The following is a 72,089-nucleotide window of genomic DNA, read 5'->3' as shown; positions in this document are numbered from 1 at the left end:
AAGTCCGCATCGAACCGTACCCCCAGCAAGGCCATCTACTTAACGAGAGAAATTCACACGAAATGTCGTTTTCAATGAAGTCTTCCATAATGATATAAGCTTTTAATGAAAAAATACAATTTTCTAATTCAAGACATAATACAATTAAAATATGTTTCATTTTAAAACTTCAAAACGGAGCATCGGGTGCTTGCGTGAATGCGTCCTTCGTGTGCTATTTTTTTCGTGATTTTCCTGGCCGAAGGCCGTGAATTGTTGTTTGGGGGCACCTCGGGCGCCCCCGAACAACCCCTAGTTTAATATAATTTCTTGCAATACAAAACCAATTGATTGTTGTGATAATCTTGAATAATTTGCTTTTCAGTAATGCACACTGCACCTGCTGTGGTACCGACATGGACATTTGTAAGGACAATTCTGCTGCATACGTTTTATGATTACAAACATTAATTTTAATTAAAATGTGATTTCCCTGTGTGAAAACCATTTATGCCTATGACTACCTTGACTGTTCTTCCATGACATGTAAATTCAAAGGGCACTGCTTTTTGGAAGTAAATGTGACTGCTTCACGCTAAGGGCTGTATACATATGAGACGCATGGAGCAACGAAAACAGCCCGTGAACAGGATTTGGGTGGATTGTTACATTGTGGGAGTGAGAAAAGTGAGATGTCATTCAAATATGTTGTCCTCCGTAGATAGATGAAGATGAAACCTTTTGTGTTGCAGGTGCTCGGTGGATGATTATACCACAGGATGGTGAGAGACGGTGACCGATTGGGGAGGCCATTATCCAGCAGTGGATTAACCATGGCGAGTAATTATCACGCGACTTTATCCGCTTGACAATGCACTCGGCATTGTGCTTGCTTTCATTGGCCAAAATTATCACTAATAATATAAACCTTATTCGGCTTCATATTGTCGTGTTAGTTATTCAATTATGTATACACGTGTACAGGGTTCGGCAATCAAAATAACAAGAAGGGGCATTTTTTCGAATTCGATAAACAAAGCGCCGCCCCATGCATGTGAACACGAGATGGTGGTCCTTCATAACTCACGCCACGAAGCCATCCTGAACGAGCTGCAGGTTGCCGACTCCTGCACATGTACAACCCCTTTGTCAATCCACTGCTGGATGACAGCCTACGGATGATTGGCTTAATTTGACTCTACGTCACTCTGCCGGCCAATGCAGGTTGGCGAAGGCAGGGGGACTCTACATGAGAGCGTAGAAGTATAGTAATTTTTTTTTAATCATAAACAGGTAGCCCTGCAGAAGCCTGTAATATCTGTTGGAGAAATATGATGAGCTATGAAGCTCTTTTTCACAGGCGTCCAGTCGGGATGGGTCAGAAAGTTACAACAATAAACAATACAGAAAACAAACAATAGGAGTGCAACGTCTAGGAAAGGTAAGCAAATAACTAAATAAACTAAACAATTTTTTATTTGACCAGGTAAAGCCCACTAAGCTATTAGTTATTTTTCAGAAGCAACCTAGCCACAAATTATAGCTCAACAAAATAGCTTATCATGTGGGAAAAACTGGAGGACCCAGACAAAAAATCTACAGGACCACAGGGAGAACATGCAAACTCCAAATATACGGGAATCAGGATCGGGATCGAACCCACAACCTCCTGCATACCAGCTGAGGGAGATAACATCACACCACCGTGGTTCCCATTATAAATGCATAAAAAAATAAATTCACTACATCAGTTAAAATTGCATGAATATAGTAATCCTCAAGCTTGGGCAAGGCAGCCAAGCTACAGAAAAAAAGTTCTAGACCATACCAAGACAACACGCAGTCCCTCAATAAAATTGCACATCAATATGTAACTTTCTCCCGCTGGTTAAGGATGAAAGTTACACATCACATTGGCAAATGTGGTTGTATCCAGCGCAAACATTCGTCTATCAAAAAACACTTGTACGATGGGCGATTAATACATTTGTTGCGTACATTATAAAAAAAAGGTTAATATGGTAAATTGACAACAAAAATTAACAAAAAATATAAATCACTTCACCTTGACCAATGGTGAGATTGGACTGAATGTTTTATTCTGTTCAAAAACCAATGCCCTCCATACTATGTGTGGACTTGAGTTGACCAGTAACATCAAATGAAAATAAGAAAAATTACTATTGATCGTAATATTGTGAATAAATGTGGGCCCGTAGATTCATGGCTACAAAAATATGTCTGATATAAAAAAAAATTGCTATTCAAATTTCAAAGTTAACCAATTTGAATCCACATACTGTAGTGTATAAACCCAATGTAAACGCTAAAAATCACATTGGTGTGCTATAGCTTTTCAAAATATTGTTGACAAAAAAAAATCCAATTAAGAATGTTGACATTTATTCCCTTTTCTATGTTATAATATGTACTGCAATGTTAAATATGTTCTAATTAAAGTTTCATCAGTGTGTGTATATACATATATTTTAATCACAACAGGTATTGCCTAATGAATCTAATTTAATATTCTACGTTCTAAAATATTTAATTCACTTTCACACACAACACGCCTATCGGTTGAACTGATGTAATTAAATGTGTCATGTATAGGTGATAGTTTTTTTTTCACGGTTGATGAAATGTAATCGGCAGTCCAACACTTCGGCTACATACGCGTTTAGTTTGAACGTATATGGTACACGAATTCCATTCGCATTGCGCAGGTGACGTGGTTCGGCTCAGCCATGGAGGAACGGAGCCGATTGCCAGCAGGGCAGTTACATAAAACTGTCAGTGTCTGCGCCAGCTTGTCTCTTCAGTCCATGCCTGTGGTTCTGCCAGAGAGGCAGCGGCGCTCTGATTGGTCGTATTAATGGGCAATCAGAAGCAGCCTGTGGCTCTGTTGGCAGGCAGAGAAAGGCACACACACATGGGCAGATTTTTCTGTTAACCCGTGCTGTGACCGACCGACTACAAGGGTGCAGCCGCCAATAATGATGAACCGAGGGGTATAAACCAAGGATCAACCATCACCGATATGGCACTTTGCCTGACCAAATTGGGGGAACAGCTGATGGGGCATAAGGTCAACATGGCAGGGAAAGAGAGTTGGGGGTGGGGGCGCCGGGTAGGAGGGGGGTAGGCATGTGACCTCGTGGGACTTGCCATTCATACTTATTTTCAATAGGCAGAGCATTTGCCAGAACGATGGTGGGTGAGAAGTTAACTCCTCTGTGGTTATTAACATACACGCGCTGAGAGCGTACCGACGCAGGTAATGTTTGACGTGTGTTCGTTTCTTTTATGTATTAAACAAAATTAAATAGGAAACCCTTTTATACGCAACGTATATGCATATGCAATGTTTTAGAGCTTCCACCAAGTCTTAACCTTTAGACTGTGAAATTGAATGCTTTTAATGAACACGGTGGATTCAAATAATAGCTTGTGTTTTAATAGAACCCAAAGCGCATTTGTTTAACATGCATTAAGCCGAATTAAATTGCGATTTTTTTTTTACAATTGCAAATTTTAAATACCGTAGCATGAAAAAGGACAAAGTTTGCCGAATTACATTGCCCGTATACAGTTTGCTGCATTTGCACACTGGAATCGATTTGTGAGACATTAAAAAATACATTTTGAATAATGTGTGTTTTGTGGGGCTATTGTTAGCTTTTATCTCGGAAACATAGACTGTTGATTTGATTAATCAGATCCAGCATTACCAATATGGAACGAAAACTAGATTTAATTGACTGCTTCCCACAACACAGGAAGGCATGGAAATATATTTGTACTAATTGTAATTTTTTGTACGGGATACATTATTTTTGTACTTTACAGAAATGTCACGGAAATATCACTTCTTCTGGCAACAAAACTTAAACCTTTATACAAGAAATCATGTCTGCATTAACCACAATACTTTTGGTCAGAATGCAAAAAAAAACACACTGATCATACTGTATATGCATTGTCCTTGAAACTGATTGGTCCACACCAGAGACGGCTTTCTTTTGAGCCTCGTCTCAAACGGTGTCCTCTGGTCTAAGCTGTCTCTGGTGTGGACCAATCAGTTTCAAGGACAATGCATATATGATCAAAGTATGTTTTTGTTTGCATTCTGACCACAAGTATTGTGGTTAATGCAGACATCATGATTCCTTGTTAAAAGGTATCAGTTTTGTTGCCATAAAAAATGGGAAAAACCTATTCGTATTCTCACTTGTACTTTGCGCTCAAGCAGTGTCGTGTCTCCGTAAAGCTCATGCCAGAATCCCTGGGTTTATCTGGCATGACACACGTGACTCCCACCACAGCCAAGCAAAGGTCACCACTCCCTGTGCTTCCTATTTCGTGAAATACGATTACCTTGTTTTTGTAGAATAGAATTCTTCCACTTTACAGAAACATAAACATAATTGAGCATTTTGTCTGAAGCTAATGCCAAGGTAATCAGCATTCAAGAATCACGTGTTCACTGCCAACTTCAGTTGGATTGAAATTGCTATATTTTGTGGCCTCAGAATCAATCACTGCAACCCTAGATGTTGGCTATCAGTTTAATTGGGCCTAAAGATGGTCATGCCACTTTTCTGAATGTATGATGCAGCTCAAATTGAAATTGTACACAGACTCAAAATTTACTTGCAGATGTGGTATCTTGAGAGTTGGGCCAGCACACGTGTTTTGGTTCATAATTTTTTTGCTTCATGACAATCATTGTGACAAGGCCATACATTAAAATGCTGTATGATGTAAAATTGTCTGATCGCAATCACATGTGCTTCGGTAGTCATGTTTTATTGCGTTCATCAAAGGTCGCAATCTAAACGGAGAATCGTATTTCTCTTCAGTTACAACATACATACACATTTCTAGATGCATTTCTATTTCATTTTATACATTGTATTAACATTGTGATATACCATTTCTATAACATTCAATGAAATACTCTTTGTACTGTATGAAATAAGCAATAGATTGTAGTGGAGTGGTTTGCAAAATCATCCGAGTTCAATTCCTGGCCACGGCTATCTCACATCGATGCCTGGCGATATCTGAAGCAGTTTTTGGCTCCTTCCAACCGGCACCACACTGACTAGGATGGTGATACAGTAATCCCTCGCCACTTCGCGGTTCAAGTTTCGTGGCCTCAGTGCATCGCGGATTTTTCAAAAATACTCATCGAAAAATAAAAATTAAAAAATACCGCCATATCGGCAGCCGTGTTGCGGAAAATCCTACTTCGCGGATTTTCACCTATTGCGAGGGGTTCCGGTCCCCATTAACCGCGATAAACGAGGGATCACTGTATACGATCAAGGAACCTGCGTGGCTGAAATGGCACCGGGAAGGCCCTTCATCCAGCAGTGAATTGACATAAGACTGTTCATTTAGTACAGCCCCTGTTTACTCTGTCCGCACAGAGCAGTTGACTTGTTTATGGCACGCTTGTAATGTGCATAATTCGAGTCAACCATACAATGGAACACTGTTGTCCGTAATGACAGCCAATTCGGCGCTTTGTATAGAGGATACAGCTGCTGCACATCAGCTGACTATTGTCGTCAAGAGTCCTTTTTTATAATGCATCATGAATGCACGGAGATTGCCCCAATAAGCATTCACTATCCAATGCAGTAATTTCTTCCCCTAAAGGCCAGCATTGCATACACATGCGGTAATTATTGGTATAATCATGGATGATTGCTTTATGAGAAACATTTTAAATTTGCGGGCAGTACCTGACATTAAAATGTTTTGATGATATATGATTAGCATAATTCTTAACAGATGTAAAACTGCAAGGTGCACCTGCGAGCAAACTGTACTTGCCACGCACACACACACAAAATACATTTGGATACGTGCAGGAATATTCTGTGCGCGTGAACGAAACGCAGTGTGGGTCTCGCTTGACCGTTCGCCCCCTGAGCGTGGCGAGTTTGCTTCCACGCTGCCCACATCATGCGCCTGAACGTGGCACACAAGGGCTTGTGGTCGCCGTGATAATAGCATTACAATGTCGAAATCCCATCTCCATGACAATGTGCACGTATTTGACAACCGCGGCAGACGCGACTTCGAGAGGGGCATGTTTCGCGTGACGAGGGAAAGCGCGTGCAAAATGCACGACAACAACAAAAAAGGCGCGTGCATTATCTCTTAAATGAAATAACCGGTTCCCGTTCACACGTTAAGCCCTGTTATGCCCCATTAAGCATAGCAGCTATTTTAAATTGCATTCCATGCGCAAAAGAAATGACTACATAATGTATCATTTGAGAGAAATCCTAACAGCTACCCACAACACTACCGATTGTGTTTTCTTGTACACACCCAACATGAAAACCGTTACAAAGTAAGAGCACACGATCGTTCTATTTTGGGCTCATATTGAAGCGCTGTTTTTCAAAACACCGAATTAGCTTGCAATTACCTGTTTTCCTTAACCCATGCTGCAACGGTGTAATGGTCAGCACACGAGCCTTACGATCCAGAGGTTACACGTTCGATCTCGGGTCTTTTCACACCCACCTCCTCAAAGTCATATGGCCAGCGTGGAAGAGTAGGCCAAATACCCTCAAGAGTGGCTCGTTAGAGCTCCCTCTTGTGAAGCCCCTTCCACCAGTAGTGGCATGGCAAAGCAATTGCAGAGCTGCACCTTCATCTTTTTAACAACAACAGCAAATCCCTTTCCCCAGACTGTAGTACGCAAAACATATCCTCAACCAATCAATATATTATCTTGTTATCCACATGCCCATTTTTCCTATTATCCACGTTGTTGTGTAGATCGGAGGACAAACCTGGAAGTGGTGGCAAATCTGCATCCTCTTATCCATGCTTATCGATGGGGGTTTGAGCCGACTCGAATTGACCTCGTAGTGGTCTCCTGGCAGTGTAGTACATCAGTAATCCTATTATCCATTTGAAAACACGGATAATAGAAGGCAAAACATGTGGCAAATGAATCCTGTCATCCGCAATTATCGCGGCTAAAAGGAATCTCTTTTGACAATAAGGGGGTGGGGGGGGGGTGTAATGGAAAGTGTCTGCTCTGACACCACAGTGACTTAGCGGTGTTGGTGTATAGTACATAAAGAGTGACTTCCAGTACAGCGTTGTCGAGAAATGACGCATTCTGGAGATTACGAGTGTTGGCTTTAAAACATTTTGTTGTATGTCTTATTCAACAATTTGTCAATCGCCGCCGGACGAAGACGGAACACCACCGTAGAGTTAACTCACTGGAAATGAGTGCGTCATTTCTCTCAAAAGCGTTAATACCGTATTTGTGTTCACCTTTAATCGCATGTTACAAAAGAACCAGCACTATTTAATGAGTTTTACTGCACCGCAATTGGTCACAGACAAGTATGCCTTCTCGCAGTATGTCTAACACATGACCTAAGACTTCCAGACATATTAAAGTGTCCTCTTTTTCTGTTTCAAATAAAACTTGTACTTGCTGGTGCTAAGGGCTTCTATTTGTAGACCACTAAAGAAATACAATATTTAATTAGTGTGCCATTACAGGGATTGTTTCTTACGTCACGGCACACACTTTAGTATTACAATTTGGCACGTACGGTTCTTTAAAACGAGGATCACAGCTCCATAAAAAGTGTGAATTCTGAATTTGGTATGACAGTCGATTAAACATCCCCTCCCCAAAAATGTCTACTTTGCTGTTTTGATGCCAAAGTTCACACATGTACAAACAATATAATCTGACAGAGGATTGTGATTTTAATCGATTGTTGTGTTTTTATTTTCATAACTGTAGCTGTGGTGCTTTGCATATGATGTTGTTGGGGTGCTATTCAGAACCAGTGTTTATTATGAATGTTATTACTGGTAGGAACCACCTGGTTCCACCAGCCCACAGGGGATTATTGTGTCCGTCCGTCCGTCGTGCATCCAAAAATGGGAGGGGTGGGGCTGGGTGGAGAGGGGAGAGTGGGGAGGGGCTGGGTGGGGAGGGTGGGGAGGGGCTGGGTGGGGAGGGTGGGGCTGGGTGGGGGGTGGGAGGGGTGGACCTGGGTGGGGAGGGGCTGGTCACCCCGTGGTGCCCTTATAAAACTCAACGTTTAACCTACTCACGCCGGCTTGTGCCCGCCCTCACAGTCGGCCATATTTTTGCGGAATACACCACGCCGCCATTGACCCTGGCCATTGACCGAGCAACCCAACGTTCCTACCAGCTCCCTCCGCAGGAATGTGTTTTATTTGGGAAAGCAGCATCTCAGGTTTGGCGTCTTCTGAGGATGACACTAGTATGCTAAGTGATGTGCTTTCAGTGTCGTGTCGTGAGATGAAGAATCAATGACATCTCAGAGCAGTGCATCCCATGTAACGTACAGTGGCTTGAAATGTGATTTTCCACAGAATTTCTGAAAAGTGGCTTGTCATTTACACAGGGAGGTACACTTTTCCAGAACATGTGCTATGAGATTGTCTGTTGCTTGACAGTCAAACGTCATAGTTTGAATAAGGACAAATCTAGTGCAAAACCAAATTTAATGTGATGGATTTTTTTTGTGCAGTCATTGGTAAACTTAGCAGAGACCATCAACTCGTATACACTTGACATTTCAGTTTAATCAGGGGCAGCTGAATCTTGATTCAAATACATGAATCTCAGGGGTGCTAACTCAGTGCTCTGACCTCTGAGACAACCCAGCCACCTCCACACAATTCATATTTGAAGAGCATACAATTTACTTTTCATAGGCTGCACAAGTGATTGCTTCTCTGCATTAATTTGATAACCAAATGTAGAGGTGGATGTAATTAAGTGAGCATAAATGTGGGAGTGAAATGGCTTGTAAACACATGTTATCATGGGAACTAAGTAGTGTCGGCAATATGGAGTGGCTTGAAAATGTACATTTATAATAAAATTAATATCCATACAATAAATACAATTAGTCCATATGTTTATGCTCATGAGATATATGATGTACAAATCGATGGAAAGTGTTTGGTAAAATGTACATTTAATTAAATACAATCACGGACATGATTTTATATTATACCAAAATTGTTTCTGTGCTTGCATAAACAATTGCTTTTTGTTTCCTATTAAATGGTTCGTTTTATTTCTACATACCACATATTAAAATATAAAAGTGTAAGGTTATGTTAACTTTTCCCATTGCAGGTAAGACAGTAAGCCCTGCGGTCTATTGCAATAATGCATAGTTCTTGTCGCTTAAGCAACAACTGGTGATGAGGTCACAGGCACACCAGTCATACCCGCATGAAGTTCAAATCTGAATTTTAATCGAGGCTGTGAAAACCTCAAAACCAATTATTGCAAGAATTACAACACTCGGCTCAGACTTTACAGTTGTAAATAGATTCTACCCCTTAGCTTTCATAACATACGGCAGCGTATGTCTGCTGTTTCAAATTTAATATCAATATACTGCGCCAAGTCATAATCTGCAGGCTACCTTTTCGAAAATGTAAAACTAAACCACTCGTGTGTAAGGGTCATTGAATCAGCAGGCTGGGGGGTGGGGGGAAGCATGTAACGTGAGTTTTAGATGGATGTAGTTAATCCCACCGTCTTAAGCAACTGCAGAATGCCACAGCGTAGCAAAGGCTGATCTCTCTCCACTGGCTTACCAACCCAGACAAGCATAGTGAGAGAGAGATATATTCTTGCTGCCGCTGATCTCCACGGTGGGATTTGAGCGAACGGCAACCATTACGTCACCCTCATTAGGCGAGTCGAGCCCGCGGTACAATCGCCAATTCTTCTCGGCTGGGCACAGGCAGTCTCGGCGCGACGGCGTCGCAGCTCTGCTTGCGTGAGGTTGTGAGAAAATGCCACTGGATGATGTCCCACCGGAGGCCCTTTCAGATGACGTGACGGCAGAACCTTAGCGGGGGATAGATACAAAAAAAACTGGTTTTAAAAAAGGGCCATTTGTTCGCAGATAGTGGATGGGCCACTTGGTAATTGAAAACTTCCTTCACAATGCTTGAGTGACTCCAGGGGGTTAATGTGGCCGTGCGAGGGTGGTGTGCCGTCTATCTTTGTGATTTGGGGGGTTTCTTCATGCATACAGAGATGCGAGGTGAACAAGTGACAAAAAAAAATATCTCACATTATCTGCTTGATCCAGAAGGTTTTATTTTGTGTTAACCCAGCGAGTTAAATGATCTCAAATGCAGTCAGAAATAATTTTATAAAAAATCAATTAATTTATTCATGGTCACACTTTACTCATTCATATTGATCAAATAATGTTTCTGTGTGCGTATGAAAGGCGAGAGGAGAATAAAAAAATGATTTCCCCAAACCAGCAGAGGACGCTCTCTAGATGCGTTCAGTTTCATTTTATTTTCATTTATTAGGTATAGCCCTGTGAGCCATTGCGGCTCTTGACTCGGGTGCAACCGCAACAAAACAAAAACATGAACAAGAAACATCTTAAAGTGACTACACGCAACAGACAAAATCCTGGAAAAAAGAGCAAAGTCTTCCAGAAAAAACACCGCATTTCAACGCTCTGTGCAAAAATCCCAGTGGGATGCAAGTCAAACAATAACAACCAAACGGGTACCCCATTACTTAAAGGACGTAGATATGGCATATTGGACTGTGACTAAATGCGTGTGCTGCTTTTGCAAGCGGTGTTTTACAACTGAATGGCCATCTTCTTGGTTCTTTCGGTAAAAATATAAAACAATAAAAAACACTTTTTTCAAAATTTCTTGCTGTGGATTTTACACTTGATGACGATTGCTTGTGTTGCAGTCGACACGTCGTGAGAATTTTTATTGTTTTATATTTTTTATTATTATATTATTTCCCTTCTACGTGACTTTACCGAAAGAACCAAGAATATGAATCCCTGCAGTCACGAAAGCTTTAAATCAAAATTTAACTGAATGGCCGTCAGATACCGCCGTGGTGCAATGGTTAGCGACACTGATCCTTCCAAGCTAGAGGATCGCCGGTGCGATTTCCCGGCACGGCAGTCGAGACAATTGGCACGTTTCTTAAACTACCCCCCTCCACCCTGCCTCAGTCCACCTAGCAGTCTAAATGTGTACGCCACAGTCTATAGTCCATCCGGCAGGTCACGGGGTGGTGAGGTTAAGTGTGGGTACTCTCGCCGTCTTCCAGTATGTCTGCCCAGCGTGGAAGAGTAGGCCAAATACCCTCTAGAGGGGCTCTCTGGAGCAGTGGTTTTTTTAACCTTTACTGCGGTCTTGCACCCCTTCGGTTCTCAAGCGTTAAAAACACAAATGTGACACTTTAAGCTTTCGTGACTGCAGGAATTCATATTATTTGGGTCTTTCGGTAAAGTCACGAGATAGGCAGCTTCCCCCCGCTGTTTTCCTCCTGATGACGATCGCTCGTGTTGTGATCAAAACGTCGTAGTTTTTGTTTATTTTATTTTTTATTAATTTGAACCTATCCACGTGACTTTACCGAATGACCCAAAGAATACACAAATGTAACGTTAATAAATGCATAAAGGGCTTGATCGAACAAATTAGTTGTACTTACGTGCCCGTGCTGAATTTATATTGCGACAATTTTACCTTCTGAACAAATCTGGTATGTCTCGCACCCCCAGGGGGTGCACTCACCCCAGGTTAGGGGCCATCCATGGAGTAGGAACGCCAAAAATCTGTCAAAACTTGACCCCTCCCTGTATGCACGCGTACTTTTTACACCCCCCCCCCCCCAGAATCCTATTGAACGGCCGATATTTAATCCACGTAGAAACGATCAAGGATTAATAATATTGACGAGTTTAAGCAAACAGATAGTCCACCGCCGGACTACCTAACTCATTTGAAGGCCAATGTAGACAAATTATTATCGAATCTTCACCCCCCCCCCCCCCCACCGTTTCTTATGCGTACGTACATTGTCAGTAGACGCCCCATACGCAAGCGTACGGGTTTGGGTTAACCCCCCCTCCTCCCCCCTCCATGCGTACGCGCTAAATGGATTGCCCCTGAAGAAACACTGGTGTAGTCCCTCCCCCCGTAGCAGTGGCATGAACAATTAATTGCAGGCCTGCAGCATCAACCTGAAGGGTTAGTTTGATCCCGAGTCTAACATTTGTGTTATGGGGGTGTTGACTCTTAACTTAGAATGCTGACTGTTCATGGTTATGTCCGCTGTTTTAGGACCAACAATGCATTTTTCACGTAATCTTACAGAACAGCAGACCGTGCTGTATAAGATTGTCTGCTGTGTATTTTGCACACAGCACAAAAGCCACGCAGCATATATGTCCGTGATATCAAACAAATAACAATGTCTTGATTTTAAGCTTTCGTGACTCCAGGAATCCATACTCTTTGGTTCTTTCGGTAAAGTCACGTAGGTATAAAATAAAATAAATCACGACGTTTCGGGCGCAACACAAGCGTCCGTCATCAGATGGGAAAGCGATAATAATGTGTCTACGGTGCTGTACAGTAACGTATATAAGCTTGTGCAAGAAGTCTGTTGTTGTAAATCGTTATTCTGCATTGTCTGGACTCGTGTAAGACGCTTCATAAACTAAGTCGCACACCAAGCTTGCGCCGGGTGTCAATAAGGGTATACAAATGAGGTCTCAGCCACACCTACCAGATTACAAGACGCAGTCCCAACTTTTGCTTTAAAAGGGAATGGGGAAAAAAAGTGTCTTATAATTAATCTGCTGAATATGGTAATTAAAATATTGGTTTAAACTCTTTTGGCCAGTGCATCCAGAGATCAAATTTATCCATCGCAGTTAATTTTGTTAGACTAATTTAACCATTTAACTGGGACACAATTTCTTGTTCACACAAAAAGAACATTGGGGAATATTTAATAACCAGTAAAAAGCAGACAGAACGAGAGGATTAAGAAAGCCATATGTTCATTATTTTAACATAAAACTTCGTACTTAGTGGCCACAAGAACCTAATGTTTGCAGAGTGTTTTGTGATAATCATATGATGTGCAATAGTCAAATACTAAGGTGAATAGTAACCGGTAAATTAGGGATAGTAATTGGCAATTGGTAACCATTTAAGAATATATTACTGGTTCCGAAAATAATGCGGGAACCGGTGAACGATTACAGTGGAGTTGTATAAATGAATGCATTTATGCTCACCGTTAAACTACGGCAGCTCGTTTCATTTCTCAATAATATAAACAATGTTTATTGCAAGATAGTGGCAAACCAGTTATCGGTCTTTTTTTGTTTTAACAACCCTGTAGTCAACCCCCTTCGTGGAAACAGTAGCCCAGGCGGGCATTGAGCTCTTAAGTCACAAGTTGAAATGGAAGGGAATGGGAATTCGAGACCAGGTGGTCCCCTGTTCTACGGAGTGTAAAATGAGGGGGGCAGATGGGGAAATCGGGAGACGTGAGACGGGTAAAAAGAGGGGTGGACTCCATTGGCGGATATGTGGAAACGGAGCCAGGAGCGAAAGTTTGGTACATATGCCTATCCTTGGTCTTCCTTTAGCAGAGGCAGTCCTCGGTTTACGAACCTGATTCGTTCCCCAGAGTCGTTCATAAGTCGAACGGTTCGTAAGTAGGAACACAATAATGCACTGTATTAAAATGCCCATACGGTCAGTGTTATGAAATGTGTTACAATTCAACAAAAAGGAAGGCATTGTCAAATAACATAATTAGGAAGAAATATTGTACATTTAGATCGTGGGTGGGACTTGACCTTTGGCCGCCAGGTTGGTATCACAGCGCGATAACCGTTGCACTACCACCCCCCCCCATACACACGGGCGAGCACACAAAGACAAAGACTCCCCGTATAGCCTTCACAGACGGTAGGAGCAAGTGCCGTTAGCGAGTAGCACTTATGAAGGCCGGTACGGCACACGAGGGGATGGATGGCCAACACCACGCCCGGTCGCCTTTGTCTCCCCGGTTGTCATGTTTACACACCTTCACCAGGTACTTATTTGAGGCTGAGTCGACTTAGGGGAGGCCCAGGACGGGTTCAAATAATCGTCACTGGTGTTGACCGTGAGCAAGAAACGAACTCGTGTCGCCGCTTTCGTAGAGCAGCGCGCTCACCGCTACACTACTACACTACCGCTCCCCAACACTCTCACTTTCACACACATACACACAAACTCTTAGGTTTTTTTCGGTAAAGTCACGTAGGTAAAAATAAAAATAAATAATAAAATGATAGAAAGAATAATAAAATAAAAAATCACGACAGCATTTGTTTCTTGCTGTGGTTGTCCCACCTGATGACGGATGCTTGTGTTGCGCCCGAAACGTCGTGATTTATTATTTTATTTCTATTATTATTATTATTATTTCTATAATTATATTTATTTATATTTTTTACCTACGTGACTTTACCGAAAAAACCTAAGAGTATGAATCATTGCAGTCACGTAAGCTTCAAATCTAGAACATACGCACATGTCCACGCACACACACACACACGCAGACACTTAGTCCCAGCGCGAGGAAGACTCGTCGCATCTCGGGGAGGATCGCGCCTCTGAACAAAATACTTCAGCGGTTCAGTTTGCAATTGCGAGTTCGCATTTTAAATCAATAGTATATATTGTTTTATATTGCATTTAAGCTGGTTCATAAGTACGGGTGTTCGTAAGTCGGGCGTTCGTAAACCGAGGACTGCCTACATGTTGGTTATCTCTCCGTCCGCCTCTCTCCCACCCCACCTCCCTCTATATAAATCTTCACTTTAGCCTACACGTTGGGTTCCCTCTTGGTTGGGCCAGCGGGCCCAACATTCTCTCCCCGAAGTATGAGCCTGTCGCGCCGATTGGGAACTTTCGCGGATTTTCTGTCCCCTCTTCCTAATGGCTCCAGGCGCGTTGCAGCGGGCGTTGTTGCAATAAAAAGACAATGAAAAAAACACGACCCTTCGAGTCAATACTGTGTCGCCAATAGTGTCCAATGTGGAATTGTATATTGTCTCTCGCAATTACAGCATATTGGGCTCGTAGCGACGTCCAAACTTCAGAGAAGCGAGCGTGGGGCATTGACACTTGGCCAGAAGTGATGATGGCCGATGGTGAATAATAATGACGAGGGGTCGGCACCCTGCCGCTCCTTTCGCTTATTCCTCTGTGGCTCTTCGGCTGCCCCGTTGCGGGCAGCCGTTTTATTCTTTAAGAACATTAAAAAAAAAATGTTTAATGCAAAGACCATAAACAATTTATTAAATACTAGCAGGTAATGGAGTCACTATGGAATGTCTTGGTGACGACAAAATGTGCAGCAGTGAAACTGTATTGTTAAATAATAACTAGGGCGGGGGGGTGGGGAGATAAATAGATGGCGTTTATTTCATCACCTATATTATTTATTGAAGTCACCTGCTGTGTACCGGCTGCTGTGTTTGTTTGCAAGTAGTCCTGCGTGTGATGCGGCTCTAGAACTATTTTGTTCAAAGACAAAACAACAAAACAAATGGTTCTTCTTCTTCTTTGAAGGGTTGCCTACCCCTGATAATTACGCAGTGGTAGCCAAAATGTAACGCGTCTGAGATGACGTCCAACAGAGGACACGGAGGGAGGCAATCAGCTGCTATTGGAGTGCTAGGTGGATTGTTAACATCGCAGGTTCGTGAGAGATAGTGACGACTTGGGGAGGCCTTCATCCAGAAGTGGATAGACCATGATCATGATGACACCCACGGGTGAATATGCCCATGTATTGGGAATTGTACAACACAGTGCTATTGTTCATTTAAATACGGGACTGCATATGCAGCGCTGCAGGATTCAGTTGTAAAACCAAGAGACAAACGATACTCTTTCAAGGACCGTTCACAGCATACAGCATAGCACTCAAACAAACAGCCATGCAAACACGTAACATTGTCACTACAATAACACTGGATTCAGGGTGTTCCAGAATCGATCGTCTGTAATCAGCAAGAGGACTGTTATAGTTTGCGGCATTCAATCGGTCTGTTGTGAACCTAATGCGCCTAAAAATAAGCATGAAGCAGCATGGCAAAGGGTCTCGTCGTGTGAGATTCGTGGTGATAATGCGGTCAAGGTGCAGCCCTGTCATTCCTTTCTCGTGCCACTTCTGGCAGAAGGGCCTCCTCCACTTCAGGGGAGCTCGAGTGAGCCCACCTAAGAGGGCATTTGGCCTACTCTTCCACGCTGGCCAAAAGTCTTGGACGAGGTGGGGAGAGTACCCACACTTCGCTCCGCGACACTCGACCGACCACTAAACTGACTCGAGCACCCATTTATATTGGCCGGGTGGACAGGAAGGTCGGTTTAAGAAACTCGCTCCATTGTTTCAACGGTTGCACTGTGAGCTCAAAATCGAATGTGCTTTGCACAATGGCAGCGTGCCGTCGTCGGCTTAGTGAATTGGTGGCATTCATACTCCCTTTTCTTCTCCTGCCACATCTCGCCGAACGTTGAGGAGGCGAGCTGGAATACAAAATGCGGTGTCAGCAAAACTGCTGATAGTAATTATTTCAGTTTTTTTCATACATAATAAACATGTGTCCAATGACGAACATTGTTTAATGTTGTGTAACATAGCATCAGTTTATATTTTACATAAAAAAAATATGTCCACCAAACAACGTGTTTTGTAAGATATGATTCAGAGCGAATGTATGGCTCGATTTAGGAGATTGCCAATACGTTCCATATTTACATTTCGATCGTGAATGAGAATACACATTGTGTTTGTGTATCTATTTGGGGAGCCGTTATCACGATGCGCTATGAACCCGGCAACACAAGTTGGATTCCCGCTCACGGCCAACACCAGTGACAATTATCGAACTGGCCCTGGGCCTCCCGAAGGTTGACTCAGCCTCAAATGAGTACCAAATGTGGCTTGTATACATCGCCACAGAGGGAGACAAAGGCGGCCAGGTGTGGTGCTGGCCACTGCCTCGTTGTGCCATGCCAGCCTTCATAGGTGCTTGCAAACAGCCCTTGTCCTTACAGTTGTTAAGGCTATATGGGGGATCTTTGCCTTTGCGTATTTTGTGCATTGATGTAGATTATACATTGGCAACGTTTGAAGGGTGACGGGGAGAGAGAAGGGTTCACTGGAAGGTCACAGCCAGGAGAAGAAACATCAAATTCTAACAAAGTTGAATTACACAACTGCTTTGACACAATTCCTTTCTTAATGAGAGATTTTGTCTTGCAAATGACGAAATTAAATTATACATTTCTAAAACGATTCTACCATATAATCACTATAAAAAAACAGGTATATACACGAAAAAATACTTTTCCTATCCTCGTTTTGAATGTGGGTTTTTCTCCCATGCTGTGTTCTGGCAACGTGTTTTTTGCATATCTCATATTCCGACAACTCGTTGGATGCATTCAGTGACAGCAGTGACATCAATAACACGAACTGATGGAACGTTGATGTGTAGAAACTTTTATTGCAAACATTTCATTGTAACTTTAGGCATGGTGTAAGGAGTTATTTCCACATCCATCGAAGCAGCAATATTGCTGAATTTTCTGCAACTGGGATGGTGTATAATTCCATGAATTAAAGATTAAACTGCTTAAGACTCTGAGAGGCAACGCTGATCAAAAGAGACAAACTGATAATGCTGTAGTCTAATGTGCGAGTCTAAAACAGATGGGAAAGTAGAAAATATACAATCAGCAAGCACAACAAAAACTTGAATGTGGGCTTTACTATTGAAGTAAAACTGTGACATTGATTGATCGAGAATGGATTTCAATACAATTCTGTAAACAAGAATGCACTAACATTACTTTTAAAATGCCAAAAAAATGCTACGAATGTTTTTGGGGCTAACTCAACGTGAATTTGTGTTAAATTTCGACTTTTCAGATTTGTAATCTTTTTCTATGTAAACGTTACGTTTAAAAGTCTACATTATTTGGATTTTCAGCAAAATAATTGAAAACAATGAACATCACAATAAATTATCCAGATTTAAATTTCCCTCATACATTTCATTTCACAGAATTGCAGGGTTCAGTAATTACAATGTTTACATACGTAAAAATGTTTCAATCTATTTTATTATTTAAAACATTCTCATGCATTTTTTTCCCACACCCTACACTCCCCTCCTTTCAATGGGAAAAATGCTACGCAGTACAAAAAAATATATTTTCTTAAAACCTTGGGAAACATAATTGTAGTGGGTGTGTTTGTACTGTGAACCATTGTTTATTAAAGACCTGAATTCTGCCAGACTGGAAGCCAGCCCCATGGAGCCAGCGGCATAAGACAATAAGACAAAATGAAATAAGCTTTGTGAAATTTACCGTATTGTTTAGCTTGGAAAACTGATGACTTAAAGTTTTTTTTTTTATAGCTGAGCATATAATATACATTATTGATTTTACTACTGTGCAGTGAAATGACGTTTCATGTTTGCACATAAAGCATATTCACATCACACAGCTCTCCTCTCAAGCTTACATTGTAGATGCATTTTTAAAACAAAGTAGTTTTATTACATATAATTACACATAGGGGTATGCTCACAAACAGCAGGAAGACACAACTCCCATTCTCCATTGCATGCATATACCATACAATGCTCTCAGCCTTATCCAGACCACCAGCTCAAGAGCTGAACGTGTGAAAGAGACAACTGTACATCACGTACATCCACATTAAGTCCCATCAGTACAGTCACTGTTGCCTGGTCCGATGGTCACATTATTCAACTTTTTTTGAGTTACTGGCCGAAACAACAATGTGTACACACACTCAGCTGTTGAGTTGGTGGTCTGAACAAAGCCTAGAGCGTTTGTACGTGCAATGTGGTGGTCACATGAAATGCATGCAAGGCACCATGGGAGTTTTGCCTTTCTGCTGTTTGTGAGCACACGTCTGCGCGTTGTTACATCTGTTTGTTTCCAGTCTGGGTGCTTCTGTTGTGATGGGTATCTCATAATTGAGTGTTAGCTTTGATTATGGTGCGATTGATTATCCTGAAAAATAAATGTCAATGGTTATATTAGATGTAAGTTTTGTACGTGTATACACGTCTTACATCATCTTCATACTATTCTTATTGCAGAGCAGCAATTATAGAGCTTAGCTATAATTTAGTACTTCCCCCCCCAACCCCCGCTCCTTTTATAAAAGTGTGATAAGTGCAGAGGTTACAAATATTTTTATGTCTGTGTGGTTTTTGTAAAATGTTTTGGTGCAATGGGATAATTTCCCAGTACGCATGTAAAAAATATATATATTTTCTGCCAGATTTTTCTGCTAGATGGCATCATGATTTACTGGACATATGTGAAAAAGAGCTTCATAGCTCATCGGATTCCTACAGTCTAAATAAAGCTTCTGATTACATCACATCCTATTGGAAGAAAAGTGAGATGTCATATAATCATCCACCAAGCAGGTGTTTGGTGGATGATTATACCACAGGATGGTGAGAGACGGTGACCGATTGGGGAGGCATTCATCCAGCAGTGGATTTACCATGGCTGAAACAAATATAATGATGATGTATGAGTGTTGAACTTCTTTTTCACCGTACCTCGCCAACCGTGCTAATCGGAGGTGCGGGGGAAGGACACCAATGCAGGGGACGGTGTGAAGGAAAGTGAAATTCCTTGAAGAATGAATCATGGTAAGAGCATTCTACAGGACTAGCAGTGGAAAAAAAATGTAAAACAAAGTTAGTGTCCGAGTACCGGGTCATGTCCCATTTACTGTGCAATTCTTTTGCCAAAATCACACTGACATACTCGTATGGTGCAGAATTATTAATGTAAATTCCTTTCCATACTGGAACACTCTTGTACAGTTATTTTGTGTTTCTATAATAGTAGGGCAAATGTAGCGAAATGTGACACGTTAGGAACAGGCCAGCAAATGCAATATACCCATAATATAGGTTTTTGGGTCAGATCGCGTTATTTATAAATGTGTCGTAACCCCCCACCACCCGACATGGCCAAACAGTAAAAAATGTGTCACGTTTTTCAAAGGGCATTTTTTACTGTTTGGCCGTGTCGGGTGGTGGAGGGTTACGACACTTTTATAAATAACGCGATCTGACCCAAAAACCTATATTATGAATAAGCCTACGTGTTAAATGAAATGGCAATATACAACAGAAATGTTTGTTTCATTTCTTTGGGTCTTTCTATCGACGTGGCTTTACCGAAAGACCCAACGAATATGAATTCCTGCAGTCACGAGAGCTTTAAGTCAAGATTTAAGACTTTTTAAATATTGTACAAAAATCTATTTTACATTAACACAATATCTATCAAATACTATGCTATTTGTTTTGTACAATGTTGACCTCAGCCTGATATTTGAAGTCTCTGACTTATAATTGTGAAACGTAGGCATTACGCATCAATCGAAAAATAACTATTGCAACATGTCATTCCATTTAAATTAGGATTTACGTAGATGCCTCTGTTACAGTAATTATAGACTTTACAGCTAAGGCCAGGTCTATGGGGGCAAATGCTGTTCAAAGTTCATGGCAAACATCGGTTATGATTTTTCTTTACAGAAATTTAAGCCATGAGACTGTGAACACTGCAGGGTGCGGTTTGGTAATCCGCATTTTTGTGCACCGCACATGTGTCAACCCATAACATCTTTAATCAGCGTTCACGCAAGCAGCAACAAAAAATGCCAATGCAGACCTTCAGGTGAGCCGTTATCACTGCAAGATCTTGTGCCCAAGAAGATATTTCGCAACGCAGAATTGTTTCTTGTGAATACAAGAACACAACATCTCGGCGGTGGAGAGATGTTAACTACCTCGCCTGGTATGCAGGAGGTTGTCGTGGGTTATATCCCGTCCCTGACGCCTGCTGTATATTTGGGGTTTGCATGTTCTCCGAGTGGTCGCGTGGATTTTTTTCCGGGTCCTTCGGTTTTCCCCTACACATTCATAAACGTGCGTTTAGAGTATTTGGCTGCTATAAATGTCCACGTAATAAGCCACTTTGTTGAACTATCATTTGTGGGCAGGTCGCTTCTGAAAAAGAGCTATACAGCTCAGTGGGCCTTGCTTAACTAAATAGATAGTTTTTCGATTTAAAGCTTTCGTGACTGCAGGGATTCATCTTCTTGGTTCTTTCGGTAAAGTCACGTAGAAGGAAAATAATAAAATAATAATAAAACATAATAAAATACAAGTCTCACTAGAATTTAGTTTAGTAGTTTTAAAATATTTAGTTTGGTATATATTTATTCAAGTCCACAAACAGTGACTGTCTTTTCTTGTGCTTTGCGATCGTATTTGCCAGTCACGACTGTATTGAAAGACTAAACGGATGACTTTAGCATTTCATAGTTATAGATTAGTTGCAGTATCATAATGTTTTGTTAAAATACCAAATAGTAAACTTGCTACCCTTTTAGTGTGCAGTATTTTAAACCAGTCCAGTTATTAATGCGCTGCTTTACTGAGATAAATAAACAAAACATTGGTACATTTAATGAAAACATGTTTTTAACCACATGCTTGACAGCTTGCGTATGTGATTACGCACATGAACTTTATGCTCGTTGCAATTCACTCATCCATATGAAAGCCAGAACTTGCTCTAATTATGTTTGTAGCAGGCAAGATAGAGAATAAAGCGAAGGCAACGGATGCGTGTCGTACATGCAAGATGGGAGCCCTGATATGGGGCCGGCTGGCACCAAGAGAGACACACACAGAGGGATGGTGGCTCCAGATATCGCCCTGTTTGGGTTTGCTGGAATGCAGCCTGATGAGTTTGCTCCTGTAGGGAACAAATGGAACCTTGGCAATGCGATTAAGTAGCTTCGTGCAATAATTACTCTTCAAAGGCATCCAAAGTATTCCCCTTTGTGCTGTGTGGGTGTCTTGTGTGTGTGCGCGCGTGTGTAGGCATTTCTCCACTTAACATTGATAGAAACCTGTAATGGTTTTTAAATATACAGTACTGCCAAAGGTATGGGTGCAGACCTGCAACTGCTTGCTCTTGTCACTGCTGGAGGAAAGGCCTCCACTAGCGGGAGCGCCCTCATACGACCATTCTTGCCTGCTAACTCCCCGCTGGCGAGACGTCTTTGAAGAGGGACAAGTACCCACAATTTACCCCACCATTCGTGACCTTTCGATCAACTGCAGTCGATTGTGGTGTATCCAATCATACTTTCGGGTCTACAGAGCCGGGGCCAGGGCGGGTAAACTTCTTTAGCACCATACATAGCCAACTGTGCTAATCGGAGGTGCCGGGAAGGAGTCCAAATTAAACACAAAACGCAGTTCTAAATAAATGACTTTCCAGTCTCGATTTAAAAGTGCATAGCTTACGTTGCTTCCTAATATCGGAAAAAAATATTTTTCCAAAGAGTGAGATCATCACCGCACCTCCGATAAAGCACGGTTGGCTACGTGTGGTGCGAAAGAAGTTCAACATACATACTTGCACACATAAAGAAACTTGCCCTTTGTGTCAACTGCCATTCCGGGAGATAAAATCTAACCTTTGGATTGCAAGTCCAGTGTCCTAACGATCACACCGGTACTTCTTCGCAACCGGTGTGCCGTGGGCAAGGTCCCAGGTGTGGCTCGGTATTTTATGAATTATTTTAAAGAAACTCAGCGTGAGCAAGCGACGACAGACGAACTTTCCTTGCCGTTCAGTGCCCGATCCAGTTCTCACCCCCCCCACCTCAACTCTCTAGAGGAGGAACAGCAGCAGACAGCCATCAGCCCTCAACCACCGACCCTCTCAACTCCCTCGGCAACACATGCGCGGTTGGGCAAAGACGCCGCTACACCCACCCACCCTGGTCCACAGTGAGTTTTTGGCTTGGTTTTTTTTTGCATATTCTAGATTTGAAGCTTTCGTGCCTGCAAGGATTCATATTCTTAGGTTTTTTCGGTAAAGTCACGTAGGTAAAAAATGTTAAATTAAAATTAATAAAATAAAAATAAAATAAAAATCACGACGTTTCGGAGGCAACACAAGCTTCCGTCTTCAGGTGGAACCGTCACAGCACGATAGCTGTATCAAGTATCAAGCATCCAAGGTCGAGCAAGCCCGAAAGTGAATATGCAAGTGGATTGGATAACGTTGAGAAGCACTTCACGCCGAGGCTGCATCCCATTGTAAATGCCACGTGGAAATATCTGCCCGACGTAGAATCACATTTGGCTGTTATAGATGGTGTCATGGAAACATTGAACTCAGCGTAGGATATTGACGTACTATGTTTAATACCAGTACGGGGTTTTTTAATTACCGTACTTGGATCCACTGAAAGTGCAACACTTGAAGGTGTAATCTTGACTTAAAGCTTTCGTGACTGCAGGAATCCATATTCTTGGGTGTTTCGGTAAAGTCACGTAGATAGGTTCAAAGAAAATAGCAAAAAATAACAAAAAACTACGACGTTGCGATCGCAACACAAGTGGTCGTCATCAAAAGAAAAAATAGCGGGAAAGCTGCTGAGGCAGAATGTTTTAGAGGTTTGAAATGGGTGTAGCCTAAGGGTCATACGCGAATTGAGCGGGGCTAGTGATGTTAAAATGATAAATTTGCATGTCAATGTAAGATCGGAGAGCTACCTCCAGGACGACAAAGCTGCGGAGGTGGCCATTGTATTGTGAGAGATTAGCATGTCAATGTAAGATCGCAGAGCCACCGCCAGCCTCAGCAGCTTTCGTTATTTTTTTCTCCTGATGACGATTGCTTGTGTTGCGATCGAAACGTATTAGTTTTTTGTTATTTTTTTATTTTATTTTTTGAACGTATCTACGTGACTTTACCGAAAGACCCAAGAATACTTGAAGGTGTGACATCAACCTGATACATAATTGTGCATGTACACCACTGCCAACGCAGCAGCATCACCAAATAATGTATTTATGATCATGTTAGATCTACAAGCATGCAACGTGAACATTTTAAGATAAAATTCACATGATTGTTATATTTTTGTCCCATCCAAATTAAGTATTTTTTAGCTTCGCAATATAATATAAACACGTGGAGTGTTTTTTTACTATTCAAACTGGTGGGAATGTAGGCTTACCCAGCTCCTGGGTTAAAAATAAGAAATTGATGCTATCGTAAACAAAATACATGTTGCACTTGAATAAGAGGAAATGTTAGACCGAATTTGGGTTTATATGTTTCGTGGATTTAACACAACAATCCATGACACAAATGCTCTTTCGCGTAGGCTGCTTTAAACTCTTTCAGGTTTTGGAGAAACAGGAAGGGGGGTGGTCGACCAAAGGGAGCTGGGGGGTCACCAAACTCGGGGGTTATGTAAGCAAGTGTTGAAGCAACAGAGGGATTTGATTTCCTTAAATTGTCTCCCAAATGTTTGGGAATTCAAGCCTTCTGTACCGCTGGCCTTCATAACAAACAGGCACTTTAGTTGTACAAAGTGTCCGGGAAGATACTGAACTTCAGAGCGTTGTGGTATAAAAGTAGAAAAGCAGTGGAATCTTGAAACAAAGGGTGTGCATGCAATGTATGTATGTTGAATTGCGTATGTAGCCAACCGTGCTAATTTGATGTGCGTCGGAAGGACAACAGACTAAACACTAAACTCAGTTTTAAAGAAACGAGTTTTCAATTGATTTCAAAGTGCATAGTTCCAGTGACTTCCTAATATCGGAAGGAAGAACGTTCCAGACGACCGCAGAAGCGCACCTGAAAGCGCGCGGTGCAGTGACCGTCTTTGTTCAATGATCAGTATAAGCCGCGGCGAGGATGACCGGAGTTGTCGTCATGGTTTATGCTCCTTGCAACGTAGTATACAACACTGTATAGAGGATGCTGCTGCCATTGTTGAATGGCTTGCATGCTGGACTTGCAATCCAGAGGTCACTGGTTCGATCTCGTGGCGAGGAAGTTGAAACAATGGGGCAAGTTTATTCACTGCCCACCCAGGAGTGATAATGTGCAGACCACCACAGTGTGCCAGTCGGTCAGTCAGGTCACATCTGGCGAGCATGGAAGAGTAGGCCAAACATACACTCTAGGTGGGCTATCTACAGCTACCCTCACCCACATTTATTATTAATGATGATGCTTGGAGGAACAGCAACAGTTGACAGTATGACGTAAAGTTTTTATATCCAGTGAAAATCTTCGTTGAGATGCGTAGATGGATTGCAGCAACCTTCACACAGTCCTCTCTGTGGAGAGTGCTTGGTTCATCGCATCGGCGAGCACTTTGTGCGCGAACTACGGTCATTTCCACCGCTTCGAGGAGACCGAACGTCATTCGTAGACCTCAAGGTCAGAATAGCAGCCTTCTCAAGAATTCATCGTTAATACTCGGCCACATTTAAAAAAAAATTATTGACATGGTGGTGAAAGACAAAATGGGCACACGTGCAATTCTTTTTCACTGATGGTTTTTGCATCACGCACATGTGTGTGTGTTGTTAAATCTATGCTACTACGACTGCCATATAACGGCATAATGATGCTGCAGGAAATGGGCCTTCTGAGAAACAGAGAGACTGGGCAGAGAGTTTGACTGACTGACGTATACGAAGTTGAAAATTGCACTATTGGCTCAGAGAAGGAGCGAAGCATTTTCGGGATAGAGACGGGAAAAAGCAACATCACATTTGTCAGGAACATTGAAGGCTGTTGATGGGAGGTGGTCTTCAGTCCAACGTTCACAGTTGTCACTTACGCAATTGGCACGGATACTACGTGTGCTTATGCATTGATGTGTTATGTGTCTAATATATAACGTGAAAGGGAGTCCACACGAGTCGTCCCGGTATTGTTCGGTTCAACACGAACCCTTGTCGGGCAGGTCAGGCACTTGCAGGGCACGGACACTGGCGTTAACTTCAGCCTTCTCTTGCCAGATGCCTCGAGTCCCTTCGTCCCACGCCTCTTTATAACCCATCTTTCCTCGTTCTCTCTCCCGCCAATCTGTATCTCTTGTTTTTTTTCTTCCATGTTTTATCCAATCCCCTACCCCCTCGTTCTGAGCGCATTTATTTAACAATTTCTCTGGCGTGGTCCCTCGTCCCATCCGTGACCCCTACAGCTAACGGTAACGTGACGTCCGCACAACCTCAACGTATGCATTTCGGTTGTAAGGCAGCCTCAACGTTAACATTAACAATTTTTTTGTTTTAAATTCGTAGTCCCTTAATCGTTGATGTTTATCCGTTTTTTTCTCTCCTATTATAGGTCCAGTGACATTTAAAATTTATTCAGTGAATGTTTACAAGATGAAAGTTGTAAAATGTAATACTGGTACACTGGCAATCACGTGGTCAATATATTGAATTATTTCTGTACCTTTGAGTATATTTTATTTTCTTGCAAAAATGTAACATCTAAAATCATGAAAACATTCTCATTTTTGTTTTACAATTATAATAGGTTGAACTGCCATGTTGATTAGAGATTTCACCCAATTACAGATGTCTGGGAGCTCCATTTTTCTTCATAGGAATGGAGTGGCGATGTTCATGAAGATTGGCAATTATTTTTTGTCATACTCATGTTAATTCTTAAAATAAGCTTTGTCAGCTTGACATTCTTAGGGTGAAAGGACATGCCATCAATTATTAAAATACAGTTATTAATTAGTCAAACATTGTACTGGCACTGCATTACTAAATACTATTTCTGTAATCACTTTCAAATTGATCAGATGATGAAATGTAAAGTACTGTACAAGTATATTGAGTACTGCAGTAGTCAGTGATGATCGATGCATCTTCATCTTCGCCATGCTCAATCCACCACTGGATTCAGGCCTTCCCATCACCTGCACACGAACTGATTCCATTGCTCCATCTCCTCATTGGATGATCCTTTCAAACGCGTTACATTACCTGCTGCCACTCCAGGGCACTGCCGTGACAAGATGCTAACTACCTCGCCTGGTATACAGGAGTACATGGATTCAATCCTGACCCTGACGCCTGTGTATTTTGGAGTTTGCATGTTCTCTTTGGTAGCATACATTTTTCTCCGGGTCCACCCGTGTTTCCCTCCACAATTAGAAACATGAGTTGAGTATTTTGCTGCTTTCAAATTCCACATGATAAGCCACTTTGTTGGGCTATTATTTGTGGCCAGGTCACTTTTGAAAAAAAGCGATACAGCTCAGTGGGCCTTACCTCGTAAAATCAAAAATAGTTTAGTTATTATGTTTGACCATCATCCGACATCCCTGCAAGTGGCACGTCCTGCCCAGCCCACTTTTAAAAGTTTGAATTGTCACGAACTTGCATCTGATCTCGCAGTGTAATTCCAAGCACTTTTAGGCTGAATTCATAAAAAAATACATTTGATTGACTTCGATCACATTTTTTAAAATGTTTTATGATTAGAGTGAAGCTCAGGGAGACACATCCAACATGTCTAGCCACAGGACAGCCCTTTTTATGCATATTTAGTTTCCATTCATGATTGTTACATTTGTAGTGGGTTCTACGGAGGCGCGCACTTTGATCTGCGAGGCAACACGTGTATTACACGGCCCCAACAGGGCTACTACTTAACGTAACAAACACGTACGAGACCCCAACAGGGTAACTACATAACCGAGCCAGACAGTAACGTACTGCCTGGCCCACGATGCCGAACGAGACGACCGAAGACCGCAGACGCAAGAGAAGTATCCCGACGGGATGACTCCAGGAGACAGCCCCGCTCGGCTCTCAGGACCCCCTTTTAAACCCCTGGGCGTGGCCTCGCTCCGCCCTCGGCCACGCCCCCTTCGGGACCCGCCCAGAAGGTTCTGGGGCCTTCCACCACCTGTCCTCCTCGTCACCTGTCGGCCCCCCTCGTTATCCTCTCCTCGTCACGTGCGCCCTCTCGGGTTTCCCTCGCCCGTCACATCCTCGGGTACCAGAGAGAGGCTGTGATACGCACAGTTCGCTAACAGCGTAGTGACTCAATGAACGGCACTACACATTCATTGAAATAACAAAAACTTCTGAAACTGCTGCAATAACTTTCTTCCAATAACTTTCTTCCTGAAATGTATAAGCAAAGGATAAATGCAACGTGATATCGTCCCCAATATTTGGAGGGTGTTTTGGCATTTCATGATTCTTTATGTTTTGAAGTTGCTGTATTGCCTGAACGATGTCGTGTCCTCTAACATTAAGCCAATGCAATATTCATGGGGCATTTTCATTCTGTGCATGGAATTCAATCAGCGTTATGAGACGGCATCATCTTTTTCATTACGTCAGACATTTTCAACTCGGAATACACATTTACAACTATTCCTTTGTAAAAAATAACGAAATAATATAGCACTACATTTTACAGACATGGGCATGTACTTCACCGTGCTTATAATTTCAGTCAATCGCATGATTGGTAATTAAAAGCCAAGTAGTCCGCGGCTCGAAATGTAAGTATTTAATTAAAGCCCCATTGACAAAACGCATATTTCTCTAGAGAACGATGAACAAAATGTAAGATCGCAAGCCAAGTATAAACTGTATTTCTGGGTAAACATTTAGAAAACACCTCTCACCTCCATAAATGACGCGATTTTTGGACGATTTTTGACCACAAAGCTCTGCCCCCCCCCCCCGCCCAAAAAAAACCATGCTTCAAATCGCTTTAAAATCTTGTCATTGTAGTGCGTATTTAATGTGGCGCTGCACTCTGATGTTGTAGGAGAAACATTTATTAAAAAGTATATTTTATTAAATGGAACGTGTTGTTTATATTTATTTTAAGTTGTGCATTTTGATGTGACGTCACATTTCTTAAACTCCCCCTCCCCCCCATCGTCACACATCCTCACAAATGTCTGACCCCCCCCCCCCCCCCAGGTGCGTGACGTCATTTATGGACGGTCTCAATGTGCTCTTCCGGTGCTCTGAAATGGAGCAGCAGCAGCAGGCAGGACTTTAATTTGAGGAATACTACGAGGAGAAACACAGGAACGCTCGGAGGCTGTCTAGTGAGATAACACATGCAATGTGCACTGATTGACATCATAAAGCAATTAAAACTGAACCTTATGCTACTGGATAAACATTGGCCGAGTGAATGAAATCGTGAAACCCACTGGGCAAAGTACGCGAGCTACTTGTTAGACATCTGCAAAGCCAACCAATCAAACCAACCTCCCCACCAATATAGAAAGAAAGACCCAGGAGGTTGAATGACACGGCGGGCACGGGTGTGGGAAAGGGAAATTAATTGTAACACATGCCGTCATCAGAGTTAGTGAAGTGTTAACGAGGGCTAAGGAGGTGGCTTGACACTTGACGATCCTCCCCCGAGGGCTGGTGTCGTATCCTCTTCCGATTTGTTTTCGGACTGAACCGCGTATTCTTCAGCAGGACATCCGATGTTTTGCTCCTCGTCCGGCAACAACCAGAAACCACAATAGGAGATTCTAGATTTGAAGCTTTCGTGACTGCAAGGATTCATATTCTTAGGTTTTTTCGGTAGATAAAAATTTAAAATTAAAATTAATAAAAGTAAAATGAAAAATAAAATAAAAATCACGACGTTTCGGAGGCAACAGAAGCCTCCGTCTTCAGGTGGAACCGTCACAGCACGATAGCTGTATCAAGTAACTTACTTGCTATCGTGCTGTGACGGTTCCACCTGAAGACGGAAGCTTGTGTTGCCTCCGAAACGTCGTGATTTTCATTTTATTATTATTTTACTTTTATTAATTTTGATTTTTTATCTACGTGACTTTACCGAAAAAACCTAAGAACACAATAGGAGAGCTGCAAACAGGGCGCATTTTGCCACTCGGTGTTATATGGAATCCTTATAGGGCTGGCTTGGCGTAGGGATTCTTGGGCGTGTGTCACTAACTACCACAAGTCTACAGGGCGTGCCTATCCGTCGTAATCCTATATTATGGTAACCTTTATTCATAGATATCTTACGAGGGCAAAATAAGTACCGTGAAGATAGAATAGGGCGAGAGGGATTTGGCGTGCCAAAATATATCCAGGAGAAGCGTTCTGGATTGTTCTGGCTCTTCGTATACAGCACAAGCCTGAGACGCTACGCAGCACGTAGAGCAAATGGGAACTCTGCAGGCGAGGTGTGTCAGTGTACAGCTAAATTTAACAAACGTTAAACGCTTAACAGAATAAGTAAATATATTGCAGTAGTGCTCCGGCTTATGTGGGGGATGTGTTCCTGAAGGGTGCGGCGAATATAGAAACTACGTAAATCAAAGCAATTTACAGGGTAAGCGGAGTCGAAAGGCTGAGGCGATGTGTCCGTGAAAGGACGGACTGCGCTGTCAGCGACGTAAGTGTGGGTTGAGGCGACGCAAATCAGGTCGTGGTATTAATCAAGTGACGACGTATTTGTGAAACGGCGTAAAAGGGGGGAGACGTAAATCGGGGTATTACTGCGTATGCTTTTGTCTGTCATGAATTCTGTTCTCGCTCTCACCCGCTATGCTCTGTCGAGTTGGGGCGATGGTGCAGGGACTCTCCACGGAGCCTGTCTCTAAAACTAAACTATTTTTTTCCTAGGTAAGGCCCACTGAGTAATATCGCTCTTTTTCAGAAGCGACCTGGCCACAAATGATAGTTCAAAGTGGCTTATCACGTGGAAATGTATAGCAATCAAATACTCTAAACACACGTTTCTAAATGTGCAGGAAAAACGAACTGGAGGACCTCGAGACAAATCTACGCGACCACGGGGAGAACATGCAAGCTCCAAATATACAGCAGGCGTCAAGGTCGAGATCTAACCGACGACTTCACGTATACCAGGCGAGGTAGTTAACGTCTTGCCATCGTGGAGCCCCTCAGAGACAGTGCCAAGGCTTGAGTGACATTGTAGACGTGTGGGAGACCGTGCAGTGGATGATGGATGAGACTGGCCATTTGAATGTATTTCTGTCTTGCTACTGGACTTTTTCCTTGGACTTCAATGGTTTTCTGGCCTTTGGTGCCAGTTGCAGGGCCGGATTAAGGCACTTCTGTTCCGTAGGCCTTCAGTGATAACTTTCTGCAGGTGGTACTACTGCTGCTCCCCATGTTACTACTTGTCGCCACTGTCACCTACTTGGTTGTGCGAAAAACAACATTTTAAGATGTTATTGTAATTTTTAAATGAAATAATCTCGAAACAGTTAGCCTCCGGTGTTAATCTCTCTCGCCTTATATATATAAAAAAAAATATTGACATGACTCTGCCTCTTTGTAGATATCTCGGTTACATTTTTGAAATAATAAAAACTAAAACATATGGTAATTTTTTTCGTACTGTGCCTATTTGATAATGTGGCCCTGGCCTGTTGCACTCCTTACTGTGTGTGTACAGGTTCATCGTAATCTCATTGCCCAATGTCTTTCTGTATGTTACCACTCTATAAATGTTTCTTTCACCACCCTTATCGGTGTTCATATCTCTTGTTTCTGTTGTGAAGTGCTGTGAGATGCCAATTCACTGTTTTCACTCAAAACATTAGAATCCTTATCCCTGTAGACTTTACATGTTATCATAGTTTGCGTACTTTGTACTTAGCTTATTTATTTATTTTGCACCCGATAATTGTTTTTGTTTGCTGTCATCATATAAAATCATTTACAAGATGCTCCGCTTAAAATTCGTGTATTTTAATTCTTACATTTTAATTATTTAATTCCTCATATTTGCTCATTCAACCCAGATTATCATCTGCCCTGATCTATTCACTGCTGAATGAAGGCATTCCCACATCGTGACAACCCCTCACTGTCCCCGTGCTGCTCCCATCCATCTCACTCCTGTACATGAACTGATCTCATTGCTCCATCTCCTATGAGGTCACATCAGGTGTCCCCTTGAAAAAGAGAAGTGGAGTCTCATCTCCAGTGCCTGTCAGTAGATCCCTGTTGACAATTAGCTTATATTACCAGCATGAGCGGTACCAGACTCACAAACTGACAATGATTTACCTTCCTGCAGCTACAGTACCACGGCAGATATACCCATTAGCCAATCATGCTCCACGCAAATATTTTAGTATCGAAAAATACTTTTATGTTACTTAAAAAACTTGGATAAATTCTAAAATTAGATGAGTTCATGGTAACCTGTCCACCACAAACGCCTTTGGTAAGTATAACAAATTTAGAGTCATGTCTCATCAAAGCGAAATAAGAGAAGCCGAGGCAGGATCTAACAGAACTGATAACATTTTTATAAATAAGCAGGTTGTGAGCGCTCAATGTCGGCAGCATTTTACATTGGGCTTTGTCAGCGGAGGTTTATGGCGTACAAGGTATAACAAACACACGGTTATGTACTGTTGTAATGTTACGAGTTCAAATCCTGGCTCGGGGTTGTCTTAGCCCATCATCTCTCTGGGATCGATAAAATGAGTACCATTCTGTGGGGAAGCCAAGAGTGGTTGCCTTACGGATAGATTGTCGCCCATCAGAGGAATGTGGGATATTCACCACTGGCCCAGGGCAAAAAATATAATCTGAGCACTGCCTCACTGCTCATTAATACAGGAAATCACGTTGACTTTTAATGTAACCTAACTGATTACTACAGATTAATAAGTACTTTAGCAAAAAAAACTCCGTATTAAAGAAACGAATTCCACATATATAATATGTTGGCTTCTGAAGCAATCGTTGAATTAGATAGCTTTCCAAAAATACAGCAACCAGGTCTGCAGATTGTTAATGCAGTCTTTACCTCATGGCTTCCTGTGACTCAGTACATTATGTTTTAATCATTGTCTGTGTCCATGGAGATTAAAGTGTGCAATGCTGCTAATTAACGCTAACGTGAAACAGACCATGCGTGGCATTCACAGCGAGTTGCCATAAGACTTGAAATATGGCTTCATACTATTTGAACTTGAACAAGTATTCACGGTTAATAATTATAACAAAACAACTTATTCTTTTTGCCCTTTGTAAATCCACTGAAGGATGAAGTCTGGCCTCACGCTGTGTCGATCACGAGGGTTTTTTGACCATACTTCCCCGCGCTGCTCAGTTGTCCGTTGGTGACGCAGGGGCCTGGGAGCAGAGGACCGAGACCAATTTAGATATCTTTCGATTTAAAGCTTTCGTGACTGCAGGGATTCATCTTCTTGGTTCTTTCGGTAAAGTGACGTAGAATGGAAATAATAAAATAATAAAAATGAAACATAATAAAATAATTTTTAAAATAAAACATAATAAAATAATTTTTCAAATAATTTTTATTATGTTTTATTTTCATTATTTTATTATTTCCATTCTACGTGACTTTACCGAAAGAACCAAGAAGATGAATCCCTGCAGTCACGAAAGCTTTAAATCGAAAGATATTTAAATTGGTAAAATAATTTTTATAATGTTTTATTTTCATTATTTTATTATTTCCATTCTACGTGACTTTACCGAAAGAACCAAGAAGATGAATCCCTGCAGTCACGAAAGCTTTAAATCGAAAGATATTTAAATTGGTAAAATAATTTTTATAATGTTTTATTTTTATTATTTTATTATTTCCATTCTACGTGACTTTACCGAAAGAACCAAGAAGATGAATCCAGATATAGTTCGTCAATTACGTTAGCTGTGATCGAGAATCGAACTCAAAGCACAGTGTGCTCACCACTACTCCCCCGCTCGTGCCTTTTCAGGGTGCACAGGAGACAGGGAGATATTATGAGGGCGACCTATTTCACGAGCCCTGTTACCTGCGTAGTTATCTGCAAATTTACTCCACTTATCCAAGAGGATAAAATGCGGATAATTGTGGATAATAGGAATAATAGGGCCCTGATTAATAGTAGTGTTTGTGAACCCTACAGATCCTACAGATAATTAATAAGCAATGTGTGTACTGTAATCGGATACCAGATAAGAGGACTTCTACATTGTGTCCCATATACTGTATACTTTTGAAGTATTATATAAGGAGGTCCCATGATATATTATATAAGGCACATAAAAAAATGTCCTCTTAGAGGTGTAACGTATACAGATGTCAAGAAAAGTGCCTTCATTTGTTTTTTTTTTGCTGAGCTATGAACGTAAACACCCAGAACTCTTGCCAATCACATTTTCCCATAGAGGTTAAATAAAACATACATCCCTGTCCGTATATGGGGATTGTCCCTCGGATGACACTGAACAGTAGAACTTGCATAACCAAAACCACACCGCACGCCACACACAAATACTGTATGACGTTAGAACACGTGGCCTTTCCCAACGTGTTTTTGCCAGGCATGAACGAATGTTGCTTTTTTACACAGTGAGCAGTTAAGACATCAGTGTTAGGGCAGCCACACATCTGAAAACATTGGGGTTTACAGATCGATGGAGTGGGGGGGGGTCACATTTGTGTATTGTTGGGGGCTGCACTAAAGGCCACCAGGGAGGGAACGTCAGGTTGGGGCAAAGTGTGGCTACTTCCAACTCTTCAACGACATCAGGCCATCTTCTTGGTTCTTTCGGTAAAGTCACGTAAAATGTAAATAATAAAATAATAAAAATAAAACATGATAAAATAATTCTCACGACGTTTCGGCCACAACGCAAGCAGCCGTCTTCAGGTGGAGAACAGGTCTGTCGAGAAGACAGAGTCTGAAATCTGTTCTCCACGTGAGGACGGCTGCTTGCGTTGTGGCCGAAACGTCGTGAGAATTATTTTATGATGTTTTATTTTTATTATTTCCATTCTACGTGACTTTACCGAAAGAACCAAGAAGATGAATCCCTGCAGTCACGAAAGCTTTAAATCGAAAAATTGACCAAGTGACTTAACTCCCCCCACCCCCTTCTCCACCTCTGTCCACGCAGGCACTTTAAATGTATGTTGAACTTCTTTTGCGCCATACGTAGCCAGTCGTGCGAATCGGAGGTGCGGGCATACCACAGTGCATCGGAGCAGGTTGCGTGTGGTGCAGTAAAGTGTAAGTACTCCTCATCCAAGACGTCTGGCCAGCGTGAAAGAGTACGCCAAGTACGCTCTAGAGGGGCTTCCTGGCTCCCTCTAGTGGAGATAACTCTGACAGCTGAGTAGAGTGATGAAGCAATTGCACGTCTGAACTTGTATCTTTTATAAAACATAAACAATTATGAAAAATATGGCCACAGAGTCACAGCAAAGAGACATAGTTATATACTTTAGCTTTCCAAACTTTAATTGGTTTACATTGAAATTATGGGTTTATATCTATCATTTATACCACACGATCTTGCTGCCATAAAGCAGATTCCCATGGCATTTTGTCGAATAAACTTTGCTATATTAAAAAAAAAGCCAAATGGGGAAAGAAAATGAAAGACTGTGAAAAGTTGTTTCAAATTACAAAAGTTTAATTGTCTACCCAACTGCTGCTTCAGAGATGGGTTTAAACAACGTGGCTGACCTAACACAGCAATAACACGACTACAAACTGTTATCCATACTTGACAACGGATATATTTATCGAAATAATCACCATCAAATACAATATTAACATGAGTCACGACAGATATCTTCTGGTATAATATTTCAGAAAAATGGATATCGAATATATTGGCGAATGTCATCTATTCCTAAGGGTAGGTCTCTTAACGATTTAAAGTGGACAAGACAACAAGGTGAGGATCCTTTGTTGGGAAAATCAGTGCCCTACACTGCTATTCCACCCACATGGCACTTCACCACAATTGGCATTTCAAGTTAATTATACGTACCTGCAGCTCTGCAGCATGACCCTGTTTAAATTCGGGGCAATACAAAACTCACGTTCAGGCACGACAAAGTCAATGTTAAACACACTTTTAATGAATTCTAAATGCTAAACAGGATGAGTAATAATATGATCTGCATTTGTCTGTCGTGAATTCTTCTTGCAGCTCTCACAGTCACCCCCTATGTATAAGAGCAAAGACTGTGACACCCATGACTTAATTGTACCTGCCATATTCTGTGTATTCACATTTAGTTTGACTTGAAAAATTTAGAAGGGTGGCTGAGCCTCCACATCCTACTGGGCTTAAATTAGAGGGAGTGAATATATCAGGTGAATTTTCAAGTGACATTTACACTTGCTACAAGCATATACAGTACTGTTTTCTATATTACAGTGATTTATAGATTACTGGATAAAGCTATTCTAGTTTTTCAACTTTAATCAGAGATTAAATTAAAAATAATACTAGCCATGTCATTTTCAATCCACAAATGGATAGGGGCCTCTCCACGCCACGTAGGTCATGGAAGCTTATTTGACCATACTTCACCACACTGGTCAGTGTCGGTAAGTGGTAGAGGAGGCGGGGCACGGGTTCGATTCTGATATCATCCGCCAACGATGTTAGCCGTGGCTAGGTATCAAACGCAGAACGACGAGTTTGTAGCGCAGCATACTAACCACTGGACCACCGTTGCATCGCCAGAATAGGAAATGCAGCATGCAAAATGATAACAGTATCTTTGCAAAAATGTATTCTAGCACTACAGTACTAGGCTTCTAATGGATGCACAGTATATTCAGATACAGCAATATGTAATAAGACATGTGTATGCATTTGTATGTTAAATATGGGTTACTTTAAAAAGCATGGTTTTATAATTGAAACAAAGTGTGCACTCAAAAGCCGGTTGGTCTCTCATAGCACACGTGCCAAAATTAAGGAGGCATACTGCATGCAACTTTATACTTAGCTCACAATGACAAGTACTAGTTGTGCAAGTTAGAGGTTACCATAATTTTTTAATTTAGAAAGGTTTAATATGTTATACAGCTTATCCTTGACACCATGCACTTACGTGATTAAACTTAAAAGCAGTAATTACATTGCATGAACTTTTAACCTAGGTTCACAGCAAAGGCTTTTCTTCTCAAATTCTGAATGAAGACCTCTCAATGTTTTTTTATACATGGGAGTGGTTACGGTGGGTGACTGCGGGTACGAGAAGTCTATGACTTCTGTACTTTAAACTACCGTTTAATGCATTTTAATGGAGTGGTTTAGTGGTGCGTTTGTTTAGCGGCGAAGAAGCCGGCCACCTGAGCTCGGTTCACAACTGTGGCAAACATCAGCAGAGTTATTTCTGAACAAGTCCCAGGACTCCCACTATACCAACCTTATTAACTGACCAACGTGGCCAAATATGGTCAAACAAAACCCAGGTAGAACTTCATCCAGTTGTAGATTGATAAAAGACCGGAAGTTATATTGAGTAATCGCATTTTAAAACTTGAGAAAACAGTGTTTATTCTGTTTTACCATTACATCACTTCAATGAGTAGGAACTCGGATTAAAGCCACAAATTAATTTGTAAACACGAGTTTTTTTTAAATAATTGCAGTAGGTAAGTGGGTTTCCTATGCATGAGCATTTTATTTGGGTCCTTGTATAGTTTCAGTCATGTGGATTTAGGGATTCGGTAACACCACTTAGGAATTCCATTGAGGGAGTAATTCATTGCTCTAAATTTATATGGTTAAAGAAGTTAGGTGAGCTCAAAATGCTGACAAGTGGAAGTCAATCAGAAACGTGGAGATTCGTGAAAAAAATTGAATGAAAACTGACATGTGGCCAACATTTATGCATGGAGAGATGCGTGCTTGGAATTACATTGAGATACAGAAAGAGGAACGCATGGATTCGAGACCGTGTACAGGATGTTGGCATAAAACGAACTGTTAAAAAAGTGGACATTCAATCGAAGGGGTGAAGGATAATGGGGTGGCAACTGAGTAATAGAATGCGTCCAAGGGTAACCTCCATCGAGGGGATGTAGTGAATTCAGCTTGTAAGAAGGTTCTCTTTGGATTGTTGCATTGCAGGATTGTGACATGGCGACGGCTCTGAGTGTTTAGTCGAGGGTTTATTTGATGCCTTACACGGATGCTCCCGTTGAGCCAGCTTCCTGCCTATTTTACATGGGAGATCCACGGTGTCGTGAGCACAGCAGCAACAAGAAGACATAGATAAAACATTCATATATCAAGAACGAGTACAGGGTCCTTTAGGAATATTGCACAAAGTAACCGACGCTGTATGTAACGATCGTAAATGAAACACACGAAAATAAAAAAAAAGTGAAAATATAATATGGGAACCTTCATTCAGCAGTGAATCATGGCTGCTGCTGACGATGATGATCATTAATTGTAATCTAGATTTGAACCTTTCATTAATTGTAGTTTTCCAGAGTGGAGAGTTTGATAATAATTTCAACTACTAATACACATTTAATACACTCTTTGGTTCCTTCGGTAAAGCCACGTAGAAAGAAATAAAATAATAATAGAATACGAAGTTTCGATTGCAACACAAGCAGCCATCATCAGGTACAATTGAATGAGAAAACAAACATAGTAAGCTTGGAAATATAATGCAATACAACACAGAGAGTCGGCCAAAAAAACAGTCAACACCCCACCTGGTTGATCACGTTCTTCCAAAGATTGCTACATTTGAGAGAGAAACAAAACATAGACACGGGGACACCGGCCCATGTGTGTGTCTCTCTCTGTGTGTCTCTGTGTGAGTCTCTCTCTGCTTGTGTGTCTGTCTGTGTGTCTATGTGTGTCTCTCTCTCTGTGTGTCTCTGTGTGAGTCTCTCTCTGCTTGTGTATCTCTCTCGGTGTGTCTCTGTGTGAGTCTCTCTCTGCTTGTGTATCTGTCTGTGTGTCTATGTGTGTGTCTCTCTCTGTGTGTCTCTGTGTGAGTCTCTCTCTGCTTGTGTGTCTCTCTCTGTGTGTCTCTGTGTGAGTCTCTCTCTGCTTGTGTGTCTGTCTGTGTGTCTATGTGTGTGTCTCTCTCTGTGTGTCTCTGTGTGAGTCTCTCTCTGCTTGTGTATCTCTCTCTGTGTCTCTGTGTGAGTCTATCTCTGCTTGTGTGTCTGTCTGTGTGTCTATATGTGTGTCTCTCTCTGTGTGTCTCTGTGTGAGTCTCTCTCTGCTTGAGTATCTGTCTGTGTGTCTATGTGTGTATCTCTCTCTGTTTGTCTCTGTGTGAGTCTCTCTCTGCTTGTGTGTCTGTCTGTGTGTTTCCGTGTCTATATTTTGTTTCTCTCTCAAATTTCGCAATCTTTGGAAGAACGTGATCAACCAGGTAGGGTGTTGACTGTTGTGTTGGCCGACTCTCTGTGTTGTGTTGCATTATATTTCCAAGTTTACTATGTTTGTTTTCTCATGCATTTGTACCTGATGATGGTTGCTTGTAATGGTAGGTTTTTACCCTTTTAACTGGTACAAAACTGACACCTTTATTCAAGGCATCATGTTTGCAATGACCACAACACAAGTAGTCAATAAAGCAAACAAAAAGAAGCAACTCTGATAAGGATAATAATATGCACTGTCCTTGAAGTTGATTGGCCCACACCCGAGACGGCTTTCTTTAGAGCCTAGTCCCCATTGGTGTAGGGCGTACGCCTTCTGGTGTCATCTGGCCCTACACCAATGGGGACTAGGCTCTAAAGAAAGCCGTCTCGGGTGTGGGCCAATCAACTTCAAGGACAGTGCTTCTTTTTGTTTGCTTTATTGACTACTTGTGTTGTGGTCATTGCAAACATGATGCCTTGAATAAAGGTGTCAGTTTTGTACCAGTTAAAAGGGTAAAAACCTACCATTATATTTTGCCACTGGTAAAAGAGATCTCATAGTGTAAATGGTTGCTTGTGTTGCAATCGAAACGTCGTATTCTATTATTATTTCATTTAATTTCTTTCCACGTGACTTTACCGAAAGAACCAAAGAGTAATTCCTGCAGTCACGAAAGCTTCGAATCTAGTTTGACACTGAAGACAACTTGTTACACAGGAAAGGCTCTCCCATACCTGTCAACCCATACGGGTTACCTGTATTCTTGTACAGGGAAATTGAGTTTTCAGGTCCATACGGTGTACAGCCGTTTAAAAACGGGCATTATTTTGGTATATTTGTTAGTATTTCTTCCTTGTGATGTGACTTTGTAGGATGAACGTTGAGATTTATAAGGGCACGGGGTGACCAGTAAGGTCTGAATTGGTCTGTAATAAGGTAGGGGGCACTGATAAGGGGTTGACAGGTATGCTCTCCTGAGTCTCAAGACACGCTTTTTGTTTCCCCCAAGAGGTTCTTTGCCCTGTGGATCTTTGACCAACGCCGTTAAATGAGCAAAACTTGGCACGCGGGAGAGAGAGAGAGAGAAAAAAAACAACAACCGAAGGTGCCCTCTTCGCTTGCGACGCGACGTTTTTGTTGGGGTTTGTTTTGTTGTTAATCTCGCGTTGGCCATCTCCGAGCGAGCTGCGAGACATCGGAGCAAAGCGACCCAACGTTCGTGATGGATGTGAATCGGGCCTCTTGTCGAGAGGCGTGTCAGCCCCCCCCTCCTCTCTCTGATCGACGTCAGGGATAAGGCAAAGTGACGCGCACGCGAGGTGACGAAACTTCACCACTGCCTGTGCCCTGTGCTGCCTGGTGGTGGTGGTAGCAATAAAGCGAGGGGGGGAGCTGCTTCGTGAACTCTCTCCTCCACCTCTTCTTCTTCTCTTTCAAAGTACGCGATCGTCATCATCGTAGTCATCGTCATCATTATTGTAGTAACGTCGTCGTCGTTGTTGAAGTTGTTGTTTTCTGCTTCTGTCGAGGACGCCTTCAACCCTCGGACGTTTAAAACCACGGCGGTGTCCGGGGCTGTCAAATTATTTATTTGAATATTTATTTATTCCAAACGTGTTGCGCCTTCTTAAAAGTCCCCCCCCCGGGAGGCATCATCATCATCGTCGTCGCCGTCGTCGCTTGTGCCCACAGACTTTTTCATCATCTCTCTTTTTTTTTTGCTGGAGTTTCGTGGTGGGGATTTCTTTTTGTATTAGTTGCTGAGTTCGTCAAGAAGACTGCAACTAACAAGCGAACAACATGACGGTGGAGAAGGAGAGAAAGCGGTGAGGTTTTAAAATAATGATGAACGCACGCGTACGAGCACATTAAGTCAGAGATGTGAGCCGCGCGTGACCAGCTGTTGCTGAATGTTGAATTGGGGAAGGAAAAGTTTTCATGATAAAAGTGAATAAAAGTGAAATGTGTTAAAGCGTGCATTGAGAGAGGGCCACTTTGGCATCACGGTGCCGTGTTGCTCTCCGCTAATCCACGGTGCTCACTGCAATGCTATAGACTGCACGGGCAGTACCTGCACATCGAATAATCGAGACAAGCTAAACACACACAAACGGCGTTTGTACAACGCCGTGCTGCATTGCACACCGCTGTGATGTGCATGCACAGCCACTGCTGTTGTCAATCAATCCACTGCTGGATGAGGGCCTCCCTCCCCCACGGCTTTGCGCGGGGGGGAGGGGGGTAATATTTTTGACCATACTTCACCACGCTGGTCAAGTGTGGTGTGGTCGGTGCTCATCGACGAGCCGGAGACGCTGCCAGCGGTGGCACAGTACAACAATGTGGATGTTAAATTTTGATTGAAAGCTTTCGTGACTGCAGGGATTCATGTTCTTGGTTCTTTCGGTAAAGTCACGTAGAAGGGAAATAATAAAATAGTATAAATATAAAACAGTAAAAATTCTCACGACGTTTCGACTGCAACACAAGCAATCATCATCAGGTGTAAAATCCACAGTGTGTGTTGCAGTCGAAACGTCGTGAGAATTTTTATTGTTTTATATTATTTTATAATTTCCCTTCTACGTGACTTTACCGAAAGAACCAAGAGTATGATGTGGATGTTGCTGCACTTGCTTTATGTGGACAATGTCGTCTGCAACGCATCTACTGCGTCGTTCAAGTGGCCGCCAATGCAAACAAGCGCCACCCAGGCTGAAACCTGCTGAGCTCCCAAGGTCTTGACTGGCCAGTTCAATCTTGGCCATGGGGCCATTACTTCTGATGCAATACAGTAACTGTGTGGTGTATGTAAGAAATGTATCTGTGCATTGTCAACATTGTTACCATTTGAATGGCTCGAATTATTTTTTAAAGCCCGTGCAAGTTCCGTGGCTTTGGCATCTCCGTGCAAAGTTTGCTACTCGTGACTTCAGAAGTGTGGCAATTTCACCTTCAGCTTCCTCGTTGAATGGCTCAAAGAGCAAAGCAGTTGTTGTTGTTGTTGTTTTCCTCATCGGTTCAGTTACGGCAACAAACACTGCTTTAACACATTTGACAATTCTAGGTGGGATTATAAGTAAGACGCATCACAACACGTGCGCCCGTTGTCGGTGAAGTTACATGAAACACAATCTCATCATATCTGTCAACCCATACGGTTTACCCTTATTCTTGTACAGGGAAATTGTCAGGTCCATACGGCGTAAAGCCGTTTCAATACGGGAATGTTATTTGTCTATTCGTTTGTGTGTCTCCCTTTTGATGGAACTTTGTCGGACGAACGTTGACATTGATAGGGCACGGGGTGACCAATACGGCCTGACTTGGTCTGTAAAAAGGTAGGCACCGATACGGGGTTGACAGGTATGCAATCTTTGCCGTAAAATACTTGGGAGAGCGGCGGGGAGGGGGGTGGGTGGTTAAGGATTCAAAGTGCGTATTATAATCCGGTTGATTCGATCACTTGTGAGCCCATTGGCCAGAGGCGCGTGGCGTGATCTGTCGTGGGGAGTCGAAGAATCGTTGATGGCGAATTGACAGCCGGCATTTGCCTTTAAAGCGAATGAGGTCTTAGGCGCAACACCGAAGTTTCTACCGAATTCACTGAATTAACCACCTGCCTAGATTGGCCCAGTTGTTCGCATTTGCGGATGAGAGCAAAATCCGCGGCGTGTGGGAAACACGAGAAGATGTAAATGGCAACGCTAAGTGTGCGTGTGTTTGCGTGTATGTGTCTTTGTGGCATCGCTGTACATTGGTATGACATTTTCATTGCAGGGTCGAGGTTGTTTTTTTTCGTCTTTGTCTTCCACTTGAGTGAAGTATAAACACAGCACTGTACATCGTATCAACCACTTGTCCAGTATTTGATAAGCTGTGGAGCAATACTTCAGCATCCAGCCAACCAAAGCAGGCAAGCAGGCAGGCCACTGCAATTATTTATTTAGCTCATGGGAAAAAAACACATATAGTGGTCTACTTTGTTAGCCTACAATACACGACTGTACTTGTGCAAACAAGCATCTGATAGGAAGCAACATCTTTTTGCACGCAGCAAAATCTCGCAGAACTCTACAGACTCACTCGGACTGCTGCCTGGATGTTTTAGCTCTGCTGAATGCGGTGTTTGTGCACTTACTTGCACGACGTGGCGTGCGTTACGTGGTGGGATTCTTGGCGTGTAAAAGTTAGAACGCGAATGCTGGCTTGACAGTCTCATGAATTCGCGTTTTTCTTAAAAGGTTTTGGAATTCGTTATACTTTGCATAGGGTGCTCCAGAACGACATGCAGTAGAGTATTTTGCGAGTGCTGGGCTGTGGATATCGGAACAGTTTTAAATCGTTTGGTGATGCAACTGCATTTGGTGATAATTTCATATGCGTTTTGATAAAATTGACGATTTCATATTTGATACTCTACAATGTGGATCACCAACATAGTCTTAGTTTGGAAGCAGAATTGTTCTTGGCAGTTTTACATGTGTCTGTGTTTTTTTCCCGTCAATTAATAGAGACTGCCTGTTGTACATGTCTATTATGTTGTCCATAATTGATTACTAATGTCAGTCTTTGCTGTACATAATGACTACTAATGTAGGCATTTATATATCCACAGTATTGTCATATTTCCTGTACTGAGAAGGTGTATTGGCTATATTAAAAAAAACACTTTTTAAAGTTAACTACAGGTTAGAAAACGGTACTGTATTTTCATTCCCAGCTTTCCAGGGTTTAGCAGGTGTTGTAGACGTGGCTATGTGAGGTTGCCGGGAGATGGCAGTGGCTGAATATTACCCCTACGTATGGTTGGAGTTTCTCCAGGCATTGCGGTTTCATCACACATGCCAAGCTCAATGGATTTGGCCAGACATTCCAATGCTGGACCATCTTGAAAAAATATATATCGGGACTCCTGGGTAAATAATCTTGATTACAGTGTTATAAAGTTATCAAGCTCGACATTAACTATTTCACCTGTATTTCTGTTTTTGACTTGTGTCAGTATTTCACAGATTGTGTTGCAGTGCTGTGTTGGATTCCGCATGGCTTTTAGCGTCATAAAATATATTATGTAACCTAGCACACTGTTGTAATAATCTAATTTTAGTTTACATGGCCACGTTGGCCCAAACATTCCTCCATTTCAGGTGGCCCCTGTGTATGTTTGAAAACAGATCAAACTGTACTGCTGTACAGTACCGTGTTTTTCATATCCTGTTTATTATTGCAGCAGTGGAGAAGTGGTGCAAGTTGTTAGCCCATTGCACTGAACCTTACTACTCGAGTTGTATTCCCTCTGTCGAGGAGAGGGGATGGGATAGGTCTGGACGAGTCCAACGTATATCAAAATATGAGCCAGCCTACATCGATTATAAAAGAGCCACACAGTTTTTGGCCAAAGCATCGAATTGAATCAAGGCCATAGCCATAGAGTCAACATTGGGGCGGGGACCAAATCTTCCAGGGGGTCTAAATTTGAAAACGAATTTCCTGCCTAAAATATAAAAAAATTAATTCACATATGGGATGGACTTTTTATTTATTTTTTACAATAATGTCTATAGTATATTGTATTACATTGCTTTGTTTTTTTTCTTCTTACCTTTTCTTGTTTTATTGTATGTAATGGCAGAGATTAGGGATTAATAAAGTACAACCATAACCACAATCATATAAACAGAAATCTATTTTATAGCGATATATTGGGGGGGGGGGCATTTTTAGCATCTTTGAATACGGCCTTGAATTGAATGAATTTAACAGTTGACTGGATGTTGGTTTGACATTTCATCTGAAGTCAGGACTTCATTCAGCACAGCGTCCCTCTGTACTGTGCTGAGACATTGGTTTGACCTCTGACCCAGAAGGCAGAATGGTCCCTGCTGGGCAATGAATAGATTTTAGTCACGCTCATTCCAAATATTACAGTTGAATAATAGTTACACTATTCGTTCATCTCCAATGGATGATGATGAGAAAATTACGCATTTAAAGTAGGTCTCGTCCCAATTACTGTACAACACCGTAATTCTGAAAACTGGGGCGGTGCAGTGGTGGTGCTGTCAACCTGGTGACCTGAATTTGACCCCAGCTTTGGGTATCATTAGTGGCGAACGGTATCAAAACCGGTCCGTAAACCCCACCAGCATAAACTCACACTGACCAGCGTGAAGTATGACAAAAACGAATTCCACAGGAATTACACGGCATGAGGAGACTTTCATCCAGCAGTGGAGTGACAAACTGTACATTTTATCTCAGTACTGTACATATACAGTATTGTGATTTTATGGAGTCTATAGTGAACTGGTAAGTATCCTATACAGTTTCCAATACCCATGAAATAATAAGTATCCGAGTAGAGCAGCTGAAGTGCATCTTTGAATACATTGGGTATACAGTACTATAATGTGTTTATATGTCGGCATTAACATTCCAATGTATTTTTTTCCACAAACTCATTTGAGGACAGCTGCCAGTTTTTCAGGGCTTCTACTTTACCAGTGGAGGGTCTGAAGGTTTTATGGTTGTGCAAATAAAAGAGGAGTTATATTCTTCTTTTTAGCTGATCTGTCAGAATAATTCGACGCTACCATTCAACTGTATTGTATAATTTTAATGTGCAATGGGACATTTGTTTGCAAAATCGCCGACGAAATGTATTTAATCGAACCTTTTTTCCCCTTGTTAAGTTAAGATAATAGGCACAACACTGTATATACGCACTGCAAATATACGTACTGTAGATTTTTATCAAACAACTGGACTTGTGGCGTAAGTTCATGCTTACATTCCTTCTAACCAAGTACTTTAAATACCATTGCTTAACAATAATATTTGTATTTCTTGTGGATCGCATGATATTGTAAATAATTTCCCCCTTTACAGTGTGAAACATTTGTAATAAACAGTTGGTTTATTTTGGAGTATATTGCTACTGCTGTAATTTCGTTCTATTAATAGTTAAACTTAAGGTCATTTTTAACCCACGTTGTTTACTGAGACCTCCGATATATGTACTTTGTCACCGAACAAGGTGCAACGCGTTCCCACAGCAGTTTCAGCAAACCCTAGTATTTTGACGTTAAATTTCAGTCTTGAGAATTCGAATGCAACCAGTCAGCTTACCTGGTCAGAATTTGATTAATGTGCATCGGTACGTATATAAATACTATCTTTGTAAACGTCACAGTATTGTCCAGTGGTGGGTAAATTAACATGAATATTGGCATAAAACTACTTACTGATGGGCCTAACCACATGCCTGTGTATTGGTAACATCAGCCTGGATTGTTGGCTTTATGTTGTCGCGAAATCGCGTTTCTTACTTTGCGTTGAGGGATGGTGCAAACAATTATCAAAGCTGGCTGTAGTTGGATCACTTTTCAAAAAGTTTAGTCAATCACCACCACTCTGGCTAGAATTGTGTTCTCTGGTGGACAAGTTACCTATATTTTTTTCCAACAAAGCTACTCAGAATATACACTGCAAAATGCAGTATTGCACATTAAATACATCTTCCCACAATACTTTTATACGAAGTCCCACTGAGAAAAAAACAATGATGGCAAGATCATACGATCCGCATTATCTGCTCCACCGCTTTGCGTGTTGATTTTACTCAGATGCCCCCTCAGGATTATGACAAAGGGTTTCAGCACATTGCAGCACAGCTTATCAGATGACCTATACATGTGTACTCTTGTGCTTGTGTGTGTGCGTGCAGTGCCACATCCGAACGACGCAAAGAGAAATCTCGAAATGCGGCGAGATGCCGGCGCAGCAAGGAGACGGAGGTGTTTTGTGAACTGGCCCGTGAGCTGCCATTGCCGCAAAGTGTCAGTGCCAGTCTTGACAAGGCGTCTGTCATGCGCTTCGCCATAAGTTACCTGCGGATGAGAAAACTGCTCGCCTCTGGTACGTGACCTAAGCAGAGAGGGAAACAGGACCCTGCGGGGTGGGCTGGTAGGAACGAATAACCAAAGAATATAAACATAATGTATTATTACGCTTGTTTAGCCAGGAAAGCCCCACTGAGTCGAAAGGTTTTTGTAGGGTCCTGCCAAGTGTTTGCAGTAGGGGGCGATGTTGATACACGGACGGACGGACGGACGTACGGATGGACGGACGGACGATATAATCTATTGGTGGTCTGGTCCACTTCGTTCCTACCAGTATAAAGCAGCATTATAGCAGAAAAGAAAACGTGCTACGTAGCTCTATGTGTTACGGTTATGAAGATATAATGTATTTCTTGAGTAAATGAAATTGTTATTTGTTGTTATTAAAATCCACTCACTATACTAAATAGTTAAATTTGGAAATGTAACAAAATGCAGCCTTGATTTTACAAGTGAAGTTATGGCTTCGTACTTAAAATATTATCGTCTTCGCATTCACCGTAAAATTGCCTGCATTAAGCACGTAACTTTTTTTTAAACTTCACATCCATCGATTGGCAAGTGACGTGTGGTGTGGGTAAAAACGTGGGTATTCATGCTTCTTTCAAGATGTCCAGCCAATGTGGAAAAGTAGGCCAAATACCCTCGAGTGGGGCTCTCGAGAGCTCTGCCAAGCGGCGGCCTTTACCGGCAGTAGTGGCGTGAACGAGCGAGTGTAGGACTGCACCTTTGCGTAATTTTATTTAAAGTTTTTTGCAAAGTGCAATCATAGTATATTACGAAACATTTTGCTGGCTGGATTCCTGCCTGTGTTCCCGGCCGGCACGCGAGCATGGTAGTGAATCCCCTGTAGCCCACAGCGTGGAGCCCAGTTCGTGCATCGCTCTGGCGTCACGCCAGCCCACCCTCCACCCTGGCCGTGTATCCCACACGAATGCGATAGAGGAGGGAGATTAGGCAGGGAGATAGAGGAGGGAGGAAGGGACGGAGAGGGGTGGGGAGAGAGTGAAAGGGCATAAAACAGAGGAAATAGAGAGTGCAAAATGGAAAGAGGAAAGCGAAGGAAAGCGACTAACAGTGGGACGGAGGATTTGATGAGAGGCAAGAGAGATTGAGATATAAGAGAGAGCGGTGGGAATAATGGGAGCTAGGGTGAGAAGGTGAGAGAGACAAACAGGGAGAGAGGATAGGGGGAAGAATGTGGGTGAGATAGAGTATCAGAATCGGAGACAAAGTGAGAAGTCGGGATACATTGGGATGTACTGTACAGAAAAGGCAAGATAACGGTGGAGAGAGACGGGGCTCAATATGTGATGAAGCAAAGTTTTGCTGGCTGGCTGGGAGGACGGATAGACGGTCACATCCAAAGGATGTGCGGGTTGCTAGTTATTTTAAAAGCTAAATCCGTTGAGCGCTGAGGCAAAAAAAAGTGTTTTATTGCAAGGGAGACCTGAGAAATCTGCACAGCGGGGAAACAACACAACAATAAATACATTTTACATCCAAAGAACACTAAGGATGTCCTTAATATACAGAGCAAGCCAAATTTGGCGTTTGACCCTTTGATGCCTAAGTTATGGAGGGCGATCTCCTTTCAATGCGGAGACAGGAAATGTCTCAGTGGCAGGATGTTTATGGAATTTCTGGGGACACTGTTGGTTTTTCTCATGCGTGTAATTTTAACCTCTTTATAGGATTTTTGTTGTTTCCCTTTACTGGAATAAAGTGAGCAGTGCTTGTTAAAAAATATTGAACATGTTCATATGTTAACATCAACTAGTTTAGAAAAACAATCGATTACTCTTCAGGAAATCTTAACTTGTTTTATGTTGTTTTACATGACATTTAAGCATATGAAAACATTTCATCATAAGTAAGCACATTCGGCTATTAACTACAGACCTGGTACAATCAATTACGCCACTCAACACGGACTATATGACATTATAAAATGTTCCGATCGTAAAAAATGGTAGATAGCATAAAAAATATTTGTAATAGGCATTAGTAAACTTAAAGCTCACCAGTACAGCCGTCTTAAAACCAAATGCAACGGTTTTTGGAAGTGCAGTTGTGGATTTTATTAAATGTGGAACAATCTATACAATAATTTAGTTTTAGTTTGGCCCGGTAGCTGTGATGAAGAGCCATTTTTAGTGTAAATGTCTCTTATCTGTGATTAGGGTGGTGGACGAGATGGATATTCATCCTGTGACTTGTAAAACTACTTTCTGTGAGAAGAGTGTGTGCCGCTATAATCACAGGTAGTAATAGAGCGAGTTGATCGGGTGTTGGTCATCGTTTAACATATTACCTTTTGGTTACGGCGGTAATATGAGATCGCCACATTGAAAAAAATCCATCATCCGCATCGTAATTATCTGTTTTGTCCAAACATCATTGATCATCGAAGTATAAATGACCATCTTTGTCAACCTTGTGTTAGCGTTTGATTGGGTAAGGGAACTTGCAGTGGTTTGCTGTAGTTCCATTCCCATTATTAGCCTCTTATTAGCCTCTTATCTAGAGATTAATCGCAGTGAATGTCCAAAGTTCACCTTGCTTGTGAATCTCCTAAAATGAAATGTTGGGTGCCCCTTAGTTTCACTGTGTGTCCAAATAATTATGGACAAAATTCATACTCAGCTTCCTGTCGGGGTTGCATCTTAGCCGTTATCAGCACACTGGACGGATATTAATAATGTTTTCTTGCCCTTCCTGTCGTAAAAAATTAACAGTTAAAAAGAAGGGTTAATCCACATAATGGAATGAAACGCGTATTGATAAGTGCTACTTTAAAACGTCATCCTTAAAACAGGTGTACATAGTTTTACAACAGATCGCATGAGAACATGGCGTACTTTGTAATTCAATCAATGTCATTAAGTATGGAATGTGTGGACTGCTGTTGCCAACTTTAGGAACAAAGTTTGTTTTTCCTGTTGCTCGTCAGGGACCTTGTTTGAGACTTGACTCCGTCATCAGGATATACATTGGAGCCAGACTAAAGAACTACACGGAAATGGTTGCAGTTTTCTAGAAAACAAAGCCTGAGACAATAGTGGGGTGGACAATGTTAAGAAACACAGTTTGCAGTACGTTATGTCCACTTATGTAAGCAGTGATATTAAGTTAGGGTTTGGTACACATTCATACGAACAAAGTGTTGTAGCTCGTTCGTGTTTGATGTGGTCAGAAAATCTAAATAGTAACCGTAATGAAAGGTCAATTGTCATTTTTTAAACTATATCCTGAAAATGAAAACGATTTGGGCCATGATTGACATTTGTATTGTACTGTACGCTCTTTAACGCTGACTCAAGAATTAGTGGCAAGCCATTTTTCATCCCATCAAAGTAAGTGGCTTTAATACCTGACTGTTGTTATTATACCGTATTGTGAATATTCCTGTTATTACACCTTACTGGTATAAATACAGAACCTGTACTCCAAATATACTAAAAATACAGCAGGGTAGTTTATGAAGTGTGGTTTAAGTCTATATAGAGTGGGTCACCACTACAGTGTACAGTATTTTATTTTGTCTACTTGTGGATGAACATGACAAATAACATTGCCACTATGTGTCACATTCCATGTATTTACTCAACGTTTAGTCTTAACATATTTCTGTCATTGTCGGTACATATAGTGTGGCCATGTTTTAAGAATGTGACACATTCCTCATTATCGTGAAAGTTCACATTACGTTGGAATTTATTCGTAGGTATGTGTGGATGATACATTATTTTAGTGTAATAACTACACATAATTAAATACATTAAAGATGCTCATTGGTAGCTGTAATAAAATACAGCAGTTTCAAATGATACATTGGTTATCGTGAATTAAATGGCCAATAATTGTTTATGCACGAAATCATATTACATTTAATAGGCATTTGGTTAGGATTTTCACGTCACCAAAGTTATGAGTGGTAAGATAACTGTTATTTGGCTTGTTGGGTTTTTTGGGGAAATAATGAGACACACTTACAAAGGGATCGTTTGCATATGTTTCAAATACAGTCACCAATCAAACACTTTTACAATGGCAGGTTCTAACAACGGTAGCATGTCCTTTTACAACCGAAGGATGTTCTACTGGACATCTGTGAAATAGAGCTTCATAGCTCATCGGATTTCTCCAGGATAAATAAAGATTCTGATTCTGAGGTTCAAAAAGATAACGAGTCATATGACAGAGCAATGTCTAACTTCCCTCTGCCCGTATGCTATGGAAACAAATAGCATTCATTTAATTATGCTGTGAGATGGGATTTCTTTATTTTTTAAAGTATGTTATACTTACCGTGTTAGTACACTGTGTCCAGTACATGTGCATACTTTTAAAATATAAAGCAATTATGTGTAAACTATCAAAATAACATGTGATCATATATAATGGTCAAACAATAATTAATTTCAGAATGCTTCAATATATCAGTATTTTTTTCAGTAGCATCATTACTTTGAGATGTTAAGTTAGTTCTGTTAATGGGTGGCTTACATTTATTTGTAAACGGAGTACCAGGAATAAACCCACACATTCATGAAGGCCACAAAAAAGTGCACAAATTAGCTCTCAGCACACTTTCTGTACAGCCATCTGCTGGCTGCATTGCAGGCCAGCGGGTTTAGGAGTCTCCCAGATCTATGCGATCACCCGAGGGTTTGGGAGTCTCCCAGATCTATGCGATCGACCGCCTCCTTGCCTCGAAAGTGCTGGATCACAGACATGCACTCACACACCCGGCTCTTTTTTTGTTGGACAAAAAAATTCTTTGAATCGGTATACGTGTACAGACCACTTAACCTAGTGTGTATTTTCACCTGAGAAATCCTTATCCAGCACAATAATTTAACTTATCAGGCAGGTCTGAATAGTGAGTCGAAGTGTGCTTTCATAACTTTTTTTTATTAAACTGCATTTGAGAGTGCAATGTTTGCAACTTTTAATAATGATTTAGTTTCCAAGTAAAATGTTCCAGTTATTGTTGCTGTATGTTATCCGCGTGGAACATAAGCAATATGCACGTTCCAACCTCTCTAATGAATCTTGCAACCTCCAGCTGCTCATGAATTGTGAATAGCTTTGTTTAACATGCAGAACGCAGGGAATAACACCACACGTTGTGTCCTCTGAAGTACAACACAAGTGAAAGGCATACCGTAGTAACGAGTATCAAGTATCTCAAGAATTATTTAAATGGATATGCCCATCTATAAGGGGTGTGAGGGCGTTTTTTGACCTTGTTAAATATGTTATTTGTATGTATGTATGTTAAACTTCTTCTGCTCAGAGATGCGGGGAAGGACAACATTTATCAGAGGGTTGCTTGAGACAATGGATGTTGGACAACAATGCATTTTAACTGAACCCTTTAAACAATGAATCCACATTATTTAAATGAAGTTAAATATTGCAAGCATTTCATAATTACTGCTGTTATAAGGACAGTCATACTACATTCTCCTTTGATGTTTTGTAATGTAGCATTATGCTTTTTGAGACATACGTTTATTTGGACCAATGTTTGCTTCTGAGAAGGTTACAGTGAATTATATATTAATATTTGACTCCATAAGTATTGAAGCTTTTAAATTTTACATCAGTATATGTGGTTACTCTTCTGGAATGGGCATGACTGCTAACGAAGGCTAAACGCAACACTCCACGCATGTAAATCTTCAGGATCTTTTTCTGCTGCTCTTCTGCATTCCATAAATGTACCATTGTAAAAGCAGTCTGGTTAAAATATTCATGTAGTCGGATAGAGCACTGTAATTTAAAGTTCTAGATGGCTGCGACCCACATGTAATACAACCCAGTAACAGCTGCTAAATACTTTTATTACTTTTAAATTTGCGTTTCTTTTATTGGCTACCAAATACAGTTTGACAATTCAGGTGCGAGACTTTAAAGAAATCAAATGCAGTACTGCACATCATCGCTTGTAACAAGATACAAAATTATATTTTCTGGCATTAACTTTACCTATTTAAATCCTGGTCTCCTTTGCAAACATACTCCTGGGTCAACGTGCTCCGGTTACAAAGGCTGTAAAAATGCACCTGTATAATATGTTACGGTGTTCGCAAACAGAACTTAAGGGAATCTGTGGGAATTGCATGAGTAATTTGAAGCACTTCATTTTATATACGCTATGCGTGTGAACATATGGCGTATCCGTAATTTTTTATACATTGGGAATTGGTTTTCATTTTATGGTGTCATCCCTTTTCAGATGGATCCACTGAACAAATTGATTCAATGGGCGACATCGATCCAGCTTTTCTCAAGGCCTTGGAAGGATTTATCTTGGTCATGAATCACGATGGAGACGTAGTTTATCTGTCAGATAATGTCAGCAAGTACCTTGGAACAACACATGTAAGATGTATTACTTTTATTTTTACAGAACATAATTTATAATTGTTGCAGATTGTGTCTATATATCATGTTTGTTTACTATACCAATTTATATGATATTTTTTCTGTAGGTTATTATTAGTTTCTCTCACAGGGAGATACTTCTATTCAATTCAGCATCTCATATATGCTGTATACAGATATCACATTCTTCTTCATCTGCACATTGTCTACAGATGTAAGGTTCATACCAAATGAAAAGTCTTAGCTTCTGGTTGTCACGTGCAGAAAATACAATATCCAGCACATGTAATTTGTTCAAATTTGTGATTCTTAAATTTCCATTTTACACTCTTAATGAAAAGGGAGAATTTTCTAAGCGACAGTGCCGCATAGTGGTGATGCATGGGAAGAAATTAACGCGAGACCCGTCAAGCAGAGAGCCAGCGTACTTACACAAGCTACATGAAGAGTGCAAGAATTGTTATGTAAAAAAAACGACAATACCTTTTCAGCCATTGCATTTAAGCACTGTATTACTGCAAGTTGCCCAAGTCACAGCAAACATTGTTTAGGGTTCATTAGGTTCAAATCCAACAGTCTACGTAAAGAATATTATCAAGGCTACCAAGAGCAGTGGAAGAAATGCCCAAGTCCATTCCCAGTTTAACATTTACTGTTCAAATATTTTGCAGGTGGATCTTGTTGGGCAGAGTATTTTCGATTTTACCCATCCATGTGACCATGAAGAAATTAAAGAAATACTCTCATGCAAACAAGGTAAGAGTTTACCAGCAGTATTTCTATAACTCTGGTTCATAATTAACTCTGCAGTGGATCTCCAGAACTCTGCGGTTTGACGGTGTTTGTAATTCTGGATAATGACATAATAGAGCATGTCCTCAGAAGATTATAGATACCAAAATTCCTCGCTGCGTTGCTTGTTTGCTTTAGATGATTCCAAAATTATAAGGTCATACTTATCGTTGCCAAATGGGGAAAAGACATCATGTACGACAGATAAAGCAGGGGAAAATATCCAGCGGATGGTTTTCTCTCATGGGTATAGATTATACAACGAATGGGGATCAATGCGATTGTTGCATTGGAAATACTTTGCTTGTTACTTAAAATGTATACGGCATTAATTTTTATGCATGCAATGATATTAACACATTGCACTTGTACAATGATTAAAATATGAGAGCTTGAATGTTTAATGCCGCATGTCCTGCCTGATCATTTTACTTAACAGTGCATACGTTGCTTAGTTACTATTTTTAGTAAAGGGTTAATTCGCTGCAATTGCTTGCTCGCACAACTGCCGGGGGGAGGGAGGCAATCCACGAGAAGATATAATAAAGTCGTCTACAGTGGCCGAACATCTTGGAAGAGGCGGCAGGAGCCCTGACTTTACTCCATCGCACGGACCTGCGGATCAACTAAATCTTCAACACTGTTGACGTATAAAAAAAAGAATACCCTTATACAGCCGTACTGTTACGTAGCATGCGTCTGAAGTCTTGTCTCAGATGAGTTGTTGCATTATACCCACTAGGACGTTTTGCAATGCGAATCTCGTTTAAGCCATCAAGGCTTTTGTAACTCCCAGCAGAAACACATTCATTTGCGATTGCGAAACAGGTGGCGTCGAATTTGTTTTGCTCTCTGCTCATTGTTATAGAATACACGAGCTCCTTTGTCAGTGGTGTCTTTCTTTTTTAATGTTTCTGTTCACAGAGGCCTTGAGGCCCAAAACACAAAGCAGCCGGTGAAACAAAGCAACATTTAAGTTGAAATAGATACTAGTTACTGCGTTTCTTCAATTGAGTGCATCAAAATGTGTCAGAAATGTCATATTCAACTGGTATGCACATGTGTTTTGGTTGATTTATATAATAGAGTAAATGTGCATTATCTCCTTTGGTATTCTATAAAGTGGCATGGGTATGCCCTCATCCAGCAGTGGATTGATAAGAGGGCTGTACGTGTATGTTATTATTGTATTGGTTGGAAATGTTGGATAAAAAAAATCCACTTTCATTTCCCCCAGGTTCGGCAAAAAAAAATAAAGAGACCCCAACTGAAATTGACTTTCTGATGCGTATGAAGTGCACTGTCACGAGCCGGGGCAGAACTGTCAACCTGAAATCTGCGTCATGGAAGGTATGCTCACTCCACAACGCACAATTGTATGATATATATATATCACACAATTGTATGATATATATATATCATACAATTGTATGATATATATAATTGTATGATATATATATATCATATATATATCATACAATTGTATGATATATATATCCACATATACCTTAAAATACCAAAAAACACGGATATATTAGATTTCCTGGAATAAAAGTCGCTTTAGAAAGTAAGATGCATACCAGATTTTTGCCCGGTGTCAATATAGTTATCCACATCTGGCCCCACAAACACACACAAGCTTACTGGATTTTAAGATGCACTCCCACTTTTTTTTTTATTAAAAATGCCAAAGGGGGATTTGGGGGGAGGGAGTTTGTATTTTAATTAGGAGAACACGGTGTATTTTGGTTTAGCCTTCCATGTCCAAATACGTAATTTTCTTTTCGTAGGCTTGTGAACAATTAGTATGTGACCTAAGTTTATGTATTTATGATTCAAGGTGCTCAACTGCAGTGGGCACCAGAAGGTGTGTGGCAGCAGCAACTCGACACAAACGGAAAGTTCCCGTGGCTTCAAAGACCCGGCACAAACTTATTTAGTCCTCATATGCCAGCCCATCCCACATCCTGCCGAGTTGGAGGCTCCTCTGGACAGCCACACCTTTCTCAGCCGCCACACCCTGGACATGAAGTTCTCCTATTGTGATGACAGGTTTGGAAAGTTCGAGCGCTTCATGCTTTGTTGCCATCTCCACCGATTGTTGACATGTACAGTATAATGCTTGGATGTTGCCCAAGGATGACATTGCAATGTGAAAGTAACTTGTAAGAAAGTATGTGGGTATTTTTCGATTTAAAGCTTTCGTGACTGCAGGGATTCATCTTCTTGGTTCTTTCGGTAAAGTCACGTAGAAGGGAAGTAATAAAATAATAAAAATAAAACATAATAAAACAATTCTCACGACGTTTCGGCCACAACGCAAGCAGCCGTCCTCAGGCGAAGAATGAGAACATTATCAAGCTAGGAGCTTATATAGGTGTTGCGAGGAGGAGCGCCTTAACAAAAGAATGTGCATATGAAGAGGAATTTAGCATACCAATGGACAATGCGTAGGAGGTGGGCGGAGGGGTTTCAAAGTCCCATTATGCCCATGCATTATGCAGGATCAACAGCACCACGGGGGGGCGCAAGGAACAGCGTTAATAAAGGAAAGGAATGTTAGTGATATGTAGCTGCATTTACCAAACAACCACGTAGAAAACCAAAGTAAAAACTACATAAAAAAAATAATAATAAAAAAAATTATATAAACTGAAACTTACTATACTCTACAATAAGCTGAGTTACTAACAACAAATAATAAATTACAATTCTACGTCGTAAGAAGTATATAATATACTTCCATCTAAACTTTATTCTCTTAGCATATACAGTACTATATACTGCCATAGATAAACCCAACATTAAATTATATACTGTATTGCTGTAAACCACCCTATACTTTATACATTTTAATATAACACTATGTATTATTCAACTCACCCTAATGTGTATCGAAATGGTTTATTACGTCCTTCCAATGATTGCTAAGCCTGAATCCATCTTCTCGGTTAAAATTGTCTCTGTGTTTGTATATGTGAATCGCCTCATGAACGAATCTCTCATGATAGCCAGATGGCTTGCAGAGAACCTCCGTCTTGGAAAAGTCAATGTCATGTGAGCCCACTGAGTTGTAACAGTGGTCTGCCACGGCTGAGGTGTTTGTCCTACCGTGTTTTAGATCAGCTTTATGTTCACGAATGCGGTCTGAGACGTGTCGTTTGGTTTCCCCAATGTAACTGCTACCACAGAGGCAACTTAGTTTGTAGATGCCAGGGTACTGTATGTCTGGAATCACATCTTTTACAGATGGTACCAGATCACGGATTTTATGTACTGTGTTGAATCGGACCTGGATCTTGTGTTTAATCAGGATTTTGGAGATCTTTTTTGTGACCCCAGCAATGTAGGGTAAGGTGATGGTCTTGAAAGGCTCCTCAACAGGATCTTTCTTGATGGTTGGAGTGATGGCTTTGCGGATTGTGTAGTCGGAGTAACCATTAGCCTTAAGAGCTTGGCGTACGTGTTTGAGTTCACTGGAAATGTGTTCATGGTCGGAGATGCATTGGGCTCTATGATATAGAGTCTTGATGAGGGAATTCTTCTGGGATGGATGGTGGTGGGAATCCGGTTTTAGATAAGCATCCGTGTGGGTGGCTTACCTGTAGACAGAGTGGCTCATTGAACCATCAGGTCTCCTTTTGATTAGGACATCCAAAAAGGGTAGCTTGCCATCATTTTCGACTTCCATGGTGAATCTGATGGCTGGGTGTATGGAATTGATGTGGTCGAGAAATTGGTCTAGAGCAGGCCGGCCATGTGGCCAGATGACAAAAGTGTCGTCTACGTACCTCTTCCATAAGGTCGGGCGTAGAGTGGCAGTCTGGATGGCGTCCGTCTCAAATTTCTCCATGAAGATGTTGGCTACAACCGGAGATAGGGGGGAGCCCATTGGGGTGCCCTCAATTTGCTTGTAGAAGGTTCCATTCCAGGTGAAGTATGTATTGGTTAAGCAGTGTCTCACCAGGGGGGGTACCCCAGCATTTAGTCCTTGATGAACCAAGTCTTCAATGATTGCGATGGTGTCAGGCACAGGCACCTTGGTGAACAAGGAAACCACATCAAAACTGACAAGCAGGTCGTCTGGGGACAGGGCAATCCCCTTGATTGTCGATACCAGGTCAGTAGAGTTTAGTACTGCAGAGGTGGTTTTTCCAGTGAAAGGCCGTAGGATTTCGGACAAAAAACGAGCCAGTTTGTAAGTGGCGGAGTTGATAGTAGAGACAATGGGACGAAGAGGTGTATCTTCTTTATGTATCTTTGGCAAGCCGTACAATCTTGGTGGCCTGGCTGCAGAAGGTTTCAACGAGAACTGTTTGGTCTGATCAATTAATGCGGTTGAAGCAGAAATGATGTTGTTGGTTTTGGAGACGAGGCTGTTGGTGGGGTCTCTTTTTATTTTTGTATAGCTGCCATCGTTGAGTAGTTCTTGAATTTTGTTGTTGTATTCTATTTTGTCCATGATGACAGTGGCATTGCCTTTGTCGGCTGAGAGGATGACAATGTCATCCCTCTTTTTTTTTTTTAAAAAGAGGGACAATGTCATCCCTCTTTTTTTTTTTTTAAAAAGAGGGATGACATTGTCATCCTGTCAGCCGACAAAGGCAATGCCACTGTCATCATGGACAAAATAGAATACAACAACAAAATTCAAGAACTACTCAACGATGGCAGCTATACAAAAATAAAAAGAGACCCCACCAACAGCCTCGTCTCCAAAACCAACAACATCATTTCTGCTTCAACCGCATTAATTGATCAGACCAAACAGTTCTCGTTGAAACCTTCTGCAGCCAGGCCACCAAGATTGTACGGCTTGCCAAAGATACATAAAGAAGATACACCTCTTCGTCCCATTGTCTCTACTATCAACTCCGCCACTTACAAACTGGCTCGTTTTTTGTCCGAAATCCTACGGCCTTTCACTGGAAAAACCACCTCTGCAGTACTAAACTCTACTGACCTGGTATCGACAATCAAGGGGATTGCCCTGTCCCCAGACGACCTGCTTGTCAGTTTTGATGTGGTTTCCTTGTTCACCAAGGTGCCTGTGCCTGACACCATCGCAATCATTGAAGACTTGGTTCATCAAGGACTAAATGCTGGGGTACCCCCCCTGGTGAGACACTGCTTAACCAATACATACTTCACCTGGAATGGAACCTTCTACAAGCAAATTGAGGGCACCCCAATGGGCTCCCCCCTATCTCCGGTTGTAGCCAACATCTTCATGGAGAAATTTGAGACGGACGCCATCCAGACTGCCACTCTACGCCCGACCTTATGGAAGAGGTACGTAGACGACACTTTTGTCATCTGGCCACATGGCCGGCCTGCTCTAGACCAATTTCTCGACCACATCAATTCCATACACCCAGCCATCAGATTCACCATGGAAGTCGAAAATGATGGCAAGCTACCCTTTTTGGATGTCCTAATCAAAAGGAGACCTGATGGTTCAATGAGCCACTCTGTCTACAGGAAAGCCACCCACACGGATGCTTATCTAAAACCGGATTCCCACCACCATCCATCCCAGAAGAATTCCCTCATCAAGACTCTATATCATAGAGCCCAATGCATCTCCGACCATGAACACATTTCCAGTGAACTCAAACACGTACGCCAAGCTCTTAAGGCTAATGGTTACTCCGACTACACAATCCGCAAAGCCATCACTCCAACCATCAAGAAAGATCCTGTTGAGGAGCCTTTCAAGACCATCACCTTACCCTACATTGCTGGGGTCACAAAAAAGATCTCCAAAATCCTGATTAAACACAAGATCCAGGTCCGATTCAACACAGTACATAAAATCCGTGATCTGGTACCATCTGTAAAAGATGTGATTCCAGACATACAGTACCCTGGCGTCTACAAACTAAGTTGCCTCTGTGGTAGCAGTTACATTGGGGAAACCAAACGACACGTCTCAGACCGCATTCGTGAACATAAAGCTGATCTAAAACACGGTAGGACAAACACCTCAGCCGTGGCAGACCACTGTTACAACTCAGTGGGCTCACATGACATTGACTTTTCCAAGACGGAGGTTCTCTGCAAGCCATCTGGCTATCATGAGAGATTCGTTCATGAGGCGATTCACATATGCAAACACAGAGACAATTTTAACCGAGAAGATGGATTCAGGCTTAGCAATCATTGGAAGGACGTAATAAACCATTTCGATACACATTAGGGTGAGTTGAATAATACATAGTGTTATATTAAAATGTATAAAGTATAGGGTGGTTTACAGCAATACAGTATATAATTTAATGTTGGGTTTATCTATGGCAGTATATAGTACTGTATATGCTAAGAGAATAAAGTTTAGATGGAAGTATATTATATACTTCTTACGACGTAGAATTGTAATTTATTATTTGTTGTTAGTAACTCAGCTTATTGTAGAGTATAGTAAGTTTCAGTTTATATATTTTTTTATTATTATTTTTTTTTATGTAGTTTTTACTTTGGTTTTCTACGTGGTTGTTTGGTAAATGCAGCTACATATCACTAACATTCCTTTCCTTTATTAACGCTGTTCCTTGCGCCCCCCCGTGGTGCTGTTGATCCTGCATAATGCATGGGCATAATGGGACTTTGAAACCCCTCCGCCCACCTCCTACGCATTGTCCATTGGTATGCTAAATTCCTCTTCATATGCACATTCTTTTGTTAAGGCGCTCCTCCTCGCAACACCTATATAAGCTCCTAGCTTGATAATGTTCTCATTCTTCGCCTGAGGACGGCTGCTTGCGTTGTGGCCGAAACGTCGTGAGAATTGTTTTATTATGTTTTATTTTTATTATTTTATTACTTCCCTTCTACGTGACTTTACCGAAAGAACCAAGAAGATGATATGTGGGTATTGCAGATTATGAGCTTTGGATATTTACTGTAGATACTGTATAGGATCATTTTGGCCACAAGACAAATTTCCATCAATATATTTTTACAATTTTGTAACATGTGAGATATAGATTTAAAATTATACAGCACTGGAATGGAATGAGAGAATACGTAGTTAACTAAAGTCGGCAGCTTACCTTGGTTACATTTTAGAGGACTTGGAGGTTATTTTTGTTGCAAGAATATGTACTGAACGGTTTAAAATGATTGCTTATGTTATAGTCTGGGCACTATTTCCATTTTAAAATGTTTGCCTTGCAGACCCTGGAAAATACCCTCATATTCTCTTTCACCAGTGCCAATGGTCGTGTTTGCACGTAATTCAGTAAATATTGTATTCATGTAATATTAGTTCATGTAATCGTCTCATGTTTAATACTCATTGTGAAGCTTTGTTTAGCATCAGAATGTGAATGAAAGAAAGTGAATAATGTAACTGACCATATTGAACCTTGTATTTTTAACATATAGTTTGATTAAATGTTTTCTTTTTTAGAGTCGTTGACCTGATTGGATATCGTCCAGAGGAGCTTTTGGGAAAGTCTGTGTATGAATACTATCATGCATTAGACTCTGATAACATTACCAAAAGCCACCATAGCTGTAAGTATTGGATTTTCATTCATTTTGATGATTAAAATGTTGAAGTCAAATGACATATATCTTCCTGCTCAGTATGAGCAATGTTCTGGTGGTCATCTCTGTTCGTGGCCCTGACCCTAATGGTGATTTCACATTCCTGTGGCCGTGGTTTCTTGTTAGTTGGGATGACCATTGTTGGCTTATTACAAAATAATCATTTCCAGCCCTTTTAAAATGTACTTCTGAATGAAGGCATTCACATGCGGTGTGGGTCAATGGGTTTGTTTTACCATACTTCACCATCCTGGTTAGTGTGGGTTGATGAAGGGGGAATCAAACCCAGGTTACCAGGATCAGAGTGCAGAACACAAACCACTATACCACAGCTCCCCGAGAGATGATTTATTAGCTGGATTAAAATCAAAGCACGAAACATTGCATGTGTGTTTTTTTTTTTCCACATTTTGAAATGGTGCAAAATACTTGTTTTGTATTCCTTTGGATATGCTTTCATATCATATACAGCCTAATAAGGGGAATAACTTAAAAAAAACAAAGTAATGGTTATATTTATCTTCAGAGTGACATTTTGTTGTGTAATGTAACTTTATATGTACTTCGTTTTATAACAAATGTCATTGAGCATAAACTGCATTTCATAAAAATGTCTATGTAACCTTGTGGTATTGCTTTTTTTTTGTATTGTCTCAGTGTTTTCAAAGGGACAGGCAAAGACCGGGCAGTACCGCATGTTGGCCAAACATGGTGGCTACGTTTGGGTGCAGACGCAAGCCTCTGTCATTTACAACAGCCGCAGTGCTCAGCCGCAGTCGGTTGTCTGCATCCACTACGTGCTAAGGTACGAACGGATGTGTTTCTTAGAAATTACACAGCGGTGATTTATAGCGAACGTTACAGTAAGTCAAAAAAAGCGATCATTCATCACCTTGGGAATTATCACGTCATTGTGTGATAATTATAGGCAACAGTATTCTCATATCAAAAGTAATAAAGATAGATTATCGGCTTGTTAAAATTATGCTTGTCGCAAAGTTCATAATTGAACCGTGTGTAATTTGCACGCTTCTCATCTCCAGTGGGGTAGAGGAGAACAAGACCATCTTCTCTTTGGAGCAGACGGAGCGGCTCTTCAAGCTGCAGGACACGGCGCAGGGGGCTGAGGGCGAGGCGTGCCCAAGAGAGGCACCCCAAACAGTTGACAGTGGCCGGCTGTACGCCATGCTCAAGGAGGAGCCCGATGAGTTGGCTCAGCTGGCGCCAACTCCTGGCGACACCATCGTGCCCCTTGAATTCAACAGCACCGGTAAGGTTGACATGCTATGTCAAGGGCTTGCATGACTACATTCAGGTCAAAGTTTAAAGTACGTCTCTGCTTGGGTGGAATGGGGTAATACTGCCCTCTACTGTGTGGGTCAGAGGTCACGTGATAGGATCTTTATGTACATCTGTGATAGTTGCTTGAATGGGCTGTTCCCACTCCTCTGCAGAAGATCTAAATTGATGATTTGTCTTATGATATGATGCCAATAGCACAATTGGAATAGAATTTGAAATATTCATATACACATGTATAAAGTATGTCTTATAAATAGGTATTTCCCTATTCCAGCGAGAATGAGATAATATAGTTAGTTGGTGGCTCTAGGCCAATGGTGGAAGTTTCTTCTTCCTAAGGCCTTAGGACATTATCTCTGGCATGACCATCGTTGACTTCCAACAAAGTGATATTCATTTCATTGAACCCAGTCAAGTTAACTCTCAACAGACATTAAAACTGTCAACCTTCCGATTTCTAGTCTTGCAGCTCTGGCACTATAACCAGTGCCAGCTTAGCTAAATACATTCTCTGCTCACAAGCCCAATGGATTTGTGAGTTTGACATCTTAATGAGAAGAAAATAATGAAACAACTTCTGAGAGGGTTTTGTGTATATGCACACAAAGTTCAGTATTTTTCAAATGAATAACTCCTAACTTGAATGCATATCGATGTTATGGTGAGGTTAATTTGCAAACTCATTGATTTTCAACATGAGGCTGTTAATGGTGTGGCAGAGAATGTTCTCAGCATCAAAATGTTTTTACAGATGTAATGTTGGATCTGTTGCACGTAAAATACTTCACGGATAAAGTAGCCCATAGCATTTAATAAACGGTGTGTTTGTGCTTGTCATGCAGCAACATTAAACATGAACCGATACAATGTATATACCTTAGAAATAGTTTTAACTTAGCAGGAATGTGCGCGTTGGACTGTGTTGTGTCGCTTTTTGCCGCACACAGGTTGTGGGTTACAGAATTACAACCCCGCGCCTCTCTGCGACGACGCGACTCGGTGTGGCCCAGACACGAAGAGGGCCGCCAGGCCGGCACCGACTGACTCAGGAGACACACAAGTGTCCGCTTTCACCGCACACCAAATGTCAACTCGCACATCAACGCCCAGCTCATCAGAGACGGGAAGCTCCTGTGTAAGTTCTAGATTTGAAGCTTTCGTGACTGCAAGGATTCATACTCTTAGTTTTTTCGGTAAAGTCACGTAGGTAAAAAATGAAATAAAAATTAATAAAAATAAAAGAATAATAATAATAAGTGACAATCACAGTGAGGTTTAATTTTTCTTATCTTTAACGTTACATGAGGAGTCTTTTTTATAATGCTCTTATTTTTTTTTTTTAGCAAATCATATCCTCAAACCCGAGGATATAAATTGTTTCCGAAGATCGTCAGGGTTTTAGGAAAGGTTTCTCTTTCATTGACCACATACGTACAAATTATGAATCATATTCTGGGAAAAACTAATGACTTTCAATTGACCATTTTGCCTAACCTTTGTACAATATGAAAAGGCATATGACTCAGAACAAATGAATGCAATCATCCATTCTCTCACAAACCAACGCTGCAGATGTTTATAATAATACATTCTTATTAGCACTTCATGCTAGGTACCACTGGAGGCACTGTACATCACTAAACAAATACAGTGGTCCCTCGGTTAACGATATTTATTGGTTCCACAAAACCATCGTTAATTGCAATTATCGTTAATTTAATATAGGAAATACACGTTAAAGGCTTAATTTGTACCAACATGTTCGGAAGTTGACCTTTTTCACCAACAAAAGCATTGATTCTAATATTTCAACATGCATGTTTAATCAATAAACGTTAGAAGAACAATAGAGGGTTAATATTCTTACATTAGGCTAAGAACGTTTATGTAAAAAAACTCATTACGTATTCAAGAGCTGCTTCCATAAGCAACACACATCACACGTTCAAAAGCTCGCCAGTTCGTCTCAAAAACATTCATAAAAGGGTGTTGCTGATTGTCTTAGGTCTGCCAAGTCCACATAGGAGTTTCTCCGATTGGCTGAAATGGACAGCCATGTGACATCTTAATCGAAATACATCATTAATAGAAACGATGGGACCCTATGGGAGGCAGATCGTTAATCTAAATATTGTTAATCAATGGCATCGTAAACTGAGGGACCACTGCATATAGTAGGTCAATGGGCACAAACAATGATGTCAGGTGTTTGGACCGATGATGGAGGAGTGGCCGTCGAGGAACGGAACGTGTCTGAGAGGACATCAATGGAGGAGATAGATCAATGAGATCATCTCGTGTGCAGATGCTTGGAGACGTATATTTCAGGATTGTGAGACATGGTGGCAGATTGGGGAGGCCTTCATCCAGCAGTGGATTGTTACTGCTGCTGATACATTTTTTCAGGACTAATAATGTGTTGTGCTTCACAGCCAGGAAGCCCAGAAGATTGCTATGCCAGCTGCAATGACCTGCGTGTGGAGTTAGTGGAGAAACTTTTTGCTAAAAGTACAGACATACAAAACTCTTACACTCAGGTAATGAAATCAATATTGACATTTCTGAAATGAAACTGTTGAAAGTTTGTCTGCACACATTTGATGCTGTCAGTGTTTGGGTAAAGCGTTTATTACATTCAGGATAATAATAATATGATTGTGGCTGGTGGAGTGATATGAGAGTACATTTTTATATGCTGGATATTTAAAAGGTGTGGTGCAGTGGCACAGTGGATAGCACTTGAAGTAGGCAACCTGAGTTCGATTCATAACCATGGCTTGAATTATATCTGAAATGGTCCTGGGCCCCCTTACCCCAATTTACACTCCCCGTGATGGTGAAACAATCCCGATAGTCAAAACAACATGGGGAAGCCATCATTCTGCACTTCCGATCAACACGGTTCGCTACATACGGTGCAAAATAAATAAACAATACATACATCCAGCAGTGGATTGAGATAATCCCTTGAATTATATATAGATACATATATATGTATGTAATAGAAACATTGTCAAATTGAGATAACAGTAAGCAATATGCACACAATATATTGTCCATTTTATTAATTTACCATTAGCTGTAATACAACCCTGTGAATTGGTATATAGCTTAAGCCAGGTATATGTCATTCAGTGTGCATGCCACGAGTTGTTCATGACCTGAAGAACAGAACAATTTGTAATGTAAAAACGATGTCCTTGCTTTTGGTTTGAAGCCACTGTTTTTTGTAATATTTCAATTGGTAAAGACCACGATTCTAGTGACGAATTCATTATGTCAAAGCAGCTGTTAGTGGGATAAAAGGCTGAACGTGCCCCATGTGGGCTGTGGGCCAAGATGATAAGTGAGCTGAGAAGACAACAGTAATGGGTTGGTCACTTCCCCAGAATGCCAGATGAGAAGGACCTTCCTAAGGTCACAACAGCAAACCTTTTGGGATACAAATACATGGTCCACAGCATAAGATATACGAAGAGCTTGTTTTTGTATTCTTTGTGGAGACTTTGCTTTCCCTATTTTGACAATATAAAATACATATAGCTATTTTTGTCAATCCACTGATGGATTAGGATCTGCCTTCCAACAATGCAAGTCATGGGGGCAATTTAACCATACTTCACCACTCTGGTCAGTGTGTATTGGTGAAGGTTATAAGCATATGATAATAGATTATTCCCCTTTTTTCTGGCACCAAAACAAGTGTTAAGATGTTAAAACACCAAACTGAAACCTTTTACAAGGAATCATGTCTGCATTAACCACAATGCTTGTGATCAGAATGCAAAAAAACATACTCTGATAATATATGCATTGTTCTTGAAACTGATTGGTCCACACCAGAGACAACTTTCTTTTGAGCCTCGTTTCAAACGGTGTTAGACAAGAGGACGCCAAAAGGCGTACATCATATTTTGGTACTGGCAAAGGAGGTCCCATGATGTGATGAGCATAGCAACAGCAGTGGATCAAATACACTGTAAATGCACCATCTTTCCGAGGGCATGAATCATTTGAAAAACACTCCGCTTAAAAAGGTATGGTTAAAACCTAATATGTATGTTTTTTGTGTTTTTGTTTAGGACGACTATAGTACAGTGGACCTTGAGATGGTTGCACCTTATATTCCAATGGACGGAGAAGATTTCCAGCTGTGTTCACTAAGCCTTCAGGAGCAAATGGCCACACCGTCACCCATGCAGCTTTCAAATGCATCACCAAATCCCCTGTCAAGAATGTACCAGCACTGTTGTCGTCAAGGATCATCCATAAAACTGCAGATACCATCCCACTCGCAGCAGCCACAGGCTGCATCCAAGCTTCCAGATGCATGGGCTTCGCAGGGCATCATCGTAACAAAGCCTGCCATATATAATGACAGCAGTTTCTATGGAGCCACAGATCAAGGCTTGGCTGCTGCTGGGAAATGTGGCAGTTCATGGCCATACAAATCAAACTCTTTTAGCAACTTATATGATGGGAAGCATTTCCTGGATGGTGAAAAAGGATTTAAGCGAGATGCTTCAGTGGCTGCACAGATGCAAATGTACCAAAGGTATAATTAAAATGTTTACATGTTTCATAAAAAATATTTGTATATTATTGAGGCTGAAGATAATTATTGAAAGTGCTTATTCTTTCTGCAGATGTTTGGGAAATCGCACACAGGACTTTGGACCTTGCAAACTTTCTCCCGAATTAAGTAACCTAAAGCGGAAGTGGCCTCTTGATGATGGAATACATTTCAAAAACCCGTATTCAGTAAGTTATAACCACATTGCTATGGTGTAATGGTGTCAATAAAACCATATGAATGCCAATGAGCTACAATTTTAATAATGCTTCTGCTGGTTGCCTTAGATTCAAGTATGTGAATGCTGTTTAAAGAAAATATAGTTATGCATATAGGACATTGTGAGGGAAAAAAACATCGTAATTATTCGACATTATACAAATCAAAATCAAGTGGCAAATTTCATATTTGTATTATGACATTTCAAGAGGCATCTTTGAGTATGACGTTTAAAAAAATTCGACAAATAAATTCGCTCGTGGCTGGAATTGGTGTTTCACATATTTGATTCACGGTAATCGGTGCCAAATGACAACTCCAATTAATTTGAAACTTGTTTGCAAAAATATTTAGCACATGGTGTATGAAGATGCAGCTGCCACCACATTGTCATCACACCCCCCGTGGAAACGCAGCAAGGTTTGGGATGACACGAGTGGAAAGGGAGTCCCACAGGCAAAATCTTTGTCATTTTCAAACATCAGAGGTAAGGTCACATTGCATCATACACTTTTACGAATACGATGCTGTAAATGAGCAATAGATGTGCTTGCATCGTTGCACTGTTCTGATTACATGTGTACATTTTCTACATTTTAGTGCCTTGCGACAACAAAACAAGTGACCAAACTGGCATGAGTCAACTGAAGGGCTTCAAGCCAACGCATTTGACCAGAGCATGTCCACCACTTCAACAGCAGTATTTGTCGACCTCAAAGCCTACAGGTTAGTTGTTACACTTATATCATATTCATGTGGAGCAGGATAACTGTGTATAATGACAAAGTGATTAATTGTGTGGATTTTTTTGATACCATTTGACTTAGCTGTTATACGTTTTCCTTCCTGCAGGATTGGCAAGTTGCTTACTTGGAAGATCATTTGAAGGTGTACATCTGCCAACGCTCACAAGTTATGAATGTGAAGTCAACGCTCCTGTCCAGGACATCCAGAACCTTCTGCAGGGAAAAGACCTTCTCATGGCTTTAGACCAGGCAACCTAAAATCATAGCCCGAAAATATGACGGAAATGAGATCACGTTTCTCTAACTTGCCATAACATTTCATAAGAACGCATTCGTATTTCACACTTTCAACGTGCTGATCCCAAGTATTTTCTTAGGCTGCTGGACATGCTTATCAAATATTCCATGCATATTAGGATTGGCTGTTTATTTTCAAGGGAAATAACTTGTTCCAGCAATGGGCAAGATTTGTTTAGTGCTTTCTATTTGCAAGACATCTTTACTATCTTTGTGACGACATTTATTTGCTGGTTTTAGGATATATTTCATTGTGTGCTATTGATGTAGGCATTAGTTGCGTGGCGCATGAATGACATCTGCCATCAATATACAGTAGTTACACTGATTGGCGCCATTGGACTTGGAGACGAAATAGGGCTGCTTTGCAGCATGTTACTCTAATGTGGCTAAGTTATTTAAATGTATTGTGCCTTTTTAAACTTCGTAACGTGGTCGCTTTTATACATTATGTTTGTGGAAATTATGTTAAAATTATGAATTCTATATTTAAGCTTTTCGCAACAATATTAGAATGTGTGCTACGTAGCGACTGTAATCACCTCGACTTCTTTTGCTGCAGGAAATGCTCCCAGTTAAACATTAGAATATGAATTTAAATCATATCGGTATAGCCTACACAAGGCTGCAATGTGAAGGTACCATTGGGAATGCCTTATAATAATTTAAGTTGATTCGAAAGTGGTGGTGGTTATAATCCATCACGTAGGCTTTGTGAGTACAGTAGTGGAGGAAGCATTCACTACTTCCACACTTCGTCTGCACTTTGTGCTCCCATATAGTAAAGGGTGCGGTGGAGACACTAGATTTGACTGACACACTTCACTACACGTAGGACAAGTCGAATTAATGTAGGGTTTTGCAATATGTATATTAATTTCCCCTCCCCCGTTTAAAATTTATGAACATCAATATCAGTGATTTGACTTTTAAATGCTAGTTGAGAATGTATGACTTGGTTTATTGTTTGACATGTTAACATGCACACTGCTCGCAAAGATAATTAACAGGCATTTATACAAGTTGTATACTGAAGCAGTAGTGGCGATTAACCTGGAAAATTAGCATAGCATAATGAATATATTTCTTACCTGCCATATTTACTTTATTTATAAAATTACACTGGAAGCAAAGTAGCTTTCAAAGCCATAGTGTTGAGCAGAAATAGGATGCATATGTTTTGTTACATCAATACAGATTTACTTACAACTAAATATAGAAAATTGCTTTCTGTATTGTTCAATACCGTACTATAATTCTTTAATTGTTTGTATTCAACTTTTGATACATCTGTGCCTTAAGGTTTGGTGATTACCGGTCAGTATTGGCCTTTATTTTAAAGAGAAGTTGCTGTTGTCACAATATTGCAACTGAAAGCAAGTTGTATTTTTTCCCACTAGTGTGTGGCAGGTTGGGGAATCTGGAACTTGGTGGTTCATAAGAGCATTATCATGGGAATTTAGTTTCACATATTAAGCCATTTATCACGTGGTCACTTTTTATAGCTGTAGTTTCAATGGTTAATATAGTATACATCATTTGCGTTAACACTTTGAATGTATGCGAATACAACCTTTTAAGAACAGTTTATTCAGAGACCTCCTTTACCAGTGGCAAAATATAGTGATAGGTTTTTTACCCTTTCAACTGGTACAAAAACTGACACCTTTATACCAGGCATATATATTTTGCTATATTTGTGCTATACTATAATTTGCCACTGGTAAAGGAGGTCTCATATTGTAAATGCTTACCCCGAATTCTCAATACTCTGATAGTGCGCTGTTTTTGAGTTGTACGCCTTTGGCGTCATCTGGTCCAACACCAATGGAGACTAGGCTCTAAGAAAAGCTGTCTCGGGTGTGGACCAATCAACTTCAAGGACAGTGCATATCATTATCATCATCAGAGTTGTTTCTTTTTGTTTGCATTTTGACTGCTTGTGTTGTGGTTATTGCAAACATGATGCCTTGTATAAAGGTGTCAGTTTTTGTACCAGTAGGAAAGGGTAAAAACCTATCACTATAGTTTATTCAGAGTTTATTGACTGTCATCTTAGATTTTTTTGGTGGGGGAAATATCGCTCTAGGTCATTACTGTCAGTTTAGTCCTCTTTGTTTTCATTGCTCTTGTGAAAATACTGAATGAGTTGAGAAGGAGCTTCGAGAAAGGACGTGAAAGTGTTAGAAAGATTCGGTGTCTAAATGTATTTAATAAAGCAATTACGTGAAAGGTTACAGGCAGAATATAACAATATATATATTCTAAAGTTATCTACTTTATATGTAAATGTCTCATTTGTAACTAAACACTGTTTTGTTGCTCACGCTTTGTTCACGACTATATACTACTTGTACATGTATATGCACTCTTCACACATCGGAGGCTGTGACATGCTATTGACTGACAAATGGGTTGTAACTTTGTTGAAAATTAGATGAGTTGGTTATCATTTTGGTTGAGGTCAACAATTTCAAGAGGTGGCAGCGACTTGTGGAGACCTTCATCCAGCAGTGGAATGATCATGGCTGATGATTAAGCTGTATCCTGTCAGAATGGCTCGTGTGTGTTTTGTGGGAGCTGGAGGGCGTCATCAAACTCATCAATGAGTGTTGTCTTTGGGCTGCTTTCCTGGCCAATACAATGTTAGTCATGTTTAACTCGCCAAATAAAAAAAACATTTTCATCGTTTGTGCAGTTTAATAGCATGCGTATATTTGATTAACACCTGTCCCTCATGTGCAAGCAATCCAATGTCATCCCTTTTTATGAGGCAGTACATATTTTATGTAGTTGCTTTTATGTGCAATCGTCCCTGTGTGCAAGAGATACACGGCATTGAGTGCAGCTTTATATTTGTATTGCAATATTTCATTAATATTTCTATATACGTGTCATTCTTAATGTACACTACATTGAAACAACCTGTATGGTTAAGGTGTCTATAACATGTTTTCTGTGTACTAAATCCAATAAAAAAAAACCTATGTTTACTGGAGTTTCTCATGTTCTTTGCAATCCAGAGGTCACCGGTTCGATCCCTCCCTGCGTAGCAGGTGAAACAATGGCACGTTTCTTACGTCCTCCCACCTACTCTCCACCCGCCAGTATTACACACAATAGCTAATGTACTGGCAGGCCGCATGCCGTGGGGTAAAGTGTAGCTATGGTACTCCCACTTCTTCTAGATTTTAAGTTTTCGTGACTGCAAGGATTCATACTCTTTGTTTTTTTCGGTAAAGTCATGTCGGTAAAAAAATTTAAATAACTTAAATCACGACGCTTCGGGCGCAACACAAGCGTCCTTCTTGAGGTGGGGACAACTTAGCGAAAGCACAAC

The 72,089-nt window shown here is 41.1% G+C and overlaps 1 protein-coding gene across 5 annotated transcripts; it reads left to right on the top strand.

The window, feature by feature from the left end:
• The first annotated feature begins 40,303 nt into the window (after positions 1-40,303).
• LOC144719903 (endothelial PAS domain-containing protein 1-like) lies at positions 40,304-71,742 on the top strand. Of its 5 annotated transcripts, none has more exons than XM_078596222.1 (16): positions 40,304-40,795; positions 46,699-46,889; positions 53,121-53,266; positions 53,941-54,025; positions 55,299-55,411; positions 55,902-56,113; positions 61,473-61,579; positions 62,270-62,417; positions 62,656-62,882; positions 63,862-64,049; positions 65,347-65,451; positions 66,997-67,469; positions 67,561-67,675; positions 68,061-68,193; positions 68,307-68,432; positions 68,559-71,742. In XM_078596222.1, the coding sequence occupies exons 1-16, from the start codon at positions 40,770-40,772 to the stop codon at positions 68,708-68,710; spliced, it is 2,547 nt and encodes an 848-aa protein (XP_078452348.1). In that variant the 5' UTR covers positions 40,304-40,769; the 3' UTR covers positions 68,711-71,742. The 5 variants fall into 5 exon arrangements, 4 of the variants coding, with proteins under 4 accessions (XP_078452348.1, XP_078452347.1, XP_078452345.1 ...); XM_078596219.1 differs by lacking the exon at positions 40,304-40,795 and adding an exon at positions 42,460-43,888; XM_078596220.1 differs by lacking the exon at positions 40,304-40,795 and adding an exon at positions 44,702-45,281.
• Positions 71,743-72,089: the final 347 nt, after the last annotated feature.

The sequence above is a fragment of the Lampetra planeri genome, chromosome 7 (genome assembly GCF_965212315.1).
Source record: "Lampetra planeri chromosome 7, kcLamPlan1.2.h2, whole genome shotgun sequence".
Lineage (NCBI taxonomy): Eukaryota > Metazoa > Chordata > Hyperoartia > Petromyzontiformes > Petromyzontidae > Lampetra > Lampetra planeri.
Note: the sequence above shows the minus strand (reverse complement) of the source record. Positions and strands in the feature narration are given on the sequence as shown.

What these genes read in the sequence shown, in the direction of transcription:
- LOC144719903 (XM_078596219.1), top strand. Translation starts at nt 43,746, where the DNA reads ATGGCAGTGGCTGAATATTACCCCTACGTATGGTTGGAGTTTCTCCAG. An exon ending in GAGAAAACTGCTCGCCTCTG is followed by an intron (nt 46,890 to 53,120) that starts GTACGTGACCTA and finishes ATCCCTTTTCAG; the next exon opens with ATGGATCCACTGAACAAATT. An exon ending in CAGAGACGGGAAGCTCCTGT is followed by an intron (nt 64,050 to 65,346) that starts GTAAGTTCTAGA and finishes TGTGCTTCACAG; the next exon opens with CCAGGAAGCCCAGAAGATTG.